The sequence below is a fragment of the Mixophyes fleayi genome, chromosome 11, assembly GCF_038048845.1.
Source record: "Mixophyes fleayi isolate aMixFle1 chromosome 11, aMixFle1.hap1, whole genome shotgun sequence".
In the NCBI taxonomy this organism is placed as follows: Eukaryota; Metazoa; Chordata; class Amphibia; order Anura; family Limnodynastidae; genus Mixophyes; species Mixophyes fleayi.
In genome coordinates this window covers 43,922,487-43,994,575 of record NC_134412.1, presented here as the reverse complement: position 1 = coordinate 43,994,575, position 72,089 = coordinate 43,922,487, and the positions used below count along the sequence as shown (strand labels likewise).

The 72,089-nt window shown below is 40.6% G+C and overlaps 1 protein-coding gene across 1 annotated transcript; it reads right to left on the bottom strand.

Moving 5' to 3' along the window:
- Positions 1–48,326: 48,326 nt before the first annotated feature.
- UBE2S (ubiquitin conjugating enzyme E2 S) lies at positions 48,327–65,869 on the bottom strand. Its single transcript, XM_075189809.1, has 4 exons — positions 65,499–65,869; positions 50,109–50,256; positions 49,376–49,566; positions 48,327–48,835 (listed from the first exon to the last, which is right to left on the bottom strand). Exons 1-4 carry the CDS (start codon positions 65,499–65,501, stop codon positions 48,542–48,544), a joined length of 636 nt encoding a protein of 211 aa, XP_075045910.1. The 5' UTR covers positions 65,502–65,869; the 3' UTR covers positions 48,327–48,541.
- Positions 65,870–72,089: the final 6,220 nt, after the last annotated feature.

Below are 72,089 nucleotides of genomic sequence, written 5' to 3'. Positions count from 1 at the left end.
TAGCATATCAGCGCTGCCTAATACTTGGCTCTCTCATAACAATATCTAACACAATCTTTTGATAAGAAAGTAACCATCTTAAATAACTTTAAATAATACAAACTAAACATATTTTGAGAACAAAAAAAGTTTATTGTTGAAAATAAAGTGACAAAATATGGCTGAGATGTGTTGATTTTTTCTTTTAATATCACTTTCTTTAATTTTTTTCACCTTCTTTACTATATTTTATCACATATTTCACTCAAACAACATTGATTTTAATTAGATTAATGAAAGTTGCAATGTTTAATGAATTTTGAAGAACTCAAGAGGGCATCTGTAAGAAGAGAGTCTTTTTCTTCTTTCTTTTTGACTAAGTTTGTATCTCTCTGGAAGCACCTCCTATGAATAAATACAAATATATGAAATCAGTAGTGATAATAATAAATACAACATAGATGGTTATTGAAATTTAATAATATACTGGAGTTCTGTGAAGTGTTTCACAAATGAAAGCTCCTCCCTAGCCCCCAGATTCAGGCAGCAAAGGCGGCGGCGTTAAGTTTAAATAAATATGGCATTAGTATTTTTAATAAATGTTATCTCTGTCTCACAAATACATAGATGCATACACAGTGGTCAAAGTGGGGGTGTATACGATGGTATGCCATACTGTAATACCCTGCAAATCACATGTATATTACTGTATGCACTCATTCAAAAAACTATAGTTCCCCAAAGTGCCTCGGGGAAGTTAAATGCAAATTGTGTCAGCCATTTTTGGGTGGACAGACTGAAAACTACAGTCCATGCTGCTCTCTGGAGTCCAAGAATGTACTTGAAGGCTTCAGGGAGATTCTTGGGAAAAAGGTGAGGAGCCAAAAACAGACTGGCTAGTGAGAGAAGTGATGTGTGTGTGGCTGCTGGCTGAACTAATGGAAGATCTTCCCATAAAGAGCCACTGAATGCTATGGCTGAATTGTTGTCCTGAGGGATATTTGCAGCCAGCCCAGAAAGAAGCACCTTTGCAGTATAAAAGACCTAACTTGCCACTGCCCATGAGATGTCAGCAGGACTCATATGAAGACAGATAAGTTTCTTTTGCTTTGCTATGTTCAAGTTATTTAAGTGAGACATCAAACTATGTTATTAAAACCTTTGGGAGGGGCGTGGCTTGCAAGTCAACATGGCCGATCGCTTTTGAAAGAACTCTGGTCGGTACATACTAAAAAGACCCGATACGGGAAGTTTGAGGGGAGTTTAAAACAACCCAGCACCCGATACCGAGTCCGCAACACCTAAGGACTCCGATTTTTTAAAAATTGGATTCCCCGTTGTCGGCGGTCGGCTCTTTCCCCGGAGCATGCTCGGGCGCCATTGAGGTGCTTGCACGATCACACGTCTGGTAGTTTCAGCAGTGTTTCCAGTCCTACCAGTTTGGTTCATCGCCGTGAGTGTGGGGCAATCTAGTCTGATTCTAGGTTGTTTTGTCTGCACCTACTTGCCGCTAAAAGCCTGTTACCTGGAGGTTAGATAGGGCTGGAGAACATTTGGCGCGAACGGTGCTAGGCAGCGGATTTGGGTGAGTGAAGCAACCTTCCAAAAACAGAATAAAGAGACCTGGTTTAAGTAGATTACAAGCATGCATATCTGCTCCTAAAGAGCTTATGTTGATTGGCACAATGCCAACATATACAACATTTATTGCTATACCATCCTGGATTTAACAAGCATGGCACTTTTGCTTCTATAGAGCTGCAAGTACACAGTGTATTAAATGCAAGGTGTACATAAAAACAAAATAATACAAAAAAAATAAATTAAAGAATAGTGACATACTTAAAGGTTGATGTACATTCGCAGGAAAACACCTCTGCTGCACAGCTCATATACTATTCAGCAGCGATTTGATGTGCTGGAGCTAAGCTTCATCTAGTGGCAACTGAGAACATTGCAATACATCCTTTGCTTTTGATCAGAAAACAGAAAATATATAACATCATTCACAAGTAACCAGTTTTGATTTCTCAACTTTTCTACAAAACACATAGGAAAGTAATTCGCCTATCTCCACAAAACTAAGTCTTGAGATGTAATGCACAAATGTAATTTGGAGGGATTAACACCCACTCTGTCTAATATTGAATGGGACTAATTTAATTTCGGCTGCCTGGAGTATTGGTTCCTGACCTCCATCGTTTGCAATGGATACATTTGTTAACTCGTCCACGAGTGGTAAACCACAATGCACTGAATCTGAACGTAAAAGAGGAGCGAGGAATGCTGGTCAGGGCAACAAAACGTGCATTAACGATGCAAATGACAATTCAACTACTGTGGCTGCCAATCCTCCTTCTCCACCTCGATCTAGTCATATGGTGACGGACACACCAGCTCTCTCCTATGAATCTGTTGTACGGGCCATCAAGGAGACTATGGAACCATTAATGCAGCAACAGATGAATACCCTTACAGCGGCTATACAAGAGCTTAAAGATCAGGTGTCAGAGACCACTAAACAAGTTCAAGTGAATGAGTTACGCATTGGAGAAAATATGCACGAAATTGAATGTCAGAAGACTCAACGGCTTCTTTACTTAAAACCCAAAAACAAATGCTAAACAAGTTGGATAACTTGGAGAATAGATCCAGGATAAATAATTTACGTCTTGTAGGTCTACCCGAAACAGTTAAAGGCCCAACTCTTTTATCATTCATCGGGGTTATTAAGGTACTAGTGGCTGAAACTCTGCCAGAGAATGTTCTAATCAATAATGCCGGGGTATTGGTATTGATATTGATGTATTATCTCATCTGGAATCTGTTTTGTTCTGGTGTTGCTGATATTTTTTATACCTTTTCCATTATCTCTAGATATAAGATGCTTATACTCATTAGTATAAAATTAGAAACATTGTAATATACTACTATAGTTGTAACACTTTATCTTCCCACAAATAGAGTGGGCTCCCTCCCTCTCTGACTAAGTTCACTCTCTCATTTCTATGTTTATTTTATTTCTTTCCTTCCTTTTGCTGATATTGCATCAAATTGACATGTTAACTCTTTATACCTCAATAAGCATGGATGTTACGGTGGTTATGTTGAACTGCATCTGTTCTATTTATAATCAATGTTTGTGTCCTCATCTCTACCCTTCCTTAATGGTAGCTGTCTCTCCTTGCAGTTTAAAAAAATTGTCAGATCAAACTTCAGTCGTCATCGCTCAGGGTCGGGAACCAAATAGGGCCTCCAACATTCCAAAATCGGGACAAGCAGCAACTGATCTACAGACACAGCAGCCACAAGTGGTGAAAGTTACGAGAACAGGTATGAGATAGCAGGACAGTTTGCCAACTATCCTGAATCTGGTTGGATTTATATTATGAGGTCTGACTTATTTAAACGTTGCACTATGGGATTCATGCAGAAGACTGACATATTAACATGTTTATTACATTCCAGCACTTTTTCATGTTTCTGTAGGTAGAGGGCTGCAGTCAGTAACTGTAGTGGCGGACAGTCTGTGACGTGGTAGTGATAGAAGATTGCTGGTTTTTATTATTGGGCTTGCTAACCCTGAACTGCAGTTTCTTGACATGTTAATTATGATTAATACCTAAGTTTAGTTAAAGATAAAGTACAATTTGTGTGAATTGAAAGGTAAGCAGTGGTGGAAGTGGGGTGTATATGGTAGTATGCCATACTGCTACTTCTCATACTGCCTTCATTGTAAAATAATAAAATTCCATTCACTTGTTGTCACGGTTGGCTTACAGGAAATTGATCCCTAGGCTCTGCTGAACATGGCTAGGCCCACCCACGGGCACGGAGTCTAACAGACAGGTAGTTTTCACCAGGAACCCCCGCAAGGAGGTATGGTCTTAGCTGCACCAAATCTGCAGGTCGCGGTCCCGTGAGTGAGTGTACAGAAGAAACGATGTGGGGGAGGCAGGTGAAGTGGATGGAGACTATGGAGTCCACAGACGAGTGGTATAGATACAGGCACAACAATAATATAGGCTGATGGTCAGCAGCCAATGAGTCACTAGGAGAATAGGTGCTCTGTGGTAAACAACGAGAGGACAGAGGCTGTCACTATGAAGTACTCTGGAGATGGTAATGGAAGTACTGGAGCAGCAATAGTTCAACACAGCCAGAGGCTGAAGGCTAACTGGAGTGGTGGAGGTAACTCGTAGTAACAGCTGATGAGTCCCAGATGAAATAGCAGCTCTGAACGGTAGTGATGAGAGAACTGGAGCTGTCACAATAGAGTACACTGGAGATGGTAATAGAGGTACTGGAAGCGGTAGTTCAACACGGAAGCAGGCTGAGAGCAAACTGGAGGAGTGGAGGTAACTCATAGTAACAGCTGATGAGTCACAGTGAGAGTAGCGGCTCTGAGCGGTACCGATGAGAGAACTGAAGCTGTCACGATGAAGTACACTGGAGATGATAATAGAGGTACTGGAGCAGCGATAGTTCAACACGGTCAGCGACTGAGAGCAGAATGGAGTAGCGGAGGTAACTTGTCGCAACAGCTGATGAGTCACAGGTGTAGTAGCGGCTCTGTGTGGTAGCGATGAGAGAACTGAAGCTGTCACGATGATGTACACTGGAGATGGTAATGGAGGTACTGGAGCAGCGATAGTTCAACATGGCCAGAGACTGAGAGCAGGCTGGAGTAGCGGAGGTAACTCGTGATAGCAGCTGAGGAGTCACAGGTGTAATAGCGGCTCTGAGTAGTAGCGATGAGAGAAACAGAGCTGTCACGATGAAGTATACTGGAGATGGTAAGAGAAGTACTGGAGCAGTGATGGTTCAGCACAGGCCACGAACTGAGAGCAGACTGGAACACAGGCAAACCACGAGGAGAACAGGAACCAGAACCACAGGCTACAGGAAGTGAGCTTGAAGAACAGGCATCAGACAGGTGAATCCAGGAGGTTTAAATAGTGCTCCAGAAGTGCTTAGCCAATGAAAAAGAGGGAGGAGGTCCTGAAGTGCAATAGGCTAGCACCTGCACAGATCTGAATATAGCTGAATGAATGAACTGAAGGTTGTATGATGCTGGGGCATGGCAGTTTTCAGATGAATGGAATGCAGGTAACGAGACTGGTACTATCTACGGGATTACACTTGTTTACATTCCCATTACATTTTTCATACCGTCTGTCACGAACACACTCCCAGCTGCCGTGACTTTGGGGTGTTTGCTGTATGAGGTCACACACGATTTCAGCCCGCCGTCTCTCTACCTATCACACAGGGTTACAGACCTACGGAATCGTTCCCAACACAGCGCTCTCACACCCAGCGCCGGTGCTAGGGTCCTTGGCGCCCTAGGCACAGTGTGAAAATCGCCGCCCCCCCCCCCTTTAAAAATCGCCGCCCCCCCCCTTTAAGAATCGCCGCTGCGCTTCCCTCCCCTCAGCTCCCCTCCCCACCCCTCCCCATGTCTTTCTTTAACTTACCTGCATGAAGCTGCTCTTCTCTGCTCTGTCTTCTCCCCTCCACTCACAGACACTGTCGGGCCGTGATGATGACATCATCACGGCCTGTCACTGTCAGTGAGCGGAGGGGAGAAGACAGAGCAGAGAGGAGCAGCTTCATGCAGGTAAGATTCAATAGCCCCTTCCCTCCTCTCCTCCCCGTGGATTTCCGTTTTCTTTTTAATTTCGAGGCGCCCTGCAGAGCCCGGCGCCCTAGGCAATTGCCTAATCTTGCCTAATGGGAGCGCCGGGCCTGCTCACACCCCCAGAAACTTCAGGTTCTGCCACCACCTATTGAGTACGGGCAATAGGACCCCAATATGCTGTCCCACACTGGCACACAGGCTTCTAGTTATCCACAAACTAACAAGACTCACACCAGCACACACAGGGTTAACTCTTCACACCTCCAGACTGTTACACAATGTAAATACAAACATACACAGCTTGTTAATCAAATGTATCAACAAGTCACACACTGGCATTCCAAGGGTTGACCTGGACGAGCAATCTCTTCTAAACAGGCTAAAGTATCCGTTAGAGTATCAAGGACGCAACTTATTAAATTATAGATTTAATATACGAAAATACAGGGCATTCAGAGATAAAGAAAAATAATGAATAAACAATTAATATATAATGACATAACAAGCAAAAGCAGTTTAAAATAAAAAGGATTATATTCAGATTTGCACTTACATGAATTGCATTCTGGCCAAGCGGAATTGGCTAGGAAGATGGACAGCTTATCAATGTAACTTGATTTCCCCAAAAGTCTGACAATTTTTCCTTTTCACACACAGGTTTTTAAGCCAAATGAAATGGGATGGTCTTCACAGGGGCAGTGTTTAATGCTAATAGGGGGTATGGATGTCCCCTGGGTGTCACTATACTTTGCTCACAAGTATTCCCAGAGTCTTGATCTGTTTGTAATTCTTCACAGATATATCTCAGAGAAATAACACCCCCCTCAATAAACCGGTCATATTTCCCCGCACCTTTAAATACCAAACATAATGTAATTATGACAATGTGAGATACCTCTTCCAAAGATATGTGACTATGGCTGTTCCCTGTGTAGTTGGTATCTATCTTTTAAAAACCTGGTTTGTTTTTTGTCCCTCAGTACGGAGTGGCAGAGGGATTTTCCAAAATATGAAAAATTAAGGCATTTCCTTTCAAGTTCATATTTCTATATACCTGCATAAAGACCATGCAGATTTTTATACAAGAGTCTCCAAGATTCGCACCTAGGCATATGGCTCTCCAATTTACACCCAGGGGTTAGTTTGTGTTTACACTACCTAGTGAAAGGAAGTCAATTAGCTAGGAAAATACATGATCAAATACAATGGATGTCTGTGATCTGCATATCTTAAGCTGGTCTCTTCACAAAGGGTTTGCCTAACTCAATTACCTCCTACTGGGCTCATTTGGTCACACATTTCTGAGTTGATCAGGTTAATTTATGTATTCATGCAAAGTTTATTTTGGGCCCTGACATTCAATATTCTATTTCAGCATATCAGATTTATGCTCTCATCCTGATACCGCCACTTCTAAATTTCCACTTCGACCACTGAGCTTAATATTCATCGTATGGAGTATATGACCAGTATAATTCAAAATTCTGCTAGATCCTTTGACAAAATATGGGGTCCATGGTCATTATTCTTTAACTGCTGGGACCACAATGTGATGCAGTGTAATGATAAAGGAGGACACAGTGTGATGAGAAGGAAAGTAATGAGGGGCCACAGTGTGATGCAGTGTAATGATAAAGGAGAGTACAGTGTGATGAGAGGGACAATAATGAGGGGCTGCATAGTGATGCAGGAGAAGCAGCGTGATTTGCGGCGGCACATAGCTTACCGTTCTACTTTAACTATAGGAGTATATGCTATGTTAAAAAAATTATAGTGCTATGGATTATTTCAGGGAGGGGGGGGCCAAACCAATATCTTAACTAGGGCCCCATGAGGTCTAAATCCGGCTCTGGGTGGAGGCATAGTAAAAAGATATTATCAGTATAAGTGATCCAATTACTTTAACTTGCCATTTTGAATCCATTTGGGAATCACTATCTACTGCTCGTCTCCAGGAAGTACATTTAAAGGTGATCCATAGAGCATATACTCCACAGACAAGACATTGTTTTATGGTTGAAGGGGAGACAGGTCTCTGTCCAAAATGCAAATCTCAAAAAGTGGACTGGTTGCACAATTTTTGAGGCTGCATTAAGATTGTTAACTTAATTATACTTTCAAGAATTGGGTTACAGTAACCGCAGAACCACTTCTGTTGGCTGATTTTAGTAACTGGAAAGATTTCTTGCCGTCCTCTGATATTTTAGCTGCTCTGACTGTAATTGTTACGGTAGCAAAGAAGCTGATTTTGCGACATTGGACATCACCAGTGTCCCCGACTCTAGGAATGCTCAAAATTGAGATTTTAGATATTGTGTATTTGGACTGGAGAGCCACTCTCCCAGATATAGAAAAAGGTGGGTTGAGTTTCCAGAAATAATGGAGCACATATATTGAATCGCTGGAACCCTCTGTCCAACACAGAACATCTTTAAACTATTTGAATTTACTACCTGGTATTTACTTAGACAACTAAGTTAAAATTAGTTTGATAAATGAGACAGTTCCAAACTGGTTGGAATCCAAAACCTAAAATTCTGGAATCTAAAATTTAAATTTATTTGACTTTTGAAATTCTGTAAGGATAATCCCTTAATTCGATAATTCGACCCTTCTGAACCCCCTACACAGATCATTATTAGATAGAAAAGGTTTGATCTATATCCTTTGTTTGTTTTTTTTTAATAACTAAAAGACAATCACTTCCCCCTTCCCCTGATTCAATGTTTCCTTTAAAAATTTTCAGTTTTGTTCTTTGGTTCATAATGGTCCTTATCAAACAGTTACATTCATAGGTGAATATATATAAGGTTATATACAATGCTTTTGTATAATTTAAACAGTACAATTATTTGATCTATGTTTATATTTGATGTTAAAGTCTTATGTCAAATTGTTCTGAAAATCCTAACTGTATTTGAACTCATCAGAGTATGTAACTGATATATCATGTAATGTACTTGTCATTTTTGTTCTTCTTTGTTCTAAAATTTAAGAAAAACGAATAAAAATATTTATAAACAAAAACAAAAAAAAACTTTGACCGGGACTGTATTATTGCTATTCAGAGGTGTTATAGCACTGGCTAAAGGAAGAGTTTGTTCCAGCCAAATCTGCTGTATTTAAAGTTATCTACAAGCTGACTGAAACTGCCTAAAATGGATGCTGATGAGAGAATTGCAGGTTGTTTAACCCTACAGTTGCTGGGAGAGAGTTGCTTATTCCATTAAACAGATTGCTAAGTGGACTATTGATTTCAACTTGTACAAGTAAATAAGCTTCAGCTGAAACTTCGCTTAAACCTGTGGATTATAATTTACCTCATTGGGTTCTGTATATCATAAAGTGAACTAGAAAGCATCTAACCTGAACAAACTGGATTAATCCTTGTTGCATCTCTGCTAACTTTTGTCTGATAAGTATAATCGGTATAATTACACTAAAAGTATTGTATTGATTTATGTTTGCATAATGGTGAACCTAGAATCCTAAAATGTTATTTATTTTGTGACATGTTCAATAACATTGCATGTTGATGGTATTGTGCTATTACTTCTCTACACTACTGCTACTTATCTGTGGTAAAGCCTTATGCCACAAGCAAAGAGAATAAACCCACGAGTTTCTGCCGTTTTAGCCCTGTAATCCTTGTTTCATTTTAACACTAGTGGGGGAACCTTCTCCTCTCTACCATACCACCGGGCCTTATACTACTTTTGTGGTGCCAACCATCTGCGCTGTTACAATACCACCACTTCTCCTACTGCCTATCAAATTCCATTCACTATCATTCTCATTACATATTTCATACCACCACTTCAACAATTCCACTTTTACCACTGTGCATACATATAATGTTAGGTTGCAATGTGAAATATCTAATACCACACATGACCCCATCATTGGCCAAATAAACACACCTTCTGGGTCGGACTGGCCCGCCGGGGAGCCGGGGTATTCCATGGTGTGGCCCGATGCCCAATAGCTCTGCCCCCTTAATTGATGTAGGGAGCTTTAAAAAAAAATACCCACATGATTGCTGCGCCGGCACCTCCTGCCTCCTCCCTGCTCCATTCACACTGAATGTCAGGTGTGGCATCATCAAGCCCCGATATTCAGTGAGGTGCAGCACAGAGCGGAGCAAGTATGCAAGAAAGAAGTCAGAAGAGAAAAAAAAGAGATGAAAGAAGCCAATAGAAAGGTAAGTCAAGGAACGGAGGCAAGGAGAGAAAAGCAGCATGGCACAGAGTGATGAAGAAGGGGAAAGCAGAATCGCACAGAGTGATGAAGAAGTGGGAACAGAAAGGCACAGAGTGATGAAGAAGGGGGGCAGAAAGGCACAGAGTGATGAAGAATGGTAATGATGAAGGGGCACAGTAATGTGTGTGTAATGACACAGCGGGCTTGTGGCAATGTAATGTGTATGATGGCACAGCAGGCTTGTGGCAATGTAGTGTGTATGTGATGGCACAGGGGGCTTGTGGCAATGTAGTGTGTGTGTGTGATGGCACAGAGGACTTTTGGCAATTTAATGTGTGTGGTAGGTGGTGGCTAATTAATGGGTGCTCTTTTGTTTGTGGGGAAATAGTGGGGCAATTTAATTTAATAGTGGGGACTATTAATTTACGATGGAGTGGTTTGGCGGCTATTAATTGAATGTGGGGGAGAGTTTGGGGAGAATGAGGTCTATTTATTAAATGTGAATATCAATTATTTAAGGGCAGCGATGGTTGTGGGAAATTGGTATATTTATTACATGTAAATACTATTAATGTATTGCTGGAACTATTTGGTGGGAGGGAAATAGGTTTATTTATTAACAAATATAAAGTTCAAGAAGAGATAGATAGCGCTATAATCCCACTGCAGCTAAACACACCTAAGGGAATCACACAGTTTCCCCATATATAGCATAAATGAATCAAACAATATAGGAATGTTACAGAGCTGTGGTAGTAGTCACATAGGGAAAAATAGAAGAAATAGTCCGCAGCCCAAATGAAATTAATTTAATTTTGGCTGCAAAACGGACTATTTCTTTTAATTGTTAAAACACATGTTTTTTTATTGAATGTATATGATATATGAAGTTTTGGGAAATTTAAATGAAATGCAATATGTTTCTGGCAAAGAGATTTAAAAAAAGAATGATTTTATTTTGTTTTGTTTGATTGGAAATGTATGTAACCTTTGAACTGAGATCACTATAGCTTCCTGTATAAAAGGGTGCTCATTTGATACTGGCCCTATCCTTGAGAAAGACCTATATTGAAAGGTTGAAACGCGTTGGAAATAGGGCTGCTGGATCTGAAATACATGAGGACCCCATTTTTACCATCTAACAACCAGTGAAGTGGACCCCGGGGACACTTATTACAAGCTGTTTTTCCACCTTCATCTGGTAGGGACCCTCATGATCTTATGATCCAGTTTTTATGTTTTTTAATTTTTTATATGTGTCCATTTAATAAACATCTTTAGTATAAACGGTATCACGCTAGATCCGTTTTTTTTTTCTTCCTTTTATATACCCTACGGAACATGCTTATCTAAGAGAGATTCCTGCTTATCCATATGGGAGGTCCTTAAAGAAACTTGAACCCAGGCTTGTTATTTTCCTCTATCTTGTAAGTGCACTCACATAAGAGATTGGGTGAAGACATCACATGCTATCTATTTTAACTTCTAATTAAAGCACACTTATATCTTCTATCTGGTGAGTGGATCCACATAAGAAGAAAGGATTAAAGTCTTTCCACACATTCACTACACAACCTCAGCTTTTGTGACTGTATTACGCTATGTTATGTTTTTGTATTTTTTATATTATACCATCCAATATTGGAAGAAAATTCTGAATGAAAAGATCTTCACATCTTCAAATTTAAGTATATTTTTTTATTCACTTATGAATATTTGTACCACTTATATTATTGGAGGTAATGCCATTTTTCCCTATGTGACTACTACCACAGCGCTGTAACATTCCTATATAGGTTTATTTATTAAATGAGAATACTATTACTTTAATGTTGCGTTTGGTTGGAGAGATATAGATCTATTTATTAAATGGCAATACTATTATTTTAATGTTGGGGCTGGAGGAAGGCCTAAATATTAATCGTGGGTGCTATTGACTTAACGCCAGGGTTGGTTGGCATTTTCTAAATGTGCCAATTTTGTTTCTCCAAAAAGGGCCCCCAATATTCCAGGGTCCAGACAAGCCACAACTAAAGAAATCAGCCACAGGAGATGAAAGTGACAATAACAGGTAGGAGAGAGCAGGACAGTCTGACAACTGATCTGATTCTAGAGGGACAATCCCAATTTTTGGTGACTGTTCTGGCAAATCTAAGGGGCAGGCCAAGACTGTGTACTCTTTATCTCTTTATATACACACTGCATTCTTTATATACAGCACTATGGTGCCAGCTGTCCTTCATGGGCTTTCCACACCCCCTCTAGTAGTTTAGTTACACCTCTCTAGTGGCTGTCCACATCCCCTCTGGTGGGCCTTTACCATTGTATTCCCCCTGTGGGTCCTACATGCCCCAGTCTGACACTGCAAAACACATGAATGTGACCTAGGAGGTTTATATTAGTTACATACTGATTCTGAAACATTACTATTACAGCAGGCCTTGTACTTTTATTACAAACCATATAGCTTTGTATTTGACTAAATGGGCCAAATGTACGCCTTCTAATATCCCTCCTCAATTCTGCAAGGAGCAGGGGTTGCCTTCTCAGCAGCACTGGAGTTACACAATGGTGCATCTGCAGCAAAAACGTCTCTGCAAATAGAGCCTTGCAGCTCTATAGGCAACATTTTACTCCTCATTAGGGAAATATGTGAGTGTAGGACCCACTGCCCACTGTGCAGGTAAGGGCCTGCAGCTCATTGTCACAATTCGGAATTCTAGGAGAGCCCAAAGTGTTTGCTCAGTTTTACCACCACCCTCCTTGAGGTGCGGAGTCTAATGAAAAGGGAGGTTTTCACCAGGGACTCCTGCAAGGGAGTATGGACTTGGCGGCTCTCTAACCGCAGGTTGCGGTCCTCTCAGAGGGTAATGGGCGAATCCTGAAGGAGAGCCTAGAATACAGAAGAACTGAAGAGCAGGAGGTGATGTTTTACGGTGAAGACTGCTAAAGAAGTTCTGTGGAGCTCAGAAGCGCCAATGAGTAAGGAACACAGCAAAGAAGATGTTCTGCAGCAGTAGTTGCGAAGGAAGTCCTGTGGAGCTAGGAAGCGGAAAATGAGTCAGGAACACAGCGGAAAAAATGTTCTGCAACAGCGGCTGTTGAAGAGGTCATGTGGAGCTGGTAGCTGAACTCGATAAGGCCAGTGCCTGTACAACAGGGTAACAAAAGAAATAGGAGTCAGGACTTGAATACGTCTAACCAGGAGGAGAGACCTGAAGATCTGGCACTTATCTAATGCAGGAGGTGCCTTTTATAGTGGAACTGCAGCTGATTGGTGTTCGGAACCTAAATGAATGAAAACTCCGGGTCCGCACATGCGCAGAACCCTGCAAGATCGCGGCCACATCGTGTACTGCAGCGTTCATCCGGAAGAGTGCAGTCGGGGAGAGAGAGGTAAGTAAACACCCGTCTGAAGAGCGGGTCTGAGCGTTGACACTCATGATGGGCAGCTCGATATGCAGCCTGCATATTTGTAAGTTAATGTGACTTTTCACCATTCTCCTCACTGATTGGCTGTCAGGCCATGTATGGGCGTAGGCAAGTCAGTCACGAAACCCGCCTTTACCATATATAAAATGGAAAATTTCTGTATACAGCGAGATAGGGGCGTTCTAACACCTGGGCATTCAAACACAAAGCGATCTACCTCCAGCAAACGTCGGCAAACCTAATTTGTCTTTTCAAACTTTGTTTTTTGAAAAAACAAGGAGATACAATAAAACAGTAAACAAATTATAACAACCCACATAATTATTTACACATTATTAAAGAGTTTTTCCAAGGGTAACTGGGATAGTGAGGGAGGCAGCAGGATTCAGGGGCAGGTGCAAAACAGAATAAAAATTGAGGCACTATACTAAAAATAATACAAAATAAATAAGAGCAAAAAAAGATCAAACATAATTCCAGAACATTAAGAGAAGAGAGAAAAACAAAAGTGAAAAACGAGATATCTTAAAAATCTGGAGGTCAGACATTGTATACGATTATGATTGAGCAGAAGAGGTCCCAGGGACAGCCATCGAAGTATCCAGTTGATGAAGCACCCAGGTATAGCTCAAGGAACAGCTGATGCTCGTGAGAATTGTTCTTTAGAGCTTTCACTGAAGTACCAAGAGGCCCATATGGTATCAAGTTTAGAATGATTGTCGTGAAGATAATAAGTAATGCTCTTCATGCATGTGATATGCCAAACACAGTTTTTAAGGGCTGAGACCGAGGGGGGTTCCTGTTGTTTTCAGTTTTTGGCTATTAGGGATTTAGCAGCTGCAAGAATGTGAGCTATAAGTTTAGCAAGTTGGGGATCTATGTCGGGGGAGGGGAGGGAGAGCAAAAATGTCCAAGGGTCTTTAGGTATAGGCTGGTCAGAGAGAGTCAAAAATAGAGTGTACTGTATCACAAAATGGTACTATATGGGGGCAAGTCCACTATATATGAAGGAAGGTGCCTTTCTGGGAACATTTTCGTCAACAACTCGGATCAGATGCTGGGAACATTTTAATACGTATAAAAGATCTTATATGCCGTCTCTTTCATTCTCATGGAGATGGAACTGGTAGCTACCCCGTCATTGATCTCTTCCCAGCAAGATTCATCAGGGAGTAATCCAAGATCCCTTTCCTGTTCCCTCTTGTGACAACTCTGAGAGTCAAATAAAACCTTGATGAGTAGATTATAAATTGTGAAGATCAAACCATGGCCCATTGGGGTCTTAAGGCAAAGTGTTTTAAATGTGGCAAGATCCCGTAGGGAGTCTGTAGGCGGGATGGAAGGAAGTAAATAACTAATTTGAAAAAACTCAAAGTACAGCAGAGGGAATTTCCTGTAAATATCCTCCAAGGAAGCCCAAGTGTTTTGTACGCTAAAATCATAAACAAATTGTTCACCAGCCTGAATCCAGTTCTTAACCTGAGAGGTGTGAAGCTACGGAGGAAATGCTTAGTTATCCCAAAATGAAGTAATAGGGGAGAGTGGCGTGGAAAGTTTATATTGTAAACTGGTAACATCCCAAATAGAGAGGAAGAATTTAAGAGAGGCAAAGGAGGCATGGGGAGGCGGCCTATGTTTTTAATAAGACTACAGATAGAAGAAAGGCAATTTAGCGCAAGAACCACCGCTTTAATATCCACCAATGTGATGGTATTGGTTGGAGCAAATGTTGCTCCCAAATGACAGGCCAGATAATAAAGTTTAATATCCGTAAAACCCCTACCACCTCCATTCCTTTGCCTCTTGAGAATCGACAAAGCAGTGTGGTTTATCATTTCAAACAAATTTAAGGAACAGAGATTGCAATTCTTTAAAGGTCGAGTTAGGGACCTTAACCAGTAAGGTCTGGAAAAGGTATAGTAATTTTGCAATAAGAGTCCTTTTATGGCAATTATCCTCCCCAGCCATATATTTTTGCCATTTAGTATTATTCGAACAATCAAAGGAGGAAAGTGCTCCTTATAGAAATAACCATAAGAAGTGATGTATAGTCCTAAATATTAAATGTCTCTGTGGCTCCACTTAAGTGCAATGGTGGATTGAATCCCATCTTTAATATGCAAAGTAGCATGCAGCAACATGGCCTCTGATTTAGAAAAGTTTATTTTATAGCCTCATAGACCACTATATATATATATATATATATATATATATATATATATTAAATGGTACAAGGCCTGGATATAAGCCTGGGAGTGAGATAAGAATAAAAACAATATCATCCACAAATAAAAAATTTTTATAATGCTTGTCCCCCACCTCGACTCCATGAACAGAGTCTGAGTTCCTAATCATGGCAGCAAGTGGTTTTATCGCCAGGGTAAAGACCAGAGGCGATAAGGGGCAACCTGTCTAGTCCCATTGGATATTGGGACAACATTTGACAGGGTGCCATTGATCATCACCCTAGCCGCAGAAGAGGCATAAAGAGCAGCGATACTGGAAAAAAAACTACTTGTAATGTCAAAAGTCTGTAGGGTCTGAAACACAAAATTCCAAGAGATCCCATCAAAGGCCTTCTCCGCATTCAGGGATAGAATGATCATAGACAGTTTCTTCCTATTTACAATTTGAATAAGGTCGATCACCCATCATGTATTCTCATAAGAAGGTTTGATTCAACCACTTTAATTTTTTAGCTGTTTGTTTGGAATTCTGGAAGTTCAATTCTGTCCGAACTTTATTTAAGGTGTCCAACATTAAGGATGTTGGTGTTGTAATACTAAATCATGTAGCTGCATAGAAAGGTAGATTTGTTTGGAGAGTTTATCTTTTTTATATCTAGAGGCCATTTTGATAACATGTCCTCTCAGTACTGCATTATGGGCTCATTCATTTGAAAATATTCAGCAGGAGACTTTGGATTTGAAGGGAAATTGTAGAACTACTAAGGAGCGATTAATCTCAATGTGTAGGAAAAAGAATGAGAGGAGATACCCGAGGGATCCATGCTAATAGGGGCATGATCTGACCAAACTATGCGGTGTATTTGGGCTTTATTATTACTATCGTAGATTTGTAAAACGTCACAGTGCTCCACAGCGCCGTACACTAGGGAAAACAGTACATACATAAAAACAGGGCTTTTTTCACTCTCGTAGATAGGTCATGACTGAGGAGGATCATTTTGATCCTAGAGTAGCAGTTATGAACATTATAATAAAAGGTATACTTTAGTCATAGGTTACATGACTATCCAAGTGGCATACAAAAGATAGGACTTAAAATGATGTAAAATGGCCTTTGTGTTCTAGGTGTCGGAGTTGCAAGCAGAAGGGGCCACAGGCATCAATCTAATTTATTTCAGGCAATCAGATTAAAGTCACCATAATTGGCTCCCCCCTCCTGACGTCCAAAAGCATAGAATTTACTTTATCAAAAAGTAGGCGTTTGATTTGGGGCATATCAATTTACAAGTGTACATAAGAGATTATTCAATTTGCCAATTAGGATCAGAAACCTATCGTCTTTATCGTTGTGGGATTCTAGCAATTCAAAGGATAGCATGAGAGGCAAGCAAGATTGCTACCCCTTTCTTCTTCTGTCTGGCATCGCAGGCATAGAAAGCGTGTGGGTAAGATCTAGATTACAATTCAGATTGTAAGCATTGAGGAAAGTGTGTTACTTGAAGGAAGACCAAGTCTTCCTTGTGATGTTGGCAACCTAATTTTATGCAACATGAGGTGGAAATCCTCATACAGTTGGTGGTGGATAGGCTGCATGCTGCCATCTATCCGCCCCGGCTATATAACGCATATGGGGACAGATCAAGAGAAGGTCAATGTTATGACTCCAATTCGGAGGTCTGTGACTGAGGTAAAGAAATGGTAAACAAATGCAAATTTTAGTACATTGGCGTATATATATATATATATAAGTTGACCACCTATTACATTTGTAAAATGGCCACATTCTTTCAATATTGTCAAACACATAAATGATGTGCAAAGCATGGGAAGACTGAGACCAACACTTTCATAAATAGAGCAATTAAAAAATTGGCAAGCTTACATTGCAACTGTTTTAATTTGTTATAAGTGATTATGGCTCTGTGGCATTCTGTGATTATTGTACCACCTTTAGGCCCAATGAATTTATATCTACATTAATATCTATACAAGTATCGGAAACTTGTCGTTGCCATTTCAACTTTCTTCCATTTGAACATTCCACACAGGTGGCAGGAACTTAAGCTTCACCGTAAGGACAAGCTCTGAGACCACCGCAGGCATGCTAGGGGGACAGACAGTGGTCCCCCAGCTTCCTTTAACCCTAGCCCCATGGAGATCATGCATTGGCCTGCATCAACGATAAGTTGGTGCAGGGCATGGGAGGGATTGATACTGGCTAGAGCCCCCCTAACCGCACCACTATCCCCCTAGGTAAATTTCATCTCAAAATAAATGCATTAATGTGTAAAATGACTAATGTTGTGGCTAAAGGAATCTAATCAACCACACCAAACCTGTATATATTCACGTGTTTTTGAACTTAATCTCCACCTGTCTGTTTTCCAATGAAATTGGCAAATTTGTTTAAACCCCCCCACCACCACCAAAGTCTAGTACCCTAGGCTGTAACCTAGACAGCCTATTGAGTAATTTGAGATCTCATGGTGTATAGCTCTGATCTGTGGACCTCAAAATAGACTAATCTGGTATCATAATCCTGGTGTCAGTCCAGATATCCAAGTACTTACAAAGTACAAGCCAAGATTACTCTTTATTTTCTATGGTGATCCCTTGGAGAATTATCAAAGTTATACATGGATGCATTGGTAAAATTGTCATAAAGAAAAAGACATGCAGGTTGCACTTTATCCATATTGTGCAATCATTGGCAGTAACATTTTATGTACATGACCCCACATATACACACAACACATGCACAAAAAAACCCACATGAGAATAGACTAATGTGTGTAATGAAATGTAATGATATGATGCCCAAACTTGGATGTTATGGGCACTAACATACATACTTATAATGTTATTTTTTTTCTCCCATTATATTAGGTGGAGATGCTGAGGCAGAGAGTGACCAGGAAGAGAAGGCCACAGGGGACGACACCCGTGAAGAGCAGCCCTAGAAGGAAGAAGCAGGGGGTAGTGAGCAGAAGAAACATTTTTCAGGCTTCTGCCTCAAACTGTATGAAAGCAACAGAGTTTTGGAGGGAGAAATGCAGGAACTAGGGGCCTGATTCATTAAGGATCTTAAATGAATAGGTATCTTATTTCAGTCTCCTGGACAAAACCATGTTACAATGGAAGGGTTGCAAATGTGTGTTCTGTTTTGCACATAAGTTAAATACTGACTGTTTTTTCATGTAACACACAAAAGCTTATTTGTACACTGAAATTTAAAGTTGATATGTGTGTGTTATATGAAAAAACAGTCAGTATTTAACTTATGTGCAAAACAGAACACACATTTGCAACCCTTCCATTGTAACATGGTTTTGTCCAGGAGACTGAAACCTATTAATTTAAGATCCTTAATGAATCAGGCCCTAAATAACAATATGAAAAGTATGCAGTGTCCATGGGAGCAACTCATAAACACTATAGTTTCCTACCTCCATAATCCACCTCTTGGCTCTTTTCCACATTTTGCCCCATCTGCATGTGCACCACTTTTATCGCCTCCGTCCGCTGTGCCATGTTTTTCCCCATCTTTCCCTGGTGACATCTCAAGCCCATATACAACCTTATGCTTCTACATCCCCTGTGCCATGTTTTTCCCATCCTGCCCCTGTGCTAAATTTTCTCCTTCTGCTTATATGCAACCACTTTTCCCTACTTACAATCCCCAACCTGATTACCCTCAATATTGCCAACCATCAGTTTACCCTCCTGTCCCACTGCCATCTTCTGCCCCTGTTGCCCATGTGTCACCTGCTGCTCATGTGACCCAGATGCAGCTAAGATCAAGCAGCACAGGAAATATTGGACTATGGGGCAAGCAAGGGCAAATAAAATATTGAATGTTAAGATTTTTTTTGTGTCACTAAGCTTACTTTTTATAAAAACTAAAATGTTTTGTAACTAAAACTTGCTTACTTGTTTCTTTGAACTTTTATTGCAATCTTCCATTTTAAATTAAGACAAAAAATACTTCTATAAAAAGTAACCTGAATTCACATATTCCTTGAATGCCAAATAATCGTGTGAATTTGGAGGACCATGATTGATGTAATTTTAATCCTGGCCAGCAACCTCGGCCTCTTGCATCCATGTATGACAATAATGTTGAAAAACTGCCTTATGCATTGATGGAACAAAGGGTAAACAAGTATTTGTTGTTGTATATTAATATATAAACAACATTCGGATCTTACCCAGAGACGTCAGGGTCGATTTCCAGTGAGGGCAGCACTTCTCATAGTCAACAAATCTTTATCTCTAAAGGATGGAAGTGGAATAAAATGCAATAAAGTCCACATTTTAATTGCAGCAGCAGCCAATTCCTGTCCCATGATTAAGATTTATTATTGTTCTTCTTCTGTGAGAGAGAGAGAGCTGTCTGTGGAATCCCGTGGTTGCAGCACCAGCTGTTATAGCTAAGTTTTTACTAGAGATGTTCACTTATCCCCGTGTTTTGGATCTGTATTTTTTTTGAAAAATTGCTAAAATATGCTAAAATCACATAATTTGCCTTTTTTTGTTCCTACATTATTATTAACCTCAATAACATTAATTTGCGGTCAACTCTAGTCAATTTTTACAACCTCACAGGTCACAATATTATTTGCATCCACTGTCGGCCAAAGACTGCAGTAAGTTGGCTGGATACTAAGCGACAGAGCAATGGTACAGTTTATATCACATGTAGTAAACATTGCCATACAGCAGCGGCAGAAAAGAAAATTGGTGCAAGATGGAATTGCCCTTGGTCCCTCCCATCCACCCTTATGTCGGACTGACATAATATGATTGATAGGCAGCAGACTAGAGCAAGTTATAAAGTCGACAATATAATTACATTGACATTATTATTAGGACAACACTTGAAATGTAGACAGTATTTATTAGGTTGACAATGCAAATGTAGTATTGTCCCTAACTCTAACCCTGTCCCTAGGCCTGTCCTTAACCATATCCATAGCCCAATGATAATTCTGTCCACATTTGAATAGTCTACCTAATCATGTGAATTGGCGACCATGTGAATTGGCGACATAACACTGTTGACACCTAAATTGTCGAATGTCAAACAGTGCAAGATGGAATTGTCCTTTGAAATAAATGGACATGTACTAACCTAATGGAACAAACACCTTATTACTTGGTTTAGGCACATAGCCAGTGTTAAGATGAACATCTTACCAAGGCTACTCTATATCTGGCAAACCCTCCCTATCCATGTCCCTGCGCATGTTCTGAGGAACCTGCAGCAATCGCTTAAAATTTTTATTTGGGCAGGTCGAAAACCTAGAATCCGCATGCAGAAAGCCTGGGAGACCCCACCTGCAGAAATATTACCTAGCTAATCATCACTCCCAATGTGTGGCCTGGCATTCTTCAGCACACCAGAGTGTGGACACACATTGAATCAGACTTATTAGCCCACTGCTCATCATTTTTGCTTCTATGAACACCCTCTAATCAGAGATGTAAAGCAACTTTTCCGTACTCTTCGTACGTGACCTAGCCCCCATGCAAGTTTTTCCCACTTTCACAGCCCTCAGAAATACATTGCAACTCCCTAATCAGGTATTTTACAAATACCTCCAACTCTGACATTATTTTACTTCACTTAAGTTCCCCTTGGTCATTGAGAAATGCTCACCTCTAGAAAATCTCTGCTGCAGCTCCTTTTGCTCCAAGGGCTTTATCTCCACCATATACCAGATATTGTTCCAACATAACCAACCCCAAAAGGACCCCCACAAATTGGCAACGAAGCAGGACGTGGAGGAGGAACTGTATCCGAAAGAATGGGCCAAAAAACTTAATCTGGCCAAAACATCAATATCGGTTTGGGTCAAAGAGAACGTTCACAAGATCTTCTATAGATGGTACTGGGTGCCTACCTGCATTTGCTCACTTGTCGCCAGATCTCTGTTGGTGGGCCTATGGTCAGAGAGGCACCCTGCTGTACATATGGTGGACCTGCCCAAAAATAGGCCTCTACTAGCAAGAATATAGAAAAATTAGGGAGTGAAATTATGGTGCTTCCTATAGAGATAGAAATAAAATAAAATTAAGTGGACAGAGATATCTAATAATCTGCACTATTAAAGACAATGTCCAAAAAACAATATTGAATAATCTCGAGTGTGTCCTTTTCATTGGTTTCTGTCTCCATGTGATAATAACGCACAAGAAGCTGAGATTTAAATAGCATCTGAATACTGTATCAATCAATTGTCAGTCCTAGATGCTCAACTCAGCTGGGCTTCAGAATATAAACAGCCTGTTCCTTTTCTTTCAGTGACGTGATAGTATGCACCGGATCTCAACAGCCAAAACTCGGAGCTCAAAGGGACCCAGGAAAATAGTTAGCTGCATGCATTATAGAAAAAGTAACATAGTGCACCTCCGTTACGATAAAATAACAAAACTGCTTTATTGGAGCACTCACATAAAATACAAATGGATGCACTAATATCACAATGCCCTTTGTACCAGATGGAAAAGGTAAGTGAAGCCAAACAAACACACGTCCGCAGCCCGGGATACAGTCGTGACCAATGACTTATCCAAATGGAATACACCGTGATACAAAGTCTCTGAAAAGTTTAATGATAAAAATAGGAATAATAAATCCCCTGCTGCACAACCTATATACTTATTAAGATATATAGCAATCAAAGTAATGCTGGTATATTAATGGTATTCCATGTTCAGATCCTGATGGAATGTCACTGGCAATGTACTGCTATACGAAATAAATTATATAACTCACTTAATTGTCTGAGTGGTTCCAATGCTGCAGCTCCCTGCAGTCATAAGCAGGGAGCTGCAGCATTGGACCAACTATACTTTCCTTGCTATATATCTTTCAACATATGAGCCAATTTGCTGGATATCTTGGAGGGATTTTATTGTGATTATATCTTTATATGAACTACCATATATTTACTACTTACATGGACATACTCATCAATTTAGTATGTTTATAGACACCATTTGTGATTTAATTTATACAGCTTTTAGTCCCAGTGTTTTTTAAATGTTTGGTTTCCAATTTTGAGGTCTATGTTTTTTTATATACTATTTTTATGTATCCTGCCATGGTTTCCTTTGATGTTTCTAGTTAGACCACACCTATATATCACTATTCAGCGCTGCTTTTTCTCTATGATCTGACATCCCTGACTCAACTCACCATTTGCAAAAACTGATCCGCCACATAATAAACGTGGCAACGCCTAATAGCTGCACACTGAAAAAACACCTCCCCACCTTCCCTCTCCTGCACTAATCAGAGCATACCGGCCACTTACCACATGGAGCGCATAAAAGCCAAATTGCACGACACCCCTACTACATTCTGGGCTGTCTGTTCCCTTTGGACAGATCACTACGGAGCTACTCCTCCCTTGGCTGCAACATACTCCCATTTGCTACAATCTCCCCAGCCACTTCCATAACACTTCACAGTCATTGCTGCTTACCATCTCCCCTCCACTCCTACAATTGCCAAATAACCCCACCCCTTTCTTTTCCCCTCTCCATTGTTCGTCTTCCCTCTAAAAATCCTTGGTATAAAAACTTACCTCTTGGTATAAGTAGGTCTCTCACATTTAGATAAGCACTATTTTTTGTACATTGATATGGTCTTGTTAATAACCACTGTACCACAACACCTGTTGATTTACTGTTGGTTCTCATTTTTGTATCTTGACTAAAAACAATAAAAAAAAAGCTTATAAAAAAAAATGGACTTGTACAGTTTAACAAACCAAGCACTTCGATCGCAGGCAAGGTCCCCGACTGTGCTAAAAACTCTTTCGGAGTACACACTGGAGGGTGAGCAGCTCAGGTATTGCAAAGCAAGTTTGTACATGGGTCTCCAAATTGCCTTTTTTTGCTCCCAGTATGTAAAGGGACCGTCTGACGTGTCTAGTTGTATGCTGTCGTTAAAATAATCCTCCACTATTCTTTGAATGTTGATAGTAGGATCAGGTGGAGTTACAGCAGAGGTGTCACAATTTTTGGGTAATTCTTTTAGACCAGATGACAAAATATTGTGCTGACTCATGTGCATCATCCTTGTGTCTCTTAGAAAAGCTACATTTTTTCCTAGCAGCAGTTGCCTGAGAAACTGAAGAAGACGTTGTTGTGTCATGTACCACTTGAGCTGTCAACTTGGTCACAGGAGCTCATTGCATCTCTTGAGATCTGGGTCAGTTGGAACTAAAGAAAATACATAGCTCTTAAACTTAGCATCAAGCACAGTCGCCAAAATGTAGTTATCCGATTTTAAGATCTTGATAACTCTTGGATTCTGGCGAAGCAAATAAAATATTTAATCTACAAGTCCGACATACTTAGCGTAATTGCTTTGCTTCATCTCCTCCAATTTCTCAAGCTGCTTTTCCAAAAGTCTAATTAAGGGAATCACTTGGCTGAAGCTAGCAGCGTCTGAACTCACTTCACAGGTGACTACTTCAAATGGAGCACCTTGCACAACACAGAAAGTATTCTCCCTCCTTTTCCAATGTCATAGCTTGTTTAGTAAGTTTGGATGGCTTGTCACTGTTCCTCAATCATCAGAAGCATGTAAAGGGTGAAATTCCACTTTGTTACTACCTTTCTTCAGTTGGTGGCAGGACAAATAAATTGTTCTTGCAGCTGCTGCAATCTCCTACATGCTGTTGCAGAATGCTGAAAATATCCCCAAATTTTTGCGGCCACAAACAGCATCTCCTGCACGTCCCTGTCATTTTTCAAAAAGCTCTATACCACTAAGTTGATTGTGTGAGAAAAACAGGGAATGTAATGGAATTCACCCAGCTCTAATGCCTTCACTATATTGGTGGCGTTATCAGAAATCACATATCTTGAGGAGAGTCAAAGCGGGATAAGCCATGTTGCAATGACATCCCTTAGTTTTTCTAACAGGTAGTCAGGTATGCCTCTTAATGAAGCCGGTGATACACAGAGTAACCTGCCTCTGAAAAATATGGCGCTGTTTGGTAGATGCTGCTGCTGTAGGTGATTCATCAACCCAGTAGGCTGTCAATCTTTAGTTTGCCTAATTCCGCTTGTCTATATGTCTAAAGTTAAGTGTACAGTGTTACCCATTTTGTAGCACAATAATTAATTTTTTTCTAACATTCTGGTACAGGTGAGGAATTGCTTTTTTTAGTAAAATGTTGTTGAGATGGTAACACGTTTCCTTCATATTCATTAGCACGTGTAAAGTGTATGTTCATTCTCAATCGCACATAAAAAAAATATTTTTACTAATATGGATACCTTTGAAGAATGACAAACAACTGCTCTTTTTCTGCTCACTGTGGCAAGAAGACTGCAAGTACAGACCAGACTGTTGCATGTTTGAGCTGGGTATAGGGGTAATAGTCAGTAATGGGTTTGGCATTAAATATTGTCCTCCCATGCTGCATCTGTGTATGCCAAAATGTTTACAAAGTATACAAAGGTGTCTGCCTGTGGTTTGCTGGAGTTAGAATTGTATGCGTGTACAAATCTTCCTTGGTAGCCCTACACAAGAAATCGCACACCAAACACTCCATTTCCACTTGTATCGTTCTACTAGCACTTTTCATTTTGCTTGGTAGCGTTTGTCCAGGTCAAAAGTGTGTGGTTCAGGTTTTTTGGCCATCAAAGTGTTTGTGCATTCCACCATCTTTGTAGTTAGCGCATCACTTTCATCAACCCAACAGGGCCTATTTTTTTCCCTCTTCTGTTGCATTTGTGGTGGAATTGCAACCTCAGGTACATCTTGAGTACAATATTAAATGCATGTAATTAAACTATTTCACTCATCTTTATGTTTCAGTTTTCTGCAACGGTAGAACAATGGCAAGTTATTGCAGAAGAATTTGAAAAGCAATGGAATTTTCCAAACTATGGCAGTGCCATTGATGGGAAACATGGTCGATTTATGCCTCCATCCAACAGTGGATTTTGTAATTATAATTACAAAGGATTTTTAAGAATCATTCTAATGGCCATAGTTGATGAGAATTATGAATTCTTATTTGTGGACATTGGTGGTAGAGCATTGGCGCAGACTCCCTCTCATGCAAAACTAAAAAAAAAACTATGAACTTAATATTCCAACCAGAAGTAATACAAAATATGGACTAAATTTTGTGTGTGTCTGATGAAGCATTTGCATTGCACAACAATGTATTAAAACCTTAGACGCAACGCAATTGGTCTATAGAAAGGCGGATATTTAATTATAGACTGTTACAAGTTAGGCGTGTTGTTGAAAATGCATTTGGAATTCTCAGTAACAGATAAAGATTTCTCCATTGATATTAATCTACGTTTGGAGAAGATAGAAAAAGTGGTGATGGCCTGTTGTGTTCTGCATAACCTTCAAAGACGTAAAATCTCCTGTGTACGCAGTTCACATACGTATGAGGAAAACAATGTCGAGGAAACGGCGGTAGTTGGCTTGACATCTCTAGAGTCGGGCAACCTTAAAAAAGCAAGTGCCAGTGCAAACTTGAACAGGGAGGCATACCTTCAATATTTTAACAGGGAGGGTGCAGTGCCATGGCAGAATGAGTGTGTAACATTTGTGCATAAGCATGTTATGTGTGCAAACTTTATTGTGTATTTCTAAAGTAATAAACCGCACAGCAACAGCAAAATATACTTTACTTAGAATTTCACTATGAGGTATGCCATCTGCTTGGACCACATCAGTAGGAGAACCACTGTCCGTATCCAGGCTACAGGTGGACGAGCATGTAATTTTATTTTCACGAATGAAGTGCAGAAGGTTAAAATATCACAGCTTTGGCACATAATCAGATGCACCTGCCCCTGATTTTTTTTTTTTTTTTTTAGGCCCCAACCTTATTTAATTCACACTTCAGAAACATTCAGAAACAAAATTGACATGTGTGTCTGTGAATTTAGACTGTAAGCCCCAATGGGGCAGAGACTGATGTGAGCAAATTCATCATCATCATCATTTATTTATTTATATAGCGCCACTATTTCCGCAGCGCTGTACAGAGAACTCATTCACATCAGTCCCTGCCCCATTGGAGCTTACAATCTAAATTCCCCAATATAGGTACACATTCACACAGGCAGAGAGGGAGACAGACAGACAGACAGAGAGGGAGAGACTAGGGTCAATTCTTATAGCAGCCAATTAACCTACCAGTATGTTTTTTGGAGTGTGGGAGAAAACCGGAGCACCCGGAGGAAACCCACGCAAACTCCCCACAGATAAGGCCATGGTCGGGAATTGAACTCATGACCCCAGTGCTGTGAGGCAGAAGTGCTACCACTAGGCCACTGTGCTGCCCAAATTCTCTGTACAGCGCGGCGGAATGAGTGGCGCTACATAAATGGTAATAATAATAATGGTAATATGCAGTTGTTACGATAAGCACAATTGTACAAGAAACCATTCATAATCACAACTTACCTTGTATGGCAATAGATGCAAGGTGTAAAACAATCGTAGAATCTTTTTGTATTTCTCAGACCACTAGGAGTTAAATATATTGATATTCACCAAACACAAGGTTTTTATATACAAATGGCCTTCACCGAGAAAGCTCCATTCTGTATAGGTACTACCACTGATCCAAAACTTAAACAAACACCCATGTCTGAGTGTATAAAATTACAGAGAGGCCTGTCTGGCACCAAGGAACATTAGAAGATAACGGATGAGGAGCAGGAGTCGGTGGGGGTAAAAGTATAATTTTTTTTTGTATCAGTAGTGGAGAAAAAGATGAGGAAATACAAATAACAAGCGTGAAAAGAGCAAAGGCAATGAGCCCGAGAGGTGAAGATGATGGTAAAAGTATTGGGCCAGTATGACTTCGACTGCCAAAAGAGAAAATTCCCGAAGAATTAATACCAGAAAGGAACTAATAACAACAAAATTACTAAAACAAATTAAGGAGAAACTTGGGATGAAAATAAATAAATTTCAAGTGCAGAAGTGTTGGGTCAGACCTAAAAAAAATAAAGAACGAAGACTGATGTGAATTCGTAGAAATATTAAAAAAAAATTGAGTTTGACTATTTTAAGGACTTGTAAGTGAATTTGTAGATAAATGACTGACAAAATGGTATATAGTATATTATAAATGTTACATTATTTCCAGAAAGAAGAATGCACGATGTACTTCTGCTCCACAGGAGGTTTCTGTCCTCCCTGAGCTCGCCTTAGGACACTTGCATCGGTACCGAAAATTTTAAAGATCAACACGAACTTATTAAAGCTGAAAAAATAGATACCGAAATAGAAGAAAAAAAAGATGTATTAAAAGAAAGTATTTGAAGTCACATGTGGAAACTGTAAAATGTTTTGCAGAGAAACATATACTGTTATAATAACCAAAATAGCGCCTGTTTTACAGAACCTATGGAGGTAAAGGGCACCTTTTCAGAGATGCAACAAGAGGGACCACAACATGAAGTTATTATGAGCAGTGTAGAAGGTGAGCACATTGGGACTTTACTTGATGTTGGAAAAATACAAAATTTTATTACAAATATAGAAATTAAATGTTAAACTTTTTTACATTCCTCGTAGATACCATCGTCCTATCGGACGAAAGTTCTGAGGGAGAAAAGAATGCTGGTAGTCCTTTGGGTGTGGTAGAGAAGATGGAAAAGCTTGACGAATATTTTAAAGAATTAAGGGCAAACATCAGTGATGTATAAAAAAAAAGAAAAAGAAAAAATTATTGGTATGAAAACACTACAGTGTGCACTTAGCCTGTGATCACTAGTGAGGATTTTGATGAGGAAGATGTTATCGGAGTAGATTGCAATTGCTGCAATCTAGCTGAGAGAAAGGAGCTAGCTCACGCTGGACTGCTTGTTATTTTTTTTACCCTAAGTTTCAGATTTTCCCAAAAGCTTCCCATGAACTCTTCAAATGGCGTAACATGGATGAGGATCCTAGATGGTTAAGCTCCCTACCTCTACTGACAGTGGCTTTACAAATGGCTAGACAATGGTCAGGATTTGGGTAAAAATAATTCCACATATTAGAGGTGGATTTTTTGGTATTATACCCAGGCATGCCAATTGCCTTTTTCTTATCACTGGAAAGAACTGCTTCCACTGGTGCAGGACTTACACAATCAACATCCTCAATAGCACAGTCGTCAGCTACACAAATATCTCCCTCATCCTGTTGCAAATCCAAAGTGGCATCCTCAGTTTCTATATCACCACCAGCTACATTTGGGCTGCTCATCCACACATTTGCAGAAAAAGTGAAAGAAGGCTTCGTTACGAGTACAGTATCAGAAAGGTCAGGCTTACACATAGCACTTGTGGATAGACTCTCCTCAGGGATTTGTCATTTCTGAACATACAGTTTCTTCTACTGCCTTACTGTTTTTTTTTTTTCTAGCTCGGCTTTTACACAAGTTTTTTTGGCACCTTTTTTTGACTCAGAATTACAAGGTCTTGCATCATCATGACAGACCTTAGATGATGTCTCACAGGCAGTTGCAGAACTAGCACTCAAAGAGAAAGGCGAAGGCCTGATTCTTCCCTTGCCACTGTGTGTGTAGGATGGCATGTTGACAATTTTATATTTTTCTCACTTAACTTTCCCTTTATTAGCGGCGGTTTTTCCTTTACCAACGTAAAACCTTGTTTTTTGGATTTCAGTTTCCCTGATATAAACCCACTATGCACTTGAGCATAGGCTTTAGTACATGACGTAGAGACTAGAATCATCATGACTGGTGCCAGCAGCTGCTTAGTGCCCCTCTTCTGTGGACTGATCAGGACCCATATCTATGGCACAGAGCAAAGTCACTGGAGACTGACAAGAACACTGCTAGTCCCCGTTTCTGTGTGAGCAATGTCACTGGAGACTGACAAGAACGCCCCAAATGTGAGCTCCTTTATTCAGACATGCAAGCATTGGTTCAGCACTCTAACAAGAGTCTGATCATCAAACAATGCATTTACATTGCTGATTTTAGTAGCACCCTGTTTTAGCAATCTCCCCTATATCTTGCAGGGGGCCACAATATATCTCCATTTTTTATCATAGCTGGTACAGTGAAACACGGAAGGTTCCTTATCTGTTTCTTTGTTATGCATAGTTGAATCGCTTACTCTTCCCTGCAGGATATTTAGTTGTATTAAGTCATTAAAACATAAGCATATTATATAAACACAGAGGGAGAGAGAGAACTAGTGTCCTCTAGTGTGCTTCTAATGAAATATGTACATTAAACATTTTATCTGGAAGGATTTGGATTCTATTCATTATACAAACTATTAATATATAAATTATTCACTTAAATATAATTTTTACATACTAGTTCCTGATGTTGTTCCTATAATTTCCTTCCCTGTTTTCTCAATTTGTGGTTTCATCTCATATATTTTTAAAAACTTTCCTTAATAGTGGTATACATTTCATTGTTAGATTACCAATCAACAATATTCCCAACAATATTAGTAGAAGAAACCTTCCCAGTGAATACATAAATGATTTGAACTAAGTACCCATTCCAGAAAACCAGGTAGATGGATCAAACCAGGAGAACTACAATAGAAACATCTGTCTTCATGTGATTATTTCATCCATATTATTATTACCATTTATATAGCGCCACTGCAGCGCTGTACAGAGAACTCACTCACTCACATCCCTGCCCCATTGGGGCTTACAGTCTAAATTCCCTAACACGCACACATAGAGACAGACACACAGACTAGGGTCAATTTGTTAGCAGCCAATTAACCTACCAGTATGTTTTTGACATACCGGAACACCCGGAGGAAACCCACGCAAACACGGGGAGAACATAGAACCTCCTCACAGATAAGGCCATGATCGGGAATTGAACTCATGACCCCAGTGCTGTAAGGCACTTAGCCACCGTGCTGCCCAATACTACTTTCTGGATTATAGGTATCCGTTGTAATATATGTACAACAATGTTGTTCATGGTTATTGTGTGAAATTTCATATAAAATATTGAAGTTTTGTTTTTTTGGGGGGTAAGATAATTCAACACTAATATATGCTATATCAATTTAATCTTAAAATCTTGTAGTTCTTTGCAACATATCAGAAAGATTTGTCATCTATATTATTCAATTTTGTATGCGACATACCTGATAAATCCAATACAACTAATTGAAATCCTGGTGATTTATTAATACATAGGAAAAGGAGGCGTAAAGTACAGACATCACTAACTATAGATTTAATTATAGTTTCTCTTGCATAATAATCTTTAAATCATGTGTAAATACATTAGCTGCTGGTATAACATTACCAAGATTACCTTTAAATATAGAAGAAATGTTATCATTTGTATGCTCTTTCCATAAATGTAATATATATGTCATCTCCAAAAATGTATGGCATAGGAGTTTTAATATATCAGTAAATAGAATATCTGTCAATGATACAAACTTGTAAATTTCCATTCACTTTTCAATCTTCTTCATGCAAAGCTACATTACATTATTTCTGGAGGCACCGTTCCTAATGATAACTCTTTCCCCCAAATTTTGGATTACCAAATACTAGACTTGTTTTCATTATCAGCTCCAACAGGTCTATTAAAAAATATTGCTACCCATTCAAACCCTTTAACTCCCAATTACTAAGTACTTATGTACCTGTAAAATGTATACATATGACAATCAGTTAACACATGTGGTAACAATTAGCACTGAGGTGACAGTTTCTTTACATTCACCAGATGTGGGACATCCTTTTAGTAAATTAATTCATTTATATTTAAAAGGTATGGTTTATAATCCTATATTTTCATATCTATGTGGTGTGTGTGTGTGTGTATATATATTTAACAATTAGTTTGATTAACTATCCATGTCCTATCATACTGCAATCGTTAAGATGTAGATTCAAGAAAATGTTCTAGATCTTCCATACTCCACCTCACACACCTTTCTTCAGGATGAGCACGATGTCGGCACACACATTTAAATTAGTTTCTCTCCCAAATCTCTCTTTAGCATAAATTAACGAGGCCCAGCCTGCCTTGTGGCCCTGTGCTCCGCAGTCAAGTCAAAAAATGGTCTGCCAAGGTGGGCTTATAATGCATCTGGGGGGTGGTGTGCCACAAATTCCTCTTGGCGGCTCTGGATATGATTACATACTTCTTGATCAAGTGGAAACCTTTCCATATTTATTAGTAAAGCAGGAGACTTATTTTAAGTAACATATTCATAGAAAGAAATGGTGGAAATATTAAAACCAGTTATAATAACTATTAGACTGTAAATGTATTTTCGTTACTCTTCGGAATCAGATTCTTCTTGCTCTACTACACCATTTGCAAACTGAAACAAACTGGTTAAATCAGGATTAACAACTTTCGTATCTTGTGTTTGCTGGTGGGGTTCTACTGGATCAACTACCTTCTTGCAATTTTAGTGAATGGATCCAAGTATTTCTTATCAACTTTAGATGCTGTGGTTGTTAGCAATACCTGGCAAGGCCATACCCATCAAGCTATCAAACAACCAGAACAAAGTTTTGACCATAACATTCTCCTGGCTTTCATCTCATGACTGTTCTGTTGACATTTGTGGTATAAGTAACTTCCATCTCTTTTGTTGTTTCGGCACCTGTTTACTAAATTGTATCAAGTATTTGACTGTTACACCTTGTGTACATTAAAGTCTCATTGTAGGCTTACATGTGGCTGTCTTCAAAACAATCTCTAAGGTGAAAAACTAAATGGGGGCTTGGGAGTGGTTCTGAGACTGAGCATTACCAGAGTCATTATTGTGCTCATTACTTCACTCAGCTTGTTCTTAAAGGTGAGATTTAATGGCATAATTATCACTTGTTTGTGGTCTATATGGGTATGTAGTTTACTCTCAACTCCTAATTTACAACTTATCTGAAAACCTTGGGCGTGTACCTGTCACTTTCAATCTTCTATGGTATACCATATCCACACAAATTCTTCTACTAGCGTGTTTGTTGTAAATACTACTGTGTCACTTTTAGCTGGATACCCTTCTATCCAGTTAGAAAACATGTCCATACAGAAAAGCACAAACTGCAAATTGACATTTTGGCATTTGAAGTCAATTTGTATTACATATAATGGGCCCTCCGCAGGATGGATATGTGATGGATCTATAGATATTGCTTTACCCGGGTTCTTCCTTAGAAAATAAATTACAAAACATTTTTACTTGTATGAGAAACTAGACACGCACCAGTAGCCCTTAGCATGTCTACACATACCATCCTTGCCTAAATATATCAGACCATGGACTGCTTCTGCCAGTGTTGGTAGGTAAGCCTTTGGCCTACCTTTACCATCTATCCACCTACCATTGATATCTTTTACACCTTCAACTTCAAGAAGGCCACTTTCCGAGGATAAAACTTTTTGCAAGATACCAGGTTGATCTATTATATCCTTTTATATCCTTTTCATGCTGGGTGGCTTTACCAAACCAGGAAAGCATACCTAAAATCTTCCAAGAATCCTATAGTTACTCAGACAAATGCAGTTAGAAAGGTACAAACCGTACATTTTATTTGTAATAAAAATTACAATTCTAAATACAAACAGTAAATAAATGCCAGGCAGGTTTACCCCATTATCTGTCCATCCCAAAAAAAAAAAAAAAAAAGTACCCTTGTGATTTATTTAATGGCAAGTGCAAATATCAAGGATACCACTCTTTCTGGTGAAAGATGTCTCAGTCATTGGGTCAAGTAATGACCCAAATACTTGTAATTTATCTCAATACATTACAAGTAATGTGTCTAGTTTGAATCAGGAATATTAACAAATTGTATCTGTAAGGGATGAATAAGGAAGCAGAACACAACAATAAGTTAACATATTGATCAATACAGAATCACACTGTGGCATAAAAGCCGCAAGACATTCATCCAATAAAATTAATGGGTCAACATCTGCAGTTTCTGAATCATCTAAACTTCTTTAGAATCTAAATATCAAATCACAGGTATGGTCATCACATTTTGGAGAAAATTGATGCTGCTACCCAAGGAATCCACACATTTATCAAAACCCACTGTTCTTTCTTGCTGGTTGTAATCTGGGGACACAAAAGGCAAAGCACTAGGATTAAGAGGGTTGGGGGATGGATGAGTATCTGAAAATTGTGGCTTACCACACTCCTTAGTCTCCCACCATGGATATGGGCAGGGAGTTACCCCCATCATTTTAATACCCCCGCTTCAATAGGCACACACTTACAGAAAAAATTGAGAATTATACTCGCCATTAATTTCCTTTCCTTGAAATACTCCATGGCAGCCCTTACAATGGGTTAATCCCTGATTAGCTAGTGTAGACGAAGAATTTTGCCCCACCTGGCCCCTATATAAGGCAGCTCCTCTTCCTCAGTGTCTTTCGTAACTTCCCAAGCTGTCCTATACATAACTACAGAACAAGGGTGGGAAAATATAGGGCTGCCATGGAGTATTTCAAGGAAAGGAAATTAACAGCGAGTATAATTCTCAATTTTCCTTTCCCTACTCCATGGCAGTCCTTACAATGGGACATACCAAAGCAGTACAATAATTGGGAGGGCAATAAAACCAACACCTTAATAAAGTCAAACAGAAAATGTATTCACAGTGCTTGTTGGAGAATCTTTCTCCCAAACTGTGCTTCTTTAGAGACAAACGCCAAGAAGATAATGGCTAGAAAAAGTGTGCACCGACGACCATCTGGCTGCCTTACAGATGTCAGTTGCCAATGCATGTGTTCTATGTGCCCAGGAGGTTGCCAACGCCCTAGTTAAATGTGCTTTCAGTATTCTAGGTACCTCCTGCCCTTTTCCCCTGTACAATCACTTCTCTGATCCACTTTGCCAATGTGGGTTTGGATGTGGCCTGTCCTTTGCGAGGACCTTCCGGAAGCACAAAAAGTTGCTTTGTCTTCCTCAAATTGTTTGTTCTGATGATGTACGTAGATATAGCCCTCACTAGGTCTAGAGTGGGGAGAACTGTTTCAACACTATTAGGGGGCTGAGGATAGAAAAATGGCAGAATCAACTCCTGATTGATGTGGAATGAGGATACCACCTCGGGTAAATAATCCAGATTCATCTTCAGAACCACTCTATCTTCATAGATATTCTGAAAGGGTTCTTCAAACCATAAAGCATGTATGTCCCCTATTCAACGAGCCGAAGTGATAGCCACCAAAAAGAGTACCTTTAGAGAGAGGCGTCTAAGAGATATGTCTTGTAATGGTTCAAACGGATCGGCTGTTAAGGCATCCAAAACAATATTAAGGTCCCAAGGGGCTAAGAATGGTTTAGTCTTGGGCGTAACCTCTTTAGTGCTTGAAAAAACTGGAAGATAAGACTGAGACGCCAGTTTGATATCAAGAAGTATGCTAAGGGCCGATACTTGTACCTTCAGCGTAGCAGGTGCTAATTCTTTAACAAAACCAGCTTTGAGAAATTCTAACACAATGGGCACACTAGCAGGCATGGGATCCTTTGCCATGTCTCTTGCCCAACAATTAAATTTTTTCCAGATTCTGTAATAAATCAGAGATTTTCTTCCTGCCATGAATTAGAATGTCTATTACTTCATCCGAGACCCCTTTGTATTTTAGTAATTGTCTCAGTCTCCATGCCTTTAAACTCAGGGAGTTTGGATTTGGATGTAAAACTGGACCCCGATGTATGAGGTCTGGCCTGATCGGTAACGGCCATGGATGTTCCAGCAACATTCTCTGTGCTACAGCAAACCAGGGACGCTTTGGCCACGCCGGGAGGATCGCTATTACCTCCACTTTCTCTTTCCTTATTTTTCTGAGGGATGAGTGGAAACACGTACCCCAGTTTGAAGTTCCACTGTATTGATAGAGCATCTATCACTAGGGCTCTGATATCTCTGTGACGGGAGTATAAGAGGGGTACCTTGGCATTGCTTCCTGTGGCCATAAGGTCTATTTCTGGTGTTCCAAATCTGTATTGTACCAGCTGAAAGACTTCTTCGTGCAGCTCCCACTCCCCTGGGTGAACTTGGTGTGTTGCTCAAGTAATCCACCACTACGTTGTCTTTGCCTGCTATGTGAAGGGCTGAGAGAGATCTCAGATTCGTCTCTGCCCACTCCATTAGAGCGGTTATTTCTGCCAACATTGTTCTGCTCTTGGTAATCCCTTGCTTGTTTATGAAGGCAACCACAGTCCTGTTGTCGGAGAAGACACGCAGATGCTTGTCTCGTAGATAGGGCTGGAAGTACTGAACCGCCCACCAGACTGCTCTCATCTCCAAAACGTTCCCCTGAAGAATTCTCTCTTCATCTCGCCAAGTGCCCTGCGTGACCATACCTTGCATGTGAGTACCCCAACCTAGTGTACTGGTGTCTGTGGTAAGGATATACCAGTCTGGTACCGAAAGGGTCACACACCTTGTTTTCACAGGTCTGGGAGCTGCCACCAATGTAAGGACTGCCAGGCTGACCTTGAGAGATTGATTTCGGAGTCTAGGAACCCCACTGTATGATCCCACTACGCAAAGAGGTTTGCTTGAAGAACTCTCATATACCACCTCGCTGATGGGAGTATTCCTATGGTTGAGGAAAACATTCCTAGGAGGGTCAGACATGTTCTCGCTGACACAAGATGTTGGATTTGAATCAGGTGTGCCAACAACTGGATCTTGCCAGCCCTTTCTTGAGAGGCGCAAACTTTGTCCGTACGTGTATTTATTTGCACTCCTAGAAATACAAGCTGTTGTGATGGTATCAACTGGCTTTTTTCTATATTGACTAACCAACCGTGTTGTTGCAGAAACTGGATCACTTGAGATGTAGTTTCAAAGGCTGTTTCTTCTGATTTTGCCGAAACTAGAATATCGTCCAGATTTGGCCACAAGGTCACTCCTCTTTCCCTGAGCGCCGCCATTAGCACTACAAGGACCTTGGTGAATGTTCTTGGAGACGTGGAAAGGCCAAACGGAAGAGAAGTGAACTGGTAGTGACGCCCTAGAATGCAAAACCTTAGGAACAGTTGGTGATGGGATGTGACCGGAATATGGAAAATTGCATCTTTTAAGTTAATTGCCGTTAGAAAATCTCCTGTTTCTAGTGCTTTAAGAATTGTGTTGACAGATTCCATCCCGAAATGTTTTGCTCGCACATAGCAATTGAGAGCCCTTAAATCTAGCACTGTCCTGAAGGCACCTTGTGGGTTTCTGGACAAGAAAGTCTGGAGTAGAACCCTTTTCTTTCTTGTGCTGACGGTACTGATACAATAGCTCTTGTTCTCACCCTGCCTCTGAGACTTTCCTCCAATGCCTGCCATTCTAGGGAAGACGAGGGACTTATTGACTGAAATAATTTGTTGTCTACAGGGTATGTATGGAATTCTATAGCATATCCCTTGGTGACTATCTCCTGGACCCATTTGTCTTGTGTGGTCTGAATCCAAACTTTTGCAAAGCGTGATATCCTGCCACCAACTGGAGTTAGTGGGGACTGGATTCGGGGATAGTCATTGGGGTCTTTGCTGGCTTGCCATACCATCATGTTGTCTAGAATATTGTCTCCCCGGCCTGCAGGTACGGGCTTCCTTAAATTGCTGTTTTGGAGAAGAGAAGAAACGTCTCACCTTTCTGTCCTGTGGTAACCGATTAGCTTTGTCACTTGCCAACCTCTGCATAAGGTTGTCCAGTTTCTCGCCAAACAGGAAACGGCCTTCATATGGAAGCGTTGTCAGACGGCTTTTAGATTGGTGATCTGCCGCCCACGGACGTAGCCAGAGCACCCTTCTCGCTACTACTGCCGAAGTCATGCTCCTGGAAGAAAACACAATTGTATCGAACGCAGCTTCACACAAGAAATCAATACTTTTTTTGCATATTCTCTAGGGATTTGAGAAGATACATTCTATTTATCTTATCCTCAATATCCGTATATAGAGTATTGGCCCATAGTCTCAGGGCTCTAGCTACCAAAGCCATGGCTACCACAGATTTTAGGGTTATGCCTGAGGAGATATGTAATTTCCAGAAGGAAGTCTCCATTTTCCTATCCATAGCATCTTTCAATGAACCCCCCCCCCCCCCCCCCATCATCCCATGGGAGTGGTCCTTGAGGATAGGCCAGCTATAGCTGAACCCACTTTAGGCACTGAACAGCATATCTTCATCTTGAAAAGGGTACATGCGATTTAGCCTGCCCATGTTAGGATTACTTTTGTCTAGAGCCCGACATTCTTTAGTAATCAAATCTTTAACTACTTTATGCGTGTGGAACACTAGACTTCACTCGGTGCTCTGCAAACAATGCATCCTGCGGTTTGATATTGCACTGCTGGCTCTTCAATACCTAATGATTTGTTAATATGCTTCATTATCATATTTACAGTATCCAAATTAAACATTCTGGGTTCCTCCTTCACCTCAACTTCACTACCAGAGTCTGAATTCCATTCCTGAGTAGAGCTGAATGTTTCAGAGAACGGCCCTGGTCTTATTTCTTCCATTATCTTCTATTGTAGGGACCATGGCCCTTGTAGCTCTCTCCTGGGGCCTGAAACTCTTGCATCGCTTTAGCCATCCATGAAAAGAACTGCCTGAATTGTTCAGGGGGGGGAGATTAGTCAGGCTCCTCTACAGTTTCTGGGGTGCATGATACACATAATGGGCGAGTACAATCCTTCGGCAATCTGCCATCACAAGCTGCACACACACACGATTGTTCACTTTAAGTTTCCTTTTTCCCTGCACAAGCTCCACAGAGGTACTGTAAACATATAGAAAAGAAACTAAGTAACCTATCCTTAGGAATAAAAAAAAAGACTCCTTACTAAGGGCTTACCTTGGGGTGTCCTTCAGCTTTTTTGGGGCGGGTTCTTGGTCCATAGTGCACTTTCCAATAGCTGCCAACTCCTGCAGCTTCCAACACCAAGCAAAGACTGAACCTCATTGATAATGGGCTACAGCTGCTTAATATGGTGCTTGGTCTCGACATCAGTGAGTCTTAGCATACTTATCACCTGATTCTATCCACAGGTGTGTCTACCAGAGAATCAAGGCTGCTGGTAAGGTATAGCGCGTGCATTGTCCTCCGCGCGTGCTTCCTTTGCACAATCCCGGGCGTCTCAAAATATTAAATCATAAAGAACACCCGTGCACAGCTGAAACTGCCCTGCAGCCAGCCCAGAGGGAAAAGACATAACCTCAGGTAAGCTCTCTCTAATACACTCACTACACTATTCTGTCCCAACACTGCTGAGACAGGAAGAAAAGACACTGAGGAAGAGGAGGAGCTGCCTTATATAGGGGCCAGGTGGGACAAAATTCTTCCTGTCTACACTAGCTAATCAGGGATTAACCCATTGTAAGGGCTGCCATGGAGTATTTCAAGGAAAGGAAATTAATGGCGAGTATAATTCTCAATTTTTTCTGTAAGTGTGTGCCTATTGAAGCGGGGGTATTAATATGATGGGGGTAACTCCCTGCCCATATCCATGGTGGGAGACTAAGGAGTGTGGTAAGCCACAATTTTCAGATACTCATCCATCCCCCAACCCTCTTAATCCTAGTGCTTTGCCTTTTGTGTCCCCAGATTACAACCAGCAAGAAAGAACAGTGGGTTTTGATAAATGTGTGGATTCCTTGGGTAGCAGCATCAATTTTCTCCAAAATGTGATGACCATACCTGTGATTTGATATTTAGATTCTAAAGAAGTTTAGATGATTCAGAAACTGCAGATGTTGACCCATTAATTTTATTGGATGAATGTCTTGCGGCTTTTATGCCAGTGTGGTTCTGTATTGATCAATATGTTAACTTATTGTTGTGTTCTGCTTCCTTATTCATCCCTTACAGATACAATTTGTTAATATTCCTGTTTCAAACTAGACATTACTTGTAATGTATTGAGATAAATTACAAGTATTTGGGTCATTACTTGACCCAATGACTGAGACATCTTTCACCAGAAAGAGTGGTATCCTTGATCAGGGATTAACCCATTGTAAGGGCTGCCATGGAGTAGGGAAAGGAAATGATAATTATAAGAACCTTTTCATCCACATGAAAAACAAAACAGCCATTTTTGGGGGGGGTGTTCAATACCAAACTGGGTATTGAAACACCTACGCATTGCCTGTTGCTGTCTTTTTTTAATTGAACAGTTAATAACTTATTCTTCAAATCTTCCCTTTTCAAGAGGATATTAACAAAGTTTTTATTTCTGCAAAAGTTTTGCCTCCATCCTGAAATGCTTCAACCAAAATGGCAACAGTCATTTTGGCTATGCTCACCACCATCCACACCATTTACTATAACCATATAAAGGTGACATTTTCAATCGCAGCCCTCACAAAATAACCCTATGTAGATTCACTATTGTCTTGCTTAATAGTGAAAAGTTTCAACAGGGTGGTTAAGCAACTTGCGCATTAGTAAGATTAGTCCGATTAGCAGCATCATCCATACACGGCACGCTATTCAAGCAAAATCCTTGAAATTACCAATGCCATTTGATTAACTGATTAATTCACCAGGAACACTTTCCATACTGAAATTTTCCAGCCCTTTTAACAGATACAAGCTTACAGACTGAGGTTGCTGGTACGGAGGCAGAGACTTCGCCTGCCATGAAATGTCAGCACATTTCAGATTTAACTATTCGTGCAACGCTGTCTGAAGACCAAAATTACTTTCAACCCTCCACAATGCAAAACGATACGTCACAAGCAACTTTATTTTCTGATGTTACAATCTCAGTTTGCACATTATCCAAAAACACCGTAGTTGGAAAATAGTTATCATGATTATTTATATCACCTAGTCACGCACAAATTGCACAGAACAAATATATTGGCACAGCTTTTTCAGAGATCAGTTCCATTTTTGAACGCCATGTTATCTAAACCTGTGGACAGTTTCCAGTTAGTCAAATTGAGTCCTGCATTCCACAACCGTCTGAAATATACACATGGTTATGCTACTTTTATACTAATATCGTGGACCCCGGTTCCAGGTAACTTCAGAAGGTCCACCAGACATCAGGTGCTGGTAAAGTAGCTAAAACGCTTTTATTTATTATAGTATTAATTTCACCATTCATACTTGCAGACACCAATAAATACAACCCAGCTAATATTCTCCTACTTCGGCAAATACAATTGGATCCTGTATTCTACTAATGAAAATATAGGACATCATTCAGCAAGGAAGCTGACAGGAATATTACATGCTTTAAAGCTATGATTATAAAAGGTTTGTTTATTTAACCAGCTAGATATAAATGTACTTTTCTTAAAAAAACAAAACAAAAAAAAAACACCTTAAATTTGCATACTTTTTCAAACTGCCAGCAGTTTAATTTCCTTACATAATGCAAAGCTAGCAACCAGAAGTGTTTTCAAGGAAAAAAAAAAAACCTGAAAAAAATCTTGGCCAATCCCCCAATTATTAAAATAATTTAATGCTTATCCAAATTAACAAAGAAAATTAAAAATATAAAAGATTTTATCTACAAAAATGATTGCATATTCCTACGACACATCACCATGCTCTAACTAGGGGATTCCTAAACCCAGTCCTCAGGGCTCCCTAACAGTGCAGGTTTTCCATATCTCCTTGCTGGAGCACAGGTGTATTCATTACTGACTGACACATTGTTAACAGATCCACAGGTGGTCCTAATTATGTCACATGTGATCCAGAAAACCTGCACTGTTGGGGAGCCCCGAGGACTGGGTTTGGGAAACCCTGCTCTAACTTCTAAACGCATTAACAAGTTTCTCTGTGAACAAGATATTTTTGTTGGGGGTAACGAGATAGGAGTGGTTTAAACTACTGACAAGACCATCATTTCAATTTCTTTATAGCTTGTCTGGGGGTCTCAATGTGGCGGTTTACTGCTCAGCATTGTGGGAGATTCTTCCTGTGTCTCAGTCCGAGAACTAGCCAAACCAGTTATCATTGTAACAAATAGAAGTTTACTCTCAAATATATATTTACATATAGCAACAAAGAAATTGGGACAACTGCACTTCCTAATGAAGGGAATTATGCAGCCAAGGGGAAAGAGGGTTTGGAGAAAGTCAAAATCTTAGGGTCTAGAAAAAATTTCCCTGGCGCAAAAAAGGGATCGAGGTACCTTTAATTTGTAGTGGGTATCAAATTTAATCTGTAAAATATAGAAACATTGATATAAATGACATAGCAAAGACAGCAAGCGTGATCAGTTACAAAGTATATTACCAAGATATATAACCATATAACAAGAAAATATAAACAGACATAGGTTATAAATTAGCACAAATGCATAGAGGGAAATTTGGCAACAAACGGTGATGTTGCCAAATTAACCCTGAGGAAGCCCCAATGGGGGCGAAACGCGTATGTCAACATATTCCACTTGATGCCAGCTACTTTTGAATTTGGATCCTTTCATCTTACGACCCGATGATACAGTTGAAGCATACTTCTGATACGGACGCATGCATTCACATTGGTGGACAATCTACTAACTCTTGGAAGAAGATGACACGCGGACGAGAAGTAAGGAGACCCAGAGTCTCAGACCTTGGACTTTTGCTGATTATCCTTCAAGTAATGGAACAATTATCAAAGCTACAGTAATTACCCTTCATTACCATATCAGTATAGTACCATCTCAGAGTTTTTATGCTTGTGTTTACAACCAAGAGTTCCTCAATATCATCTTTGGATCTTCGATACCACTGATTGGGACTATTAGACGTGGTTTTATAAACATTGGATATTAACTTTCTCTTGGGGGAAATTCCGCCAAAGGTCTTTTTGAGAATAGTGCCTGCACCAAACAGATTTAGGTCTATATCCGTTCCTACTGTGAACATTTTATGGGAATTTCCCTCTATGCATTTTTGCTAATTTTTGACCCATGCCTGAAGGGTTTATATTTTCTTTTGTTGTTATATGGATATATATCTTGGTAATATACTTTGTAAATGATCACGCTTGCTGTCTTTTCGCTATGTCATTTATACCAATGTTTTTATATCTTGTATATTAAATTTGATACCCATTACATAATAAAAAAGGTACCTCGTCCATTTTTTGCGCCGGTGAAATGATTGTTTTTCTATCTATTTCCATATATCTTTTGACATCTAGTGCCCTTTTAATATAACAAACATTTTATCTGGAAAGATAACAGGATTTATACTTACGATAAATCTTTCTCTGAGTCCATCTGGGGGACACTGCTTAACCATGGGGTTGAGTAGGGAGGGGAAGAGTCTGGCACCTAAAGAGTCAACTTTTTTCCTGCTGACAGCACAACTCCCACCAATTCCCCACATACCTCAGTTTGATTACCAAAGCCCTAGGACGAGAGGCCAATCAACCAAGATACACCACTCAACAGAGGGGGGAGTGGAGAGAAAAGATAAAGGGGCGGGGGACCGCAGTGTCCCCCAGATGGACTCAGAGAAAGATTTATCGTAAGTATAAATCCTGTTTTCTCTTTCATCCATCTGGGGGACACTGCTTAACCATGGGGACTTACTAAAGCAATCCCTCTGAAGGGTGGGACCACTCTGATCTCTCTGCACGTAGAACACTACGGCCAAAGGAGTTGTCCCCAGACGCAAATACCTTAATTTGGTAGAATTTCGTAAAGGTATGGACCGAGGACCAGGTGGCAGCCCTGCACAGCTGGTCCACCGTGGCTCCATTCCGTGCCGCCCCTTCGGCACAGGGAGATTAATACAATATAATCCTCCTTAATTGTCAGGGTAAGCCATCTGGAAATAGTTTGCTTAGATGCTGGCCATCCCCTCCTAGAAAAAACAAATACAAATAGAGAATCTGTCTTCCGTATCTTTGCAGATTTCTTAACCTATATACGTAATGCCCTCACTACGTCCAAATACTTATTTGTTTTTGTTCCTGGAGTCAGAGGTTCCTCTCTGAACATCGGAACAACTATTTCCTGATTGACATGGAAACCTAATACCACCTTAGGGAGAAAGGACGGAATAGTCCTTAAAACTGCTCTGTCCTCATAAAAGACCAGATAAGGTTCTTTGCAAGATAGAGCTCCCAGCTTGGAGACCCTTCTAGCCGAGGCAATGGCGAGCAGGAAGACTGTCTTCCAGGTCAAGAACCGCCACTCTGCTGAGAGTAGAGGTTCAAAGGGAGGCTCCTGCACTCCTGGTGCGTCCTTGCTTGTTTATGTATGACACTGCCGTGGCATTGTCGAGTGGATGCGGATCGGCCTTCCCTGAAGAACACTGAGCTCTCTGTAGCACCTTCCAGATGGCCAAGAGCTCCCGCATATTTATGGAAAGACCCAACTGTCTTTCTGACCACAGGCCCTGTATCCTTTGGTGAAGGACCACTGCCCCCCCAACCACTCAGACTGGCGTCTGGATACCAGGACCCAAGCCCACGGGGCAAAGGATCTGCCTCTTGTTAGGTTGTCCTCCAACAACCACCAGCTGAGGGACCATCTGTGACTGTTATATTCAAGAGCCAGCCGTGCTGTTACAGCACCCTCACCGTAAGGCAAAGATGTTGTTCCAACAACTGTGCTGTTGAAGCCTTGAATAACAGATCGTCCAGATAAGACACTAACTGCACCCCCATGGAGTGAAGAAGTGCCGCCATAACTGCCATAATCTTTGCAAACACCCTTGGGGCTGTGGCCAGCCCGAACGGAAGAGCTCTGAACTGATAGTGAGCTGTGCCTATCGTAAACCTGAGAAAAATGCGGATGCCCCTCTCAGATCGGAACGTGGAGATAGACATCCCTGATGTATATAGATGCCATGAATTGGCCTGTCTCCAGGCCATTTATGCCCGTTCTCAGGGATTCCATCCGAAAGGAGTCTGCTCTCAGATGCAGATCTAACTGCTTGAGGTTCAGCACTGGTCTGAACGAACCATCTGGTTAAGCAGAGGGAAGGGACTGTCTCCTGCTTCCCCCGGCCCTTGAACTGGTAGTCTGGCCTCTGCCAGACTCGCCCCCGCGAAAGGGCTGTCAACTACAACCAGATATTTACACAGAAAATACTAACTAATCTTATGAACAGGTCAAAAAAAAAAGCTAGTTTTTCTGTCAACGAGAGCAATAATAATTTGTATATTATGCTATTCCCCCCGGAATGTACTCAGAATCTTATACCTCCCTATCTCCTATAGAGTATAAAATCTCTTTAGCCAAGGGAAGGCTGCAAGCAGCTGGTTTTTCTTCAGATTGGCTGCAATCAGCCCAGGGCATCCCTGGATCCTAATGCTCACCAGGTAACCTGGCCTTATATTTGGAACCGGGAAAAACACTTGGCACATGTTGCTTTATTTTTCTCACATTGTTAGTAGAAAACAAAGCCACCACATAGTAAAACACAGGTACATACCAAAGGTATCCACCCAGAAATACAAATTAATCAATGAACAAGTCAAAAGATAGTATTTCCATACGAGAGCGCGATAATCTTTTATAAATATTATGCTCTACCATCAAAATGTAGTCATAATCTATACTTCCCTATCAGTAGACCCACTACATAGAGAGTATAGAATATACTTGGCCCAGGGACGGCTGTGAGCAGCTGTAGACCTTCCAGACTGGCTGCAATCCTCACAGCATCCCTGATTCCAAATGCTCACCAGCTGATTTAGCATTGCCTTTGGAACAGGGAGAAAAACACTTGGCACATGTTGCTCTGTTTTCCTCACATTTTTAGTAGAAAACAAGCTACCACACCCAAAGATTGTTTTTGCTGTTCCTGAGAGAGCAATAATCTATTATAAACATTATGCTCTTCTCTCAAATTGTGGTCAGAATCCATACTTCTCTATCAGTCTATAGAGAGTATAAGATATAATTAGCCAAAGCAAGGCTGACAGCTGCATTAGGATGGCTGCAATTAGCAGAGCACCTGCTTCTTGGTCAGTGCTCACAAGCCAATTTAGCATTACATTTGGAACAGACCATCTATTTGGCACGTGTTGCTTTACTCTTTAACAGCCCTCATAAGAGAAATAAAAATAAAATCACGTATAGACAGAATAGGCATAAACACACAAGATACCTTTCAGAAGGGAGAGCTGTAATCTTTTTAACATCAAGCTCTCCCTAGTATATGTGCCCACAATATTTATACTTCTCTATTCAGCATATATAGAGAGAATAATGATACTTAGCAGTTTGGAGATGTGTGTCAGCAGCTGTACTTCCTTCCGAATAGCTGCTGTGTCCTTTCCCACCAGAGGGAATCTCCACGTGCTCTCTCAGCAGAGGGGGAGGGGTGACTTTCTTACACAGCTCCCCCTGCTGGCTCTCTGCCCAGAATACTTGAACAGATCATATGTTTGGCACGAGTTGTTTTACCTTTCAGTCATGACAAGATAAGGAAAAAACAAAATCACGTTTCATACGCACAAACACTTCCACAATGTTCATCAGAAAATACTGACTAGATTATTTAACATAGCATAGTATTTCTGATTAAAGACAGGTTGGGGAGCTTTATAGTTTTCTTTAACCTAAAGCTCTCTCAATACATTATAGTCTTATAATACATATGCCTACACAGAACAAATAGTGATATTTAGTGGGGAAGATATGTGTCAGCAGTACACTTGTCTCCTAATAACTGCTGCATCTGACCTTTTGTATTTTGGCTCCAAAAGGGATCTACCACCTGCTCACTCAGCGGGGGAGGGGGAAGAGGTGCTTCTCAACACATTCCCCTACCGCTGGCATCTCCTTCTGTGTCTCTGCTAACAGCGATTTCCCCTTTCTCTTAGGTGAAATCCTGTTGCTTTATTTGTCTCACCGCAAAATACAGGTACACATTCATCTATGAACCAGTCAAAGATAGTATTTCTGTTCCTGAGCGAGCAATAATCCTTTTATAAACATTATGCTCTTCTCTATAAAATGCAGTCAGAATCTATACTTCTCTATCAATCCTATATAGAGAGTATAAGGTATAATTAGCCAAGGAAAGGCTGCAGCAGGTTTTCCAGAATGACTGCAATTAGCACAGAGCACCTGGGCCAATGCTCACAAGCCAATTTAGCATTACATTTGGAACAGACAATATGTTTGGCACGCCCAAACACTTCCACAACATTTATCAGAAAATACAGATTAGGTTATTTAACATATCATAGTATTTCTGATTAAATAAGACAGGTTTGGAGAGCTTCATAGTTTTCCTTAAACAGTTCTTTCAACACATCATTGTCTTATAATACACATGCATACACAGAAGAAACAAAGTGATACTTAGCGGGGAAGATATGAGTCAACAGTGCACTTCTCTCCAAACGACTGCTGCATCTGTCCTCCTTTTGAACTTTGGCGCCTAAAGGGATCTTCCATGTACTCACGCACCGGGGGGGGGGGGGGGGGGGGGGAAGCGGTGTTCCTCAAAACACATTTCCCTACCACTGGAATCTCCTGTGTTTTTCATTAACAGCGATTTTCCCTTTCTGTATTTAGGGGAAATCCTGTTAGAATGTGTTCCCCGTACAGCGCTATCACTAGCGCGCCATCCTTCAAGTAGCCACTACCATCCCATAGGAGGAGGGGACTTGGTATGCTCCAGCTGGCTTCCGGGGAACGGCAGCAGTAATGGCACTTTCTGCCTAATGGCAGCGCTCGTCCTGCTATCAGCAGGGAGAGTCTCTTGCCAACTGCTTCCCGCTGTGAGAAGCGTTTTACCTCCTCTGTCTGCGGGGCCACCCCCAGCTGACAGGCGCTTCTCCCACGAGTCAGCTCAGTTGTACACAGAGCCTCTCGCTGCCATCAACAAAAAAAAAAACTTTGAAAAGCAAAGAAAAAACCTATTACCAGTGAACAGTGTTCACTGTCTCTTGGAGCTTTTCTGATGCGCAGCCCTTCTCCTAGGGCACCCAATTCAAACTGAGGTATGTGGGGAATTGGTGGGCGGGATATGCTGTCAGCAGGACAAAAAAAAAAAAGTTGACTCTTTAGGTGCCAGACTCCTCCCCTCCCTACTCAACCCCATGGTTAAGCAGTGTCCCCCAGATGGATGAAAGAGAAAATTATATTCATTCAACAATCTAATACATTAACTTAATTAAAACAATTTTCTTTAACTTTGCAGTTTTAATACAAATACCTATTCAAGTCTAGTTTGTTTTTCCATCAAGACAGGATGTGTGTATAAGTACACTTGCACATTTTCAAGGTCCTTAACTATGACAAACTAAAATATCTATGAATGTCTTCGCCATCTATGCAGGGATATTTTCAGGGGACGGCGAAGTTTTAAATAAAAAAAAAATCACCATAAAACTTTTTTTTATAAAAAAACCACCCAACCCCTTCTCTCAGAGATGTAATTGCAACACTTCAGTGCTTGCATAGCTGCTAAAAATGATGTGCTGGTTCACTTGACTATCAAAAATGTGTTCAACAAGAAAGCTTTGATCAAGAGCTGGATACATATTGCTCTTATAGTTGGCATGGGGAAGGGGTTAAACTAAAATTTTATACTGGCTTCAATATTGACCAATTCTGCAGTACATCTAGCTTGGTTTCAGTAACGGTTAGTCTCTATGAAATGAAAAGTACAGCAATAGGTAGAAAGTGTGTGCAGAGAGTAATTTAACCTATCCAAACTAAACTAAGGCATGGACAAAGTAGAACTGAAAAGGATACTCTTCATGAAAATTTGTATGTTCAGATTTAGCTGTCTAAAAGCATAGATCCCTTTTCATGATAGCCCTCATTTTAAAAGGGTACTAAGTGTCATGTTGATTACATATGCAGATTTTCAAGCTACACTTGATTAAGCCAATATCTGCTGTCATAACTACATGACTGTGGATGCATAAATATTTTAACTTATGTACACAAACATTTAAAAAATATGAATCAGATTCTCTTTATGAAAAAAGTATTTTAATAGATTTATAATTTAAATAACTTAGATTGGAAAAACTATAACAAACGCAGGCTTTAAAAAATAAGAAAAAAGGGGGGAGGATATGGATTTAATTCCCGAAACTTTCCTTGGTCCCTCCCCCACCAGGTCTTTAAGTTCCCTAAAATGATCTCAAACTTTCTTTGCCCCCTTGGATGTTTATTTTTCCACTTAAAGTCGTCTCAAGGCTCTCTTTTTGTCTGTCTTCTTTTTTGCTGCCAACTTCTTATCCCGATCTCCAGCATGCTTCTTGGCCATGGGTCCATCACCAAAAGCCACAGTTGCTGATGCAGAGGAGCAGGGGTCTGTAGGATCTTTGCCCCTTAAAGTTGAATTCTGGGCATGAATTTCAGTCATAAGTCTTGCACGGGATGCATACTCTTCATAGTTCTCCAATAAGAGGCGACCAGCCTCTTCATTCAGTGCTGACTCTGGGTTCGGGTGAATCAATAAACACTTTATTGTCTTAAAAAAAAATATATATAAATGTTAGTGAAAAAAGCATTCCTTTCTCTAACTTCCAAACCTAGTGCATACAAAATTCTGATCAGTAAGCTTTCACATGCCCATTTAGAGTGCTACAACTGTTTATTTTCCCTTTTATGTATTAGACTGAGTATATAACAATCTTCTAGGTGAGGTCTGATGCAAGACATCACCTAGCTTTTTTTTATTAAGGTGTTACCAAGCCTACAACAGAGCTTATTAATGATTAGCAATTGTTTGTATATTATAATCCTGGCATCTCAAAGCAGCCAGATCACTACTTTTAGTTTCAAAAAGCAGAACTGAATATAGTACACTATACAGTGTGAGAGAAGTAGATTACAACAGGCCTACCAAAGCACAACACAAAAAACAGAATAGTAGATATTGGTATGGGAGTAACATGGTGCATGTAGAAGTAGCATTTGGCGATGGATGGAGCTTAATTTTCCAGAGAACCCCCACTATAATATGTATATCACTGCTTTATAGAGATTTACCAACTCCTTTTATACTCACCAGTAACACATGTCTAATACCCAGTTCAGCCTTCCAATCTTTCTTTAATACATTGACACAGATTTCTCCATTAGTACTAACATTCGGATGAAATATTTTGGTAAGAAAGTATCCTTTGGGAGGGGCTGCTGGAAAATCTTTGCCCAAGATTAATTTCATTCTGAAAATTCCTCCTGCATATGGGGTACCCTCTATAAAATGAAATGCAAAAGCATATGATAACCAACAGGATAACATCGACATTTTGTTTCAACCCAGATAAAATAGCTTGAAAACATTGGAAGCAAAAGAAAAAAAAAGTTTTGAAAATTAAAGAATTAAAACATAAATAGCTGCATCAGAGGTAAACTATTTCTTGTGTCAACCAACAATTCATGATTTAACATGCATCACGTTATATGGGTCCATTGCTTACTGGCAATATGCAAATGGTGAACATTTCTTGAATTATACTGATTTCTTGCCTAACAAGTGCAAAACTTTGCTACATGTGGAAATTTTGCAAAGTTAATATTTAAAATGAATCATTTTAGATGGCCAAACTGGCCTTGGGCTACTCCCTTTTATTATGGAAATACCCCAATATAAGCACTTACAAAGCTATATCATCAACTCTTCACTTTTTAGATAGTAAAGTACATTTCTCTGATATTAATTTTTTGGCATTCAGTGATTGAAGAGTTCCTACCATACAGATTTAAGCATATTATATATTAAAGCATTATATACAAACCTGGACCTTCAATGCTAACTTGTACATCAGTTATATCCTCTTCATTTGGAATGATCTTTATTCCTTCTGGAGGATCAGATGTCAAAGTGGATACCTCTTTGTAAACCTGACGAATTATGTGTGGGGGCAAGTTTTCAACGTTTGAATTCTAAAGACAGATAAGAAAAAAAAAAACATTAAAAACAAATTTCCACATCAATATCGTAAACATGTGCAACGACTTCTAAGAATATCTTAAGGTCATTGGCTAGTGAAACTAATGTAGCAATCCTCACAAGAATTACGTGAATTATAACAGCCAAAACTTATTGGTAACAAATTGCTATAAAACATCCCCTGTTCTCAATATGCTTTATGTGATAACAATTTACACTACTGCTCATGAGTCCTTACAACATTAAAATGGAAACCAGGATTATCCAGATACATTCCAATGTAAAAATCATTTAGCTAAAACATCTGTGAAAAACATATGTATCAATGCAAGTCATGGTTACATATTCTACTTAAAGAGAAGCAAGCTGTCTCCAGAAAGCAAGGAAAATACTGTTTTTTATACATTGCCTTGTGCACCATGCAAGCCAAAATACAAACCACAAAATGGCAATGGTAACACCTTTTCCAGAGATCCTCAAGGAGCACACCCAAAGATTTGTTTCTGCAACTGGACCACAACATTACTACAGAAATCAGTACAACTGTTCTACTAAAGCATACATTGACATGTGGTCACATGACATGTAGTTAAAGGCATATAGTCTAGCAAAACAACATGCATGTGTATTTGTGAATTACACTGCAGTGTTTGTGCATGATACAATAATATTTTAACTACTCTAATGTATCAGTTATATAAAATAGGATGTTTTTCAAAGAGAAACTTGTATGACTCACTGATGCTGCTGCTCACCGACATGTAATCTGTGATATGCAAATGAGTGTATATAAAAAGTCAGTGCCCTCATTCATTAGCCCTGATGAAACCACCGAATGGTATTGAAATAATTTTGCTAACCAATGGATTTGAAAAAAAAACAAAAACAAAAAATTAAAAAATGGGCAGTGTTTCATTAGCAACTATCCAATCTCTTTTCATTCGGTCCACTTTCAAGCACCCCACAAATGCAAACATTTGAGTAGTATTGCAAGCTGCTTAACAGCTTAGCATGCAGCTAAAAGAAACAAAACTACATAATCATTCCTTTACAATACTTTCAGTTTACTACTCCCATATCACTCAACTGCTACAATATGGATATATTAATTTATAATAGAATGGTTCCTCATGATTTGGTAGACAGTATTTGAAATTTCAATCAGCAGCGAGGCATCACGCTATGTGGTGCCGTGGGATGCTTTGGTAATGATCTTTGCAACTCACATTACTGTAATTGCCGGTAGGTTACTACGGAACTTTTGTGCGCTCTGGAGTCAGGACACTAGTAATACTTTAGACCATCCGGCTACAAATCTAGATGCAAATGGAAGCCTTAAAGAGTGCAGCTATTGTCACCAATGTCCTAATTCTTTTGAACTGCTTGTTCTTTGAGGGTCCTAGTAACAAAGGAAAAATAATTTTTGAGACATTTGTCAGAAGGGCAAACCCTTCGAAAAAGTAATTGCATAAACTCTCAAGTGGGTATCTTCAATGCCTCAGGCATACTATACTAAAACAGTGTTTTCCCCGGTACCTATTTCCCAGGTGCTACACCCTGTTTTTACTTACTACCCAGCTCTTGGAGCCCAACAGTGTCCTATTAAAATAGAACAAACCATTGTTTCTCCTATTCGAAAAGGCACTATGTGAGCTCCACAGTCAGCAGTGTGTCTAGTATTGGCAGGTGTGGGCAATGACCTACAACATTTTTCAATATTACTGCAGAGTACTACACTGCCCCCATCTGGCTGCTTCTTTGTGCCACCCAGCTGTCAAAATGTTCTTGGGAGAACACTGCAGAATATAGCGAACCATTTTAATGTACCACTGTAAAGTAGCCCATGTGTATTTTTTCATGGAATTTAATTTTTTTCATCCTTGGTTTGAAAGTGTTGGGGACTTGACATTGCAGGCTTGAAAGGCATTGGCAGAAGACATGCAGGGCAGAGGATAAGCTAAAGGTAATCTCGCAAATTGAAGACTACCAGTCCACAATCCATAGCTAGATTTCCTGTAAAGTGAGCTTATGACAGACAACAGAGGTCAACTGTCACATATAATGTAGAAGCTTTATAGACCAACATGTTTGCAGCCTGACACAGCTATCTCCCCCAGAGAGAAATGAGCTTGTAATTTGAGGATAAGGTATCCAACCAAGGCTAGAATCCCAACAGTGCAGTCAAACCAGTGCCAAAGTAGTCTTTAAAAAAAAACAAAAAAAAAAAAAAAACTTTCCACCCAGACGGCATGACTAACTAGAGAACATCAAACCTTTAATTTCTAAGGAATGTTATTACGAAAGTGGTTGCAACCCAACTGGAAATCCATCAACATATGATATTTACGCTAAATTCCAGTCAGGACTCAGGAGACAACATAGTAATAAAACAGCACTGGTGCATGTGCCTAATGAGCCCTGGAGACTGATACTTAGAATACAATGTCCTTTAGAGAACCCCTTTTTTCCCTGAGAAAATGGTGATCTATATCTCAAAACAGGTTACTAGAAAATGGCACCTGCAACTTAATGGAGCATAAAAAAATGTATTACATAGAGAAAAAGATTTATCGTAAGTATAAATCCCGTTTTTTTTTAGGAGTCCATCTGGGGGACACTCCTTAACCATGGGGTTGAGTCGGGGGAGGAGTCTGGCACCCAAAGAGTCAACTTTTTTCAGCTGACAGCATATCACCCCCGCCAGTTCCCCACATACCTCAGTTTGGTTTCCAAAGCCCTTAGGATGATAGGCCAATCAACCAAGACACACCACTCAACAGAGGGGGGAGTGGAGATAAAAGAAAACAAAAAGACGGGGGGGGGGGGGGGGGGGGGGGGGAAATCACAGTGTCCCCCAGATGGACTCAGAGAAAAAGATTTATCGCAAGTATAAATCCCGTTTTCTCTTACATCCATCTGGGGGACACTCCTTAACCATGGGGACTTACTAAAGCAATCCCTCTGAAGGGTGGGACCGCTCTGATCTCTCTGCACGTAGAACACTACGGCCAAAGGAGGCGTCCCCAGACGCAAATACCTTAATTTGGTAGAATTTTGTAAAGGTATGGACCGAGGACCAGGTGGCAGCCCTGCACAGCTGGTCCGCCGTGGCTCCATTACGAGCCGCCCAAGGTGCCCCAACCGACCGGGTAGAATGGGCAACAATACGCTTTGGCACAGGGAGATTAGTATGGACATAAGCCTCCCTGATAGTCAGGGTAAGCCATCTGGCAATAGTTTGCTAAGATGCTGGCCATCCCCGCTTGGAAAAGTCAAATACAAATAGAGAATCTGTCTTACGTATCTTTGCAGATCTCTTAACATATATACGTAATGCCCTCACTACGTCCAAATATTTATTTGTCTTTGTTCCAGGAGTCTGAGGCTCCTCTCTGAACACTGGAACAACTATATCCTGATTAATATGAAAACCTGAGACCACCTTAGGGAGAAAAGACGGAACAGTCCTTAAAACTGCTCTATCCTCATGAAAAACCAGATAAGGTTCTTTGCAGGATAAAGCTCCCAGCTCAGAGACCCTTCAGGCCGAGGCGATAGCAAGCAGGAAGACTGTCTTCCATGTCAAGAACCGCCACTCTGCTGAGAGTAGAGGTTCAAAGGGAGGCTCCTTCAACATGCTAAGGACCAGATTAAGATCCCAAGGCTCCGCAGGATGTACGTAGGGTGGCTGGATGTGAAGCACTCCCTGTAGAAAAGTCTTAACATCCAGAAGCTCCGCCAGCCGTCTGTGGAAATACACTGAAAGCAGATACTTGAACTTTTAAGGTTCCAAGTTTAAGCCCCGCCCCTTAACACTTTAAGAAGGCGAGAAATCTAGCCAGACCAAAGGTTTTAGAATTGTAATACTTCTTACACCATACATACACATTATATATATATATATATATATATATATATATATATATATATATATATATATATATATATATATATATATATATATATATATATATATATATATATATATGCCAGATACGGTGGTAAATTCTGGCTGAAACTGGCTTCCTGGCATTCAGGAGAGTGCCTATTACACCCCCCGAGAAACCTCTCGCTCTCCACAGACTGGATTCTAAGGCTCTGCCATTAAATTCAGCTGGTTCAGCCTCTGACGCAAGAACTGTCCCAGGGTCAGCAGATCTCTTCCCAGCCTTACTGGCAGTACCAGAAAGACTGGACAATCCTCCGGACTGACTCTCCACGGGACCCTGTGGGGCAGGTTTTACCTGTAGCCCCAAGGCCTTGCTAGGATGTCCACTACCAGTGGATCCCTTGTTCTTGCGCATAACTGTGGGACCTTCCTGCCTTTTGTTCGGTTTTTGTCCAGCAACCACCAGCTGAGGACCTATCTCCTCCACTGGTACCTCGAACACAGGAATGCTCCTATGGGGTGGAACCCTGCACAGGGTAAGGTTGCGAAAGATGTCACCATGTTTCCCAGCAGCTTCAAAGACCTGGCTACTGACAGCCTCTTGTCTGACCACTCCATCTAGGACCTCAACTTGTCCTGTGGAGACAACATTCTGCTGCGTACTAAGTGCCTCACTAGTCTCAAGAAAGTCATTCTTAGACGGATTCTGTGTGACCCTTTCAGACTCCAGAAGTTCGGTCATAGACTGAACGACCCGTCTGGACTTAGCACCCCGAATGGGTGTGACAAACCTTTTCCCTCACTGGAATTTCTAAGCCTGTATAGCTTCATTTAAACTAAGCAAATCGACAGCCCCGAGATCTTTCTGATTTGACAGAAGCCAGCAAGGTAACCAAAACTTGAGATGAGCTGGCTCCATGAATTCTATCACGATATCCTGGACCTACTCGTCTACCGAGGACCTTGTCTACTGCTGGGCAAACCCAAGCAGCCGTCCTCCCACCCCACCCTCTGTAACCAGAGGCGGGTGGTAGTCATGCTGCTGGTCTATCCGGCAGCTTGGCGGAAGGAGCTCTCCGCGCCGCAGGGGCAAAGGATGACCTTCCCCTACGGGACGGTCTCCTGGATTCCACGGCCCCTGGATTGGTAGTCTGGCCTCTGCCAGACCCGCCCCCGTAAAGAGGCGGTCTGAAAGAACTAAACCTAGCCCTAGGTCTTCTTGCCCCCTGAAGCCTGTAAAATCCAAGAGTCTAATTCTGGACCAAATAGCATCCCACCCGTATACGGGATGGATTCTAATGATCTTTTAGACTCTGAATCCGCATTCCAAGTCCTTAACTATAATGCCCTTCTAGCTACTACAGCTGTAGCCGAAATAGACGAAGCTATGGAGGCCGAATTATGGGCCGCTTCATATACATAGCCTGCTGCCTCCCTTAGCTGCATGGCCAGAGGCAGTAAATCGGAATCCTGCAAGGCAGACTCTAACTGCCCTGCCCAGACTTCCGTGGCCCTAGCTAACCAGGTAGAGGACAATGCTGGCCTGAAGCTAGTACCAGCGGCCAAGAAGACCGACTTCAGCAGGGATTCTAATTTTTTGTCAGTCGCGTCCTGTAAGGCCACTGACCCGGGTACAGGTAGTGTAGTCTGACGAACCAATCTCGCCACAGGTGCATCCACCTTCGCCACCTGTTCCCAACGGGTCATATCCTCCTCAACACGCCAAACTTCTTTGGCATAGAGAACCTCTTATCTGGATATTTCCAAGAGGCCTCTACAATATCCCTCAACTCAGCTGAGGGAGGGAACCTGACCACCTGCTTAGAAGCTTTCTTAAAGAGAGAGCAGTCCAAGGACGTCGTCTCCTCTACTTCAACAAACCCCAGGGTCTGACGAACTGCTTTAACCAGATCGTCCATACCCTGGTGCCTAGAGTTTCCTTCTGACTCTATAATGGACACATCTGAATCGTCCAACAATTCCCCCTCCTCCTCTGAGGAACTCTCAGAGTCTGACACTGACCACAGCGCTTTAGCTGGTCTACGTCTTTTAACACTACGCTTGTGTCTGGGGTTCTCCAGTAGATGGGTAAGCCGGTCCAGGCCTTTAGCCACTGCTGACCAACCCACCTCTCCTATCTGGGAAACCCCTGGGAGGGTTGGGGAGGGAATTAAACCGACCCCTGGGGAAAATGACTCATCTGTCATTCTTACTGTTATACCCTGAGAAGCCACAGATGTAGATGGGATCTCAACTGGTTTAGATAACAGACTTACAAGGGTATTAACTCCCTGTGTTAAGGCAGCCGCCCACTCAGGAGGATCTACCGTTATGGTGGCGGTGTCTATAGGCTGTTTCACAGGAGCCACAGTGCAGGCCCCCCTGATCCAGCCGTTCACTTGTTAATTTAACATTACATTTTGAACAGACATTATGTTTGGTACGTGTTTTTCTTTTATCTGCCATCACAAGATAAGCTAAAACCTGAATCACGTTTCAAAATTCACAAACACTTCTCCAAATTATCAGGAAACACAGATTAGGTTATTTAACATAGTATTTCTGATTTAAATAAGACAGGCTTGGAGAACTTTAGTTCTCTTATAAACAGTTCTCTCAACACATCATTGTCTTATAATATACATGTCTACACATGCACACACAAGAAAATAAAAGTGATACTCAGTAGGGAAGATATGTGTCAACAGTGCACTTCTCTTCAAATGACTGCTGCAACTGTCCTCCTTTTGAACCTTGGCGCCAAAAGGGATCTTCCACGCGCTCACTCAGCAGGGGGGGGGGGGGAAGCGGTGTTCCTCAAAACACATTCCCCTTCTGCTGGCTCTCCTTCTGTGTTATTTACTTTAACAGCATTTTGCCCTTTGTTATCTTAGGGGAAAACCTGTTAGAATGTGTTCCCCGCTAGCGCTATCATTAGCGCGCCATATTCAAGAATTCACTGCCATCCCATGGGAGGAGGAACTTGGTATACTCCAGCTGGCTTCCGGGGAACCTCAGCAGTAAAGGCGCTTTCTGCCTAATGGCAGCGCCCGTCCTGCATCAGCGGGGAGAGTCTCTTGCCAACTGCTTCCCGCTGTGAGAAGCGTTTCACCTGCTCTGTCAGCGGGGCCGCCCCCCTGACAGGCGCTTCTCCCACGAGTCAGCTCCGTTGTACACTGAGCCTCTCGCTGCTATCAAAAGAAAAAAAACTTGCAAAAGAAAAGGAAAAACCTATTACCAGTGAACCCTGTTCACTGTCTCTCTTGGAGCTCTTAAGGTGCGACCTTCTTCCAAGGACACCCAATTCAAACTGAGGTATGTGGGGAATTGGCGGGGGTGATATGCTGTCAGCTGAAAAAAAAGTTAACTCTTTGGGTGCCAGACTCCTCCCCCCGACTCAACCCCATGGTTAAGGAGTGTCCCCCAGATGGATGTAAGAGAAATATATCTATATCCTTATATATCTATATTTCTATGTAAACCATCTAGCTATATTACCTAGGTGCACCTGTGAGATATTACTCTTAAGAGGGAAGATCATATTAAACAATGTTCCTATCACATGTATGTGTATACTGTAGAAAAATGTTGACCTCCATGTTCTGAAAAGGACAACAGAAAAATGGAAGATGTCAGTGTTTGTTTTTCTTATTCATTTTAGTTGCATAATTATTTTCTCTAGTTATTAACTTACACAAAATGCCCTCAATATTGTTCATGTGACGCATTATGAGTAAATTGTGTTCATTTTTAGTGACCCAGATGTTTGCCCAAATTAAGTTGAAAGAGGAAGTGAACAGTGACCCTGACGAAGTAATTGGAAATGACAAAACGCATAGTGTGGCATTGGAATTGGTGGGCTGATGCTGGGCTGGTTGTACACAAAGGGTTTGGAAACACAGATCAAGATAACATTGTCTAGACAAAGAATAAAGGTGATTGATATTGAACTGTGTCCAGGCTGTTGAACTTCATTCTGGGGCAACTGATGACTGAGTTTTTAATGTACATTTTTTTAAACCTGCTATATATCATATCGCTAGGAAAAAAAAAAAAAAGTACTGCACTACCCTGTGCCCCCCACCTTTTTATATTTCAGAGTCTATCCAGTAAGATAGGTCTAAAAGGAAGGAGCGCAGCAGAAGTTTGCAATATTATGAACGAAGCTTTAGGTTAGCACAGTGAATATTTGTTTTTAGATATATTTTACATACTGATCACCCACAACAATAAAACCTAATTTTTCTAGGTCACCTTTGTGCTGGCAAAACAGCTCTGACCCGTTGAGGGATTGACTCCACAAGACATTTGAAGACATCCTGTGGTATCTGGAACAAAGACATTAGTAGCAGATACTTGAAGGCCTGTAAGTCGCGAGGTGGGGCCTCCATGGCTCAGACTTGTTTTTCCAGCACATCCCACAGATGCTCGCTCTGATTGACATACAGGGAATTTGGAGGACAAATCTATACCTTGAACTCTCACGTTCCTAAACCCATTACTGAACAATTTTTGCAGTGGGGCAGGGCGCATTATCCTGCTGAAAGAGGCCACTGCTATCAGGGAATACAGTTGCCTTGGAGTGTATTTGGTCGGAACAATGTTTAGGTAGGTGGTATGTGTCAAAGTAACATCCACATGCATTACAGGACCCAAGGTTTCCCAGCAAAAAAACTGCCCAGAGGCATGCTATCATCTGACTGACTTGGACATGTACAAATCTATACAATTGTAAAAAACTATATAGTATGCAATAGAATAATTATTTCTTGCTTGTAGTTATACTTAATCATTTTGTCAGATACCCACTCTTCCACAGTACCTGCTGATCTCCACACTAGAGACTTTCTGGATTTGGGTGAGGGACTGGCACCTAATTTAGCAGGTCTGGCCAAGATGATAGAGGCAATGGTTGCTAATGCGAACAATGGCCTGAGAGGACAATTGAAGAATTGCTATTCCTTGTACTAATGCATTCTTTATTCTCTTAAATGGACATGCTATGAAAGGAACAGTAGGGAACACTTAACCCAGTTTGTACTTCCAAGGCTTCACTAGACAATTTATTCCCTCTGCTTCAGTCATTGTTTCTTGAGCGTGTTGGCTTGTCACCAAATCTATTTGTGGGATTCTAAACTTGGCTATTTGCTGAAACTTCTTTATTCAATGCCCATTTCCTAGAATGATCTGAAAACGACTTAAGAATCTTCCACCTTGTTGTCCTATCCCAATACATGAAGGTCCAAGTGGCACTGATCATAAGATTGGTGCCTCATTGTCAGTTTATGACTGTCACAGTCTGATTGTCCATTTGGATTCTTGGATGTTTGAGTTGCAATAGAGGCATAAACATTGTATTACATGCCATACTGCTCTTGATTCCAGGATGTTAGTTTGCACTCTATTCCTTTTGACGCTATGCACCTTGTATTACTTCTATGTTTAGAGGAGTTGCCCCATACTTTGGAGCTTGAATCAGTTACCACCATGAATTCTAAATCTGAGAGGGATAATCCCCTTTCCTTTGATGTTGGATCTTGCCTTTAGCTCAGAGACTTTTTGGGTAAGCCCTGGAAGTTGAACGAATGTTTCCAGATTGTGATCCCATTTTGAGTACCTTTAATCACAGACATTCCCTCACCGAAGACTTCTGCTGAGATTGAATTATATAAGTCAGTTGTTGAATCTTTAGAATTCTCTTGCGACACTAATTCTTTGTCTCTTGATATATCTATCGGTACTCCCAGGAATTGCACCTGTTAAGACGTCATCTTATGACTTGTTAAAGTTGATGATCCAGCTATGTCTCTAAACATACAACCACTTTGAGTGTCTTGATCCAGTATTCTGAATTTCCTATTACTAAAATATAATCCCGATATATATATATATATATAAAAATATCTTGTTAAAGTTGTATATATAATAATAACATTTATTATCAGCAACCTGATTTGCAATATTATATATTATTGTTATAATACATATTATTTTGAGGAATTGCTGGTACAATACTGTAAAAAGACCGTGCAAATATCTCTAAGAAAGTAGATCCGTGAAGTTAATGCCGATTCATTGTAAGCCATCCATGTGACCTCTGTGATGACAATTTTGTAATCACACCCACCATTGTAAAAGTTTTTAAATTGACCTGCAGCCAACTGAGCAACACTTTCTGCTAAGGAATCATGGTCTGCAGGCTGTATGGTAAATGAACTGTCTTTGGTAACTATAATTTAAGATCTAAAAATTAAGTAAATCTTATTGCAAAATCTACAATTGGACTGGACAATATTGATTTATTCTGGAAATGAATTCAACAATCTATATATCTATCTATAGGATCTTATGTGTGTGGAGTTTGTATGTTCTCCCTGTGTTCACGTGGGTTTCCTCCCACACTCCGGAAACTTACTGGTAGGTTAATTGGCCGCTATTAAATTGCCCTTAGTCTCTCAGTCTGGGTATGCTAGGGGATTTAGATTGTAAGCTCCAATGGGGCAGGGACAGATGCGAGTGAGTTCTCTGTACAGCGCTACAGAATTAGTGGAGTTATATAAATAGATGATATGGCAAGACTACAAATCAGTTTCTTGAGAAAAGCCATCAGTTGGGTACGATTACCACCGCTTGGAGAAATTGTTAGGACACGCGGTAGACATGAAAACGGCGTCCCAAGCTAAAGAACTTGAGGAAACGATGTTGCAGTATAACTGAAATGTTAAGATAGGCATACTGTAAATATACTCATGTCAGGAAATCATCTGCTATTGCTCTGAGAATGTATTGATTTTACAAACTGATCAAGTTTTCTCATATCTAAAACAAAGTGTGGAGGAAAAAAAAAAAAAACTGGTATGCACAGGACTATTTGTGTCTCCAACAGTATTAGTAGACTTTTACATACAGTTTTTCTCTGCACCAGAGATTGTGGGCCTCATGATCTTTCTAAAACATTTTTGCTTGGTCAGCCTCTGAAAATCTATTTTGTGCCTCTTGCTTACAATGTCCTGGACCCAAAGGTCCGCAATAGTAAACGTCCAAGTCCCCACATACCTTGATATACTGCCACTCTACAGTTTTGATGGAAACTGGATCAAACCATAGCTATTGTGGATTTCTATTGTCTAACTATATTTCCACAGTAGAAAAAGGTTCACTGATGTATTGCCCAAAAAGTGTCTGGTATGCTGTATATGGACATAGCAAGAAGGCTCCTCTGGCCTACACTGCAGATGCTACACCACCAGCTGAAAGTGTCACAGTATCCAGTGATGTCCGCCATAGGAAAATTAATTCATTTTCTCAAACTCAAATTAATTTTCCGGATTGTCAACACAGATTCTGAAAACCCTGGAAACAGATGCCATGGCAACTCCTGCTTTAATTATATGATTATACACAATGTCTGCTTTTTAGATACCAGTGTCACCTTCCTTCATCTACTTCGGTAGTAGAGCGCGGTCCCTTTGGAGAGCCATCATTTGTCCCAGTGGGCTAATCCTTGTGGAAAAAAACACCAGGACCTTCTCAAACTTTTCAGAAAACATGCAAGGCCAATCATGAATAAAATCTAGATAGTCTTCCACTACCATACTCCGCTTTTGAAGTGACAGGGAAAAAAAAAAAGGATGTTATATCTTCCTTTGGTGTCAACTTTTCCTGACTCTACTCAGCTGATTAAAGATTAACCCATTTGTGGGGTCAGCTATGTAGTCTGTAAAGGAAATGATTTAAGCAGATTATATACCCATTGACATTTTATTCACCTTTTTGCCCTGACAGACACACCCTGTGTTTGCTGTAAGGAAGGACATTTCAAGCCATGAGACTTTTATGTGACTAATTGAAGTGGCGGCAGTGATTTGTATGGAAAAGTCCATTATATTTCAGTTTGAGGCAAGATGACAGTATTGGAGACTGTGCTGGTGGGATGAGAGATCGCTATAGGGGAAGTTACCAGCAAAGGAAAGTCGATGTTTTGTAAATAGAGGTGTCTTTGCAGTGGGAACTCGTATATATCTATTGTCTTCTAGTAAGTGAACTATAAGTCAAGACGGGAAGAGTCCTGAAGCTGATAACTTTTGCATTTGTTTATTATTCCATGTAAGAACCCTATAGTCTCTCTCTCTGTGCTCTCTAGAGTGAAAGCTCATTGGCAATTGTAGCAACTCAAGAGCAGTGTGCTATCTATAAGCAGATGGAAGCTAAACAATGGCACTTGCATTCTTATGCATTTTCAGGTATATATCACATCAGACAGGTGACCATTTGCACAAAGTTGATCTCTAGACTTAAGCCAATGCAGAGAGCACAACAGAAATGTGTTGGATACAGGATGATTGAAAATAAACATTTGTTTTATTATATAAACACATGGATAAATAGTAAAGAAAGACAAGCAAACAAGGTGAAGTCGTTTGAAGGTGAACAACTCCTTAAAGACGCCTAAAACGACAAGCATAAATTGAATCAAGCATGTGGCTGAGAAAAATCACAGCCTGCTTTTACATGTACATAAGCATGTTTTTGCCCCTTTTAGTTTCCTCTTATTAAACTGCTGAACTGAATTACTTCTTACTTTTTCAGAAGGACAGTAATTGCTTGAGCAAACTTACATATCAGGCATCTGTATCGCACATGAGGGAAAAACAATTGCCCACATTACTTTTTCTAACGCGCCCTGCACATTATTACAGATACTATGGTAATAGTGCACATTACCATTAGTACGTTCATTTTTTGCTCAGGGAATCGAGCAGAAGTCTGGGTTAAAATTACCGTATGAATGGTAATAATGAACTTGGTCCATTACTTTTGAGTGTAACGCGGCAAATAGAATTCCCCCTATTACTCTAGCCAGAGGAGTGAGCTACACCAGGACGTAGGGAGGCATGGCAGACCTTCCATTATTTCTTCATTGGAAAATTCTCTGATCAATGGAAAACCTAATCGAAAATATACTGAAATTATAGTTGTACTTCCAGCGCTGGACCACATTCAGCATTTCTGCAAAGTGATCGTTCACAAAAGTGACAAGACTGAACTTCTGCTCACAAGCAGTAGGTTGAAAAGTCACTCAAGGTTTTGACATACTGCCACTGAAAAACTTATATTAATTTAAGATCACAGGCTCTGGTCACGTCAGTCTAAAATTATTACTGCAAAGTTTGCAAACCTGATATACTGTGTACCAACACTGTTCATTTATAAGGACAGGCAACAATAAAAAAAACATACCCCATGACAAGATATAGGGGCATATTTAATAAAGCACGATAGTGCTTTTAACGGGTCATTAAGGTCCCACAGTGTCCTCCGCAAATTTATTAAGGGGCATCGCAGCAGATATCGGATATCTGCTGCTTTGCATTCCTCTTCGTTTTTGGGAGCAGTCACCATTCAACAGAATGGTGACTGCTCCTGGCCGCAATCTAACAAGTCCCGAAAAAACATTTTTTTCGGGAACTTGTCATGTTAATGTACGAGCATACGAATTGAAGAAATCTAATGCTGTCAGCTCTGCTCCGAAGAGCAGAGCTGTACAGCGCATGTGTGGAGGGATCACATGATCCATCCCTGTCACTCAGCACTTTCTCTCTGCAACTATCGTTGCAGAGACAGAGAGGGGATCTGTGTGCGCATGTCCAGTTCTTGGAACTGGACATGCGCAATTGAAGAGTGAAGAGAAGACCCGAAGACAGCGCTTCCGAAGAGGGGGGTAAGTATGATTTTTTTTTATCACTGAAACAGCAGTTTTTCGGAACTGCTGTTTCTGTGCAGGGCTGTACATAAATGTGAGAAGTTCAATCCTTATCATTGCGATAAGGATTGAAAACTACTTTTCACTTTATGTGAATATTGATAAATGTGCCCCATAGGATCTACATATATATTGATGCTGTATACATCAGTGAAGCAGTCCAAGACTGCAAAAACAGAGCTGCCACGCATGTACAACAGCTCCTTCCAGAAAGATGCATGTGCTAACTCCAGAGATTAGTAGCAAGTAGCATATTCAGCTGCATACACGTAGGAAATTTAATTTGGGGTACTATTTATTGTGTGGCATAATATGAACATATGTCATTAGCATGAGAAATATATATATATATATATATATATATATATATATATATATATATATATATATATATATACACATACATACACATACATACACACACCTGGGTTTGACTAGCTTTTAGCGGTACACTGAAAAAAAAAAAGTTGCTGACCCCCTTGTCCTATATATGATTTAACCGACTTAATGTGTCATTCGCAGACTCACTGTACCGGCTGTGTGTACTTACACGTGCATGGCTTAATCTTTGAAACAAGCATATGCTACTGGCAGGATCAACCACGTACACAACCCATGCCAGGATATAGTCCTGAACCTTCATAACCAAGTCAAATTTGGACACATTTTCAGGTTAAATAACCAGATCCCATAAGGTACAAAAGGTGGTTGTACAGTAGCCAGATTGTACATTAGGTCATATTTTCTGCCAGCCCCCCTGGAAGGGGGGGGGGGGGGGTCACAGGAGCAGCATGTAGACACAGCAGATTAGCCCCAGCTGTAGCTGCAGAAAAGCAATGTTAGAGGGGCCACCTTGATTAATTTAAAGCACTGCCTCCTGGGAATGCCAGCCTGCAAAGTCCCAAACTGGAGCCCAGAAACAGACGGAATAGAAAAGGACCATATGATGAATGGTAAGGCACCTATTCAAAACTTCACTGACAGAGTAAACTATAGGAAAGACAACCAAACTAGCATACAATGTAAATGCGCTCATATAAAGCACATATAAAGCAATCAACCTTGTAGAAAGTACAAAATATAACTTCCTCATTCTTCCCTCCACTATACATAACATTCTTAACGTATTAAAGTGTGATTAACTTCTAGAAGTCACATCCATTGAGAGCTTACTTGGTGCACACCTCAATGTGAGGCTAAACTTTGTCAGCCACAGAAATCAGTGCTCGAATCACCTCTGCTTAATAAAAACTTCTGTTCAGTGGTCCATTTAAATACATAGACACCCAATTGAGAACATGCTATTAACCAATGTAACGTTTCTTGAAGATACAGATATTAAAAAACAAACATGAAAAGCTGGCAATAATTCAGTACCACGAAATATATTAGTTACTGTCATTGCAGATGAATACCTAAACACAAGAGAAAGTAGAGTATGGGATAGACATTGGCAAAGGATGATGGCGATTATTTTCTAAACATACCAGAGCATACGTTTAGAAATAAAGCCAAAACCCCAATCTAACGTACATATATATATTTTTTTTTAAAGTACAGAGAAGGCCTAAATACAAACTCACCATGCCTCTACACGTTTATCTCTGGCACACAGGATATCAGCTTTATACCGGTTATGATGCTTTATGTTCTTTTGTTATTATCTGTAAAAGGCAGGCCTGGGCATCAATTTCAATGATAAAAAGGATGTGACGTTGAATGTACAATACGGAGGGTCTGGCCTAGCTAATATTTACAACAGTCGATTTAAATTTTCCGTTTCTTATGGTGCCCACCCCTTTGCAGTTGCCCGGTTTCCCTACACCCAGGCCTTCTTCCCGTGCTTCGGCTCCCCCGGCACTAAGCCACGACGGCCCACCGACACCCCTTCATATAACCTTCGTCTCTTTCCTAAACACGCCTACGCCAAATCATTTCTACTGCCCAATTTAAAGTATAGATACGTCACAGAAACTAACCAATAGCAGTGAGAGTCAACGAATCTTTCTCCGTCAGCGAGTCTTTCATATGACTGACAGTTACAATATCCAATAGCACAAGGGAAAAAGGAGACCGAGGCGAGTCAAGAGTCAAAATTTATCACGGGTTGGTTGGTTTGAATATAACAAAGTGACGCTAATGAGAGAGGGGATGTACTTTCGTTTGGAAAATGTTGCTTTTGTCTTGGGTAATGCGATCAATTTGAAAAGAGATAGGAAGTATCAACCCTACTGGTTGCAACGAGCGTTGGACTGTGATCTCGAGCTCATCATGAAAATCGCATTGTGGTTTTTCTTTTCTAATGTTACAAATGTTCCTTTACATACATCTTACACATACCAACATATTTAAAAAATTTACAGGAAAACTTTGAATTGAAGCTCGCTATGTGGAAACATAAATGTATACGGATACATCTTTAAAACCTGGGGCTGTCTGTGTAAATTATGGACAGTTGGCATCTATGGCATTTAGATTACTCAACTATCAGTTGTTTGTAAGAATAAATATAATCGTGACCATACCCAATATGGTGAATACAACATTCATGCTGATATTTTATATACAGCAAGATTTATAGACCACAGTTATACAATAAATATGTGTTCGGTAATCAATGTTAGAGCTCATGCCTATTGGTACTTTATTTGCATTTTTAATGCTAGTAAAGACGCATATAAAATGCATTTCAAGGGCTATATTTACTAAACTGCGGGTTTGGAAAAGTGGAGATGTTGCCTATAGCAACCAATCAGATTCTACCTGTCATTTATTTAGTGCATTCTACAAAATGACAGCTAGAATCTGATTGGTTGCTATAGGCAACATCTCCACTTTTTCAAAACTGCAGTTTAGTAAATCTAGCCCCATGTGTGGTTTTACTGGCGTTTTAGAGACAATTGTAGGCTTCCCAATGCGTGTACATGCTAACGCAGAAAACAACAATAGCATTATGAAAAATGTTACTGCAATGCAAGTAAAAGACCAATGAGTATGGTAACAATAGAAACAGCAGTAAACTATTAAACAGTATAAACAGTATGAAACGTGGCGCAATCTCTAAAAATAGAATGGGATGGAATTCAGCACATAAACTTTTTCAAAATAAGTACAATAAAGGATATAAAATCCTAAAACGATTAATTTGGTAAATACTCTTCTTCCAATCACTGTTTTGTAGGATGTGAAAAGAAGCAAAAACACAATAGTGCAAGATTGTTCTGCTAATAAACGAGACCTGAGTGATTATTTAGGTTCCAAGGTACCACGTACAACAAGCCACTCTTGATTTTTGAGACACCTTGTGAGTGCAATCACAAGAGTTTTAAAGGTGTTGATCATATTTAGTGACTTTCCTAAGTTTCCAAATAAGGATCATTAGAATCTCCTCCGTATATACAAGAAAGAACGTGAAGGAAAAAGAAAAGAAATTGAGGTTAATAGCTTCTGAATATGTGTTTTAAAACAAAAAGTCACTTTATTATACTCACATTTAGAAGTAAGTGCATAGAACATATAAAATAATTAGGAGTACACAACAACAACACACTCGTAAAATGAAATTTCCCTGTCAGGGGTTTGTCAGAGCTCCTATAAGAAAGCCGTTCATTAAAGGCAGATGTCTTATGGAAGAATGTCCGAGTTCGTAGTCTCCTTTGATAATGCCACTCAGGACAAAGAGATGTTATTGAGTTTTAAGGACAGAGGATATCCCATTCAGGTTTTGTAGAAGGCCTTTAGGGAAGTGAGTGAGATTAATAGAGACATTATTATCCACAAAATTGAGGGAAGATAATAATACCTCTAATATAATTGAGCAACAATAGACCGGTAAAATTAAAATGGTTTGAAAATCAAGATTCCTTTAATTTAGCATTCAATTTTGACGTATAACAGAAAATCCAGTCACATCATGGGGATCATTAAAAACAACTATCCCATTTTGAGACAGCATCCAACCTTGGGGTCTGTTCTTCCTCCCACACCTTGGATTGTCATCATCATCATTTTTTTATTTATTTATATAGCGCCACTAATTCCGCAGCGCTGTACTGAGAACTCATTCACATCATTTATTGATCATTTATTAGCAAAGGGTCCATTTTGATGAACTTGGTGGCTCCAAGTCAGTTAACAGAACTAAAGAAAGGGGTAGTTGAGAATTGTGGTGGCTGGCTACCTACAAGAACAGCAGGATGCTACAAATTTGGCAGAAATAAATGTACTACTTGCGGCCATATACAAAATAAGATTAAGGGATTTGTCCATGACAATGTCAAATTTCAAATTGGGGCGTTTATTAATTGTAATACATCCTATGTTATCTATGTGTTGAGATGTAGTTTCCAATCTACTTATATGGGCAGAACTACTAGGTCTCTCAAAATGAAGTTCATTGAAACAGGCGAAATATCCTTAATAAATCATTATTACATAGTGTACCGCACCACTTCCTAAGCCATCCCAGCTTTTTACAGATTTGTGGGAGTGAACACATTGTTGGCGACAGATTTAAGAAACTTTCTCATCAAGATGTTTTTTGGATACACTCTAAATACCCTCAGTCCCTGTCAGGGCCTGATCAACCACTAGGCTGACCAGGCTGCAGCCTGGGGCGCTGGGTCCCGGGGGGCGCTGCACTGTGGGTATTTTTTTTAAAAAAAAAAATTTTTTTTTTTTTTATTTTAAATTTTTTTTTTTTTCATTCATTTTTTTTTTCGGGGTGGGGGAGGGGGGGGGGGTCGCCGCGGGGGGGTGGAGGGCTCGACGATCAAAAGCATTGGTGGTCAGTGGTTAGCAACACACAGCCAATCGCCAGGCTGCCTGTTGCTGTGCAGCAGACAGGAAGCAGGACGTCTTCACTTCCTATCTGCTGATCTGAGGAGAGGAGCGACGCTGGCACAACTACAGGTAAGTGAAGGGGGGAACTGCCCTGCATATCTATAGGGAGGGGGGGGGGACTGCCCTGCATATCTATAGGGAGGGGGAGAACTGCCCTGCATATCTATAGGGAGGGGGAACTGCCCTGTATATCTATAGGAAGGGGGGGGAACTACCCTGCATATCTATAGGGAGGGGGGGAACTACCCTGCATATCTATAGGGAGGGGGGGGACTACCCTGCATATCTATAGGGAGGGAGAGGGGGGACTGTCATGCATATGTATAGGGAGGGAGAGGGGGACTGTCATAAAAATCTATAGGGTGGGAGGGAGGGCTGCCATGAAAATCTATAGGGAGGTAGAGAGGTTGATATGTATGAAGGAGGGCAGAGGAGGGGGGCTGATATATGTGACTGGGGGAGTTTTGATGTGACGGGGGGGATAGCTAGCTAGCAGAGTGGAGGTAAGGAAAATAGCTGCAAGGGGGATGGATGCAGGGTGGGAGGTAAAGAAAATGGCTGCAGCAGGGGTTAAGGAAAATGGCTGTGCGGGGGGGTTGTGGTTAAGGAAAATGGCTGCAGGGGCTTTTTAAAAAATAGAGCAGCTTTGGGGGGCAGAATCTCATGATTGTGTGGTGGTCACATGGGTGGTCTCAGCAATCACTAGAATACTAAATATTAGTGAGATGGGGCTGGTAGAGGTTTGTATTTGATTGACAACAAATATTCAGATATTGCTTATATATGCCTGTCCAATGGGGTACTTTTAGCTGTCCATAATGGAGTGCTTTGTTTTAACTAAAGGGCCTAATCATTCAGGGTTTGCATTATAATACACTTTTGCATTTTCAAAAAAGGACGCCAACTTTCCAGAAGCCAACGAGAGGATAACAAAGTTGCAAGAGAGAAGAGCAAGGACAGGTAAGAGACAATGGCACAATCTGTCTAAATTTGAATGCTGGAGAATACACCTGAACATTCATATTCAGGAGTATTCCTATACACCTATATATTCGGAGGAGGGGGGGGGGCGCTGCGGCCGTATTAGCCTAGGGCGGCCAGAACCCTTAATCAGGCCCTGGTCCCTGTGGTCTTCATGAAAATTTGAAGCTTACTGGGATTTTCTCATAACATTCTTCTCTCTGTCCTCCTTTTTTTCAATGTGATCAGCATTGCATTTGGTGTTATCAACTTTTGCTATACCCCTTTTCTGAGTCCTAGGGGTAAATGTATCAATATGCGGGTTCTTCAACACCCGCGTGTTCAGCCTCTTCCGCGATTAAATTTCAAGCGGCGCTGCATTGTAAAGGGTTAACTTCCCCTTACAATGCAGCGCCGCTTGAAATTTAATCGCGGAAGAGGCTGAACACGCGGGTGTTGAAGAACCCGCATATTGATACATTTACCCCCTAGTCCTCACTGCTAATTTATTTTTCATTCACTTTTATTTTTCATTCATTATATTGTTTTTCTTTTTCTCAATTTATACAATGGTTGCTTTTATTATGTGCATTACTATTTTTCATGGATTTGAATTGGATATTTTGCATTGTTTTATTTATAGGATTCTCTTTTACAATTTACATTTTAAAAAGTTTGTGTTTATCTTAATATGTTCATTTCCTTTTATGGCCAGTTTAAATCCACATGATATTAGTAGTACTTGGTGAACCTGCTGGAGCAGGGAAACTGTGGACTTGAATTCTACCAGGCTGGTAGAGGGGAGAGCCAAGTGTCCGGGACCAAGGTATCACGTTACAAGGCGGGTCTTTTGTATCCTTCGCGGTCTGCATGGCTTGTCTCTGCCCACTATGGATGCGCGGCATCTATTGGGGTGAAGGTGTTCACCACGGACCCCCGCAAGGAGGTATGACCTAGCTGCTTCAACCCCGCAGGTCATGGTTCTCTGGGCGGGCACCAAGAGAGAACGGTTGAAGACAAAGTTTGAAATTAGAGTATCACAGGTACAGGATACTGGGATTTCCAGGTTTAGCTGAGAAGCAGAAATACCGGAGACCAGGTAAGGTTAGAAACTGCAGGTACAGGATACCAGGATTACCAAGTTAGCTGAGAAGCAGGAGTACAGGATACCAGGCACAGTAGGGTAACCGCAGGTACAAATTGTCAGGATAACCAGGTTTAGCTGGGACGCTGGATACCAGGCACAATAGGATAACGGCTGGGAGCCAAATAATTCACAACTGAACAGACTTTTGGACAAGAAGATCTGGAACCACTTGAAAGGTTGGAGGGGTCAAGTCAACCAAGAGTGGCTAGCTGATCGTCATAATCATCATTGCACCAGCACTCGCAACAGATACTCCTCCTGACAGCTGTATATGTAAATGCATCCAGGTTTACCTCAGTTGCAATGACGTGAACACGTCCTTAATGCATTCAGCCTACGCTTGCTTGCCCCATCTCCATTCCACCTCTCCAAGCGCAAGGAACATAAATGTAAGCTGTAACAGCAGCTGCATACAGACATTTTTAGTATCCATGCACAGTGCAGAAATGCATATTTTACAAAAAACAAATAGATGTATATCCATTTCTATATGAACCCCTTAGGCTTTCATAAGCAAATGTTCCAGCTTCGAGATTACAAGATATCTCATGAGGTGGGATAACCAAAGGTTAAAAGGTAAAGTGAGAGGACTAAATCAATCTGGATATCTAAGAGTGTCAGCTCTTTTGTTTAGATTTGCTGTATCTGCTATTGAACATTTTCTCAGAACATTTGAAAGTGAACATCTTTTTGCAAAATTGCATGAGATGCCACCTTGTTTATCTGTACCTTGTGAACATCAAAAAACCATGACATTTAATTAAAAAGATTGTTCACTATTTTGCTACCCATGTTTCTAAAGAGGATATAATTTGAACGCTGAACAGATTGGTCCTGATGCTGACCTAGATGCATTTGCATGTAAAAATGCGTTCACACAAAAACACTCAAATAAACATATATGCTTAGTTACACAAATCTTAAGATCATTCAAATCAGCATATACATATAATTGTTATGAATGCTTAAAAGCATGTTGATGTGGTAGTAAGCGTATAATCAAATTGCATACTTGCCAACTTCTTGCAGTCGGCGTCCGAGAGCTGCCAGAGGAAGTGGGCGTGTAGGGGCCAGGCTCGGCAAATAGCATAATTTTGGCCCCGCCCCTGTGACGCAATGACACAAGCGGGTCATTTTTACAGCGTGGGGTGGGGTCAAATGCGATTCCTGGAGAATCGCTGAATTTTGGATCTAATTCTGCCCACTTCACTAGGAAGTGGGCAGA

Coding starts and splice junctions, on each gene's coding strand:
- UBE2S (XM_075189809.1), bottom strand. Junction 49,567..50,108: donor AGTTAGCATTGAAGGTCCAG/GTTTGTATATAA, acceptor TTCATTTTATAG/AGGGTACCCCATATGCAGGA. Junction 48,836..49,375: donor GTATTAGACATGTGTTACTG/GTGAGTATAAAA, acceptor TTTTTTTTTAAG/ACAATAAAGTGTTTATTGAT.